General features: G+C 43.1%; 1 protein-coding gene across 1 annotated transcript; it reads left to right on the top strand.

The window, feature by feature from the left end:
* Positions 1 to 1,288: 1,288 nt before the first annotated feature.
* Ly86 (lymphocyte antigen 86) lies at positions 1,289 to 59,660 on the top strand. Its single transcript, XM_047558743.1, has 5 exons — positions 1,289 to 1,490; positions 26,530 to 26,616; positions 27,905 to 28,033; positions 52,044 to 52,096; positions 58,315 to 59,660. Exons 1-5 carry the CDS (start codon positions 1,352 to 1,354, stop codon positions 58,396 to 58,398), a joined length of 492 nt encoding a protein of 163 aa, XP_047414699.1. The 5' UTR covers positions 1,289 to 1,351; the 3' UTR covers positions 58,399 to 59,660.
* The last annotated feature ends 12,429 nt before the right edge of the window (positions 59,661 to 72,089 follow it).

Below are 72,089 nucleotides of genomic sequence, written 5' to 3' on the forward strand. Positions count from 1 at the left end.
ACTTCCTAGAGAGCAGGGCCCTCCTGGGGTCCTGGGCCCAGACTAGAGTTTCCCATTCAGTGGGTCTTACATGTAGTCCAGAATGTGCTTTTCTAATGAGCTCCCAGGAGAAGCCATCTCCCCAGATCACTTGGAGAACCACTGTTGAAAACCAACGTCGCTGAATTATTTGTACATGGGTACCTTTAAAATATAGTCCAGACTTGTCCCTTTCCCAAATGACTACTCTTTAATATCACCCTAAAAATCCAAACTACTCACCAATTAATTCAACGTGTTCATTTTTCTTCGTTGGTAATTAAATTTCCACATACTACAAAAAGCAGTTTTAAGATGACTCTAATTCTTATTCAACCTCTGGAAGAAACAGTCAACTGAACCAGCACGGTAGAAGAAATGCCTGCCCTTCCAGGGGAAACAGTGTCCTCTGTTGCTCCTGACTTCTGCTGGCCTTGTCCCCTGTCTCTGGTTCTCTTAAACTAAGATGGTAGCCTCCAGGTTGAGGAACTTGGCTGTCCTGGAAGGACAACAGACGTACATGGAAGAAGGATAATATGATCTTGACTTTGGAAAGAAAGCAGAATGTCACATTAATGATCCCAGCAATGACCAACCAATTAAGCCAAACTTAAGGGGACAACCTGCCTCCCCACCCTGCAGGTTCCTTCCACCAAGCCAGATCCATAAATAGCACAGGGCTGACTTTCAAGGTTATTCCCTCCGACATGCCCAGAGTCCACGTCTGCTGCTCCCAAGGCAAGGTCCTATCTTCTACAGCTGGACCACTGAGTGCTGAAATCCTATCCCCAACAATGGAGCCAAAACCAGAGAGAGTAGAATGGCAGTAGGGCAAAAACCTCATTCCAAATTCCAAATATCATTCTGCAGCCCTCAAAATGCCAAATGCTGCCTGCAGGTCCCAGCCAGATCCCTGGCCCACGGCTCACCTCAGGAGCCTCCAGAGGCTGGGGCTGCTGATAGAAAGCACATGGAGTCCTGTTGTTTCTCCTTCCTGAGTTTAGAGCGCCAGCCAGGGCTGGTGGCCCTAAGGAGAGCTGTTTTGAGGACCCCAGGTACAATTTCACACACCACTTGCTCATCCTCCCCCAATGAAAGCAGAAAGTCAACATCCAACCTATGCCAGACCCAGATGTGTCTCAACCTGACAATTCCAGTGCAATGCCCCTGGGAACTGTATTCAAATTCTGCTCACCTCCTTTTTCTTCTCACAGCCTAAGATTTGAGAAGTGAAACCCATCTTGCCTCTCCCTTTGTAAGGGGAGAGGAAGAGCCTTTGCAGCCCTTTTATTAGGCCTGTTATTTTTCTGTTGGTCACACACAGGCCCTCGCCATGAACGGTTTCACGGCTGCTCTCCTTGTCTGGACTCTGATTTCTCCCAGCGGCGGGGGCCACGGTGGCAGAGGGGAACTTTGGCCCACACACGTGGCCTGCAGGAACGAGGATTTGGAAGTGTTCTACCAGAGCTGTGGTAAGTTCTTTCCAATGTCCACTTGTGTTTATGGGGAGATTAAGCCGACAGATGTGGGTGAAGGGAGAGGGGACAAGCTGAACGCTTTCTCCAGCTGCCGTGAGTCTGCAGGGGCCATTGAGAGCCCACGGGAGAAGGAGGGGTGGAGGGGGAGAGCCTGGCAAGAGTAAGAAGGAGAAATCAAGCATCGAAATACAGCAGTCCACTAACAGTACGTAGCCCCCAAAGAACGAAATGACCAACGGGTCTTACAAATCATGGAACCTCACACACTGGAAATTAGGAAAAGATGCCTCCAAGAGGCTTCCTCCCAGATGGAGCACCTGGCTCACTTTCCAGTCTGTTTCGCTTGCAAAAGTGAAAAAGCCACTTTGACCCAAAGATCCGCATCCCCCTTCCAGCCCTTCCAGAGATGCCCGGCAGCCAGATCGCTGGTTAATTCAGCAAGCACCGGAGGGAAGCTGCCCCTGCCAGGGTTTTCTCTAGTGCTGAAGATAACAGGAACGAGTGCCATGGCTTGAATGTGCCATCCAAAAGCACCACGCTGGAAACTTCTTTCCCAGTGCAACCATGTCAGGAGATGGGACAAAAGGAGGGGTGAAGAAGCCACAGGAAGCTGACCTGCTTCACTGCTAAGTGGGTCGGCATCCCCATCTAGGAATCCAGGAGTGGGTTAGTGACAGAAGGATAGATCTGGTCTCCCCCACCCCTTTGTCCTTCTGCTGTGATATGACACAGCAAGAAGGCCCCTAGACTGGATCTCGGGCTTTGCAGACTCCAGAACAATAAGCCCATAATCTCTCTTCTTATGAGCCCAGTATGTGGTGTTGAAGAGGGTGAGACGGAGGTGTTACCCCCAAGGGACCGAACCAGCCCACCCACAGAAAAGTCACAGTCCAGTGATTAAAATGTCTGAACCAGCCCGCTGGGGTGTGTCTCAGTCCCTAAGGCTGCAAAGCCCCGCATGCTTCATGGGTGAAACATCAGAACAGCATTTCCTCATGACTCTGGAGCCTGCGAGTGTGGGGGTGAAGGTAGGGCAGGGCTGGTTTCCCTGAGGCCTCTCCCTGGCCCTAGACCTCTGTTCCCTCACTGTGTCTGCATGTGGGCTTCCCTCCATGTCTGTGTCCTCATCTCCTCTTCTTAGAAGGACATCCAGTCCACTAGGATGGATCAGGCTCCTCCTAATGGCTTCCTTTAACTTTAACCACCTCTTTAAAGACCCCCAGTTCAAATACAGCCACAGTCTGAGGACTGGAGTTAGGGCCTCGGCATATGAATACTCGGAGACACAATTCATGGTGCCAGTACCCATCCAGTCACTCTTGATTTGCCATGGCCATGGGACACTGGACCATTGGTAGCCTTTTCGTTTAAGGTGTAGAATAATAGCAAGACTTGAGATGTGTGGACTGTTCAGAATATGTCTTCCCATTTCATTACCCTATAAAAAGTTGCCTTCCAAAAGCACCACGCTGGAAACTTCTTTCCCAGTGCAACCATGTCGGGAGATGGGACAAAAGGAGGGGTGAAGAAGCCACAGGAAGCTGACCTGCTTCACTGCTAAGTGGGTCGGCATCCCCATCTAGGAATCCAGGAGTGGGTTAGTGACAGAAGGATAGATCTGGTCTTCCCCACTTACCTTCAGACTATAACCAACACTTGAAAATCACTATCACCAGAGGCAGGAAGACTGGGAATATCAAGAAGATCTGGGAGTGGTGCTTCCCCTTGGAGGTGGGGCTACTCCATGGAGCCAATAAGTCTCAGGGACAAGCCCTGCTCTGGGCTCTGGGAAGTCAGGAGTGTGCTATGTCATTAGCATAAACCAAACACAATGTCAGAATTTATTGAATAACAATAAATTCACAGGCTACACCACTTTCATCTGTGACAGATGAAAACTTGTGGGTCACCAGGTTGTCACCAGCCAGGGAAACACAAGTTTCTTTCTTATTCCAATCCTAATTTCTAATATCTAAACACCCAAGTCACATACGCTTCACACAATGATATATAAATAGGTCACAGAATGACTGAAAAAAGGTTAAAATGGCGACAGGATTACAAGATGCTATGCTGGGAGGGAACACAGACAGAAAGAGAGATGAATGCAGAATCAAAGGGCCACTGTAGGTGGTCAGATTAGAATATTAACCAATTCCTCAGTGTTGTCCAAGCAGAGGGTCCAGATGGACCGCAGTTTTGATTTCAGAGTGTCGGCTTGAGGTGTCAGCTTGGAGTGGGCTCTGCGTGGTCTTTGCAAGTGGGAGAAGCTGCACCTAGATGAAGCCCAATAGGGACAGGAAATCAGAGGTTTGTTGTGGTGGCAATTTTTCTGGACAAAGCTTTTGATGAGTGACCAGGTGACAGGGTCAAGGAGCTACCATGTTCAGTCTGGGGGGAGGGAGGATGGTTCCTCCTTTTATGTGTCTCTAGTGAGGGGTGCTCACCTGGTGGGGTTGATAAGCTTCTGTGTCTGATATTCCTGCTGATTCAGGATGTCCACTTGTCCAAGTACTCCTTGATTTTGTTTGATAAGTTGGCAGCTATAAATCAGTCTGTGCCTTATGGAGGTGCAGGGCAGATGGGGTTATTGACTTGTACAAACAAGGTGTGGAATCATTCTATCTTGATGCTTCTACTCCAAATGGAGTAACTGGTGGGAAATTACCACTTTACAAAATGGGGTAACTAAGGTTTAGCCCAAAAACAGATGTTCTGTACATCGAAGAGTCGTTCAGAGCAGGGGGATCTCCACAGGGGGACATGCAGTCCTCATCAAGAGTGGTGGGGGGATCAGGCAATGAATCTTTTGTATGAAGGGCTGCCACAGAGGCAGGCATCATGTACCAGGGACAGGATGGTCAGAAGAGCATGAGGTTGGTGCCGTCCAGGAAGGAATCATTAAACTTGATTGAAATTTAGCAAATGAAAGAAATAATAGTGGTACCTACCGGCTCAGTGTCATTGGGGGTTTGCTTGTTATGTGTCAGTTGTCATGCTAAGAGCTTTGTGTGCATCCTTCTCACAGACATGGACACTGAGGCTCAGAGATGTTAGGTAACTTTTCGGAGGTCACACTGCTAATAGTGGCAGAGTCACATCCCTAGGAACACAGAGAAGACAAAACGTTGAATAAACGTTTGTGGAGTTAAAACAAATGGATCCCCAGCCTGTCTGACTTCAGATCCTGTGTTCTGAATGCCCCTGCTGTCTAGAGTCTGTCCAGCAGGCAAGATGGATTAGAGGGGGGAAAGAGAGGAGAACTTTGTCAGAAAGAACAGTCCGTAGGAAGGCAGGTAGACAACAATGTGACTTGGCTTAGCATTCAGAATTCTGAAAGGGGCTGAAGGCACAAGGTCAGGGTGAGAAATGAGGCGGGAAATGTGGACAGAGCCCAAGACCAGGGCAGTCCCCTCCCTTTGGCAATGAGGAGGTTGAATTTTGGAAGGATCCTCTGGGTAGTGCATGGATGTTGGAACATGAAATTATTCATAGCTAGAAATAAGGTGTGCAGCCAGGAAGAGTGATAACTCTGGAAAAACACCACCAAAGTCTGAGCTAACACCATTTTGACAGCTTTAATATCAGGGGAGATTTTTGGTACACTTTTAGGTCAGTAGAAGGGACCTAAACTATGTCCTGGGACCTTCTGCAGGGTTGGGTGTGCCTCATCTCCTCACGGCCATTGAGGTCCAGATCTGAATGGTTACATCCCCCCAACCCAAGAAGGAGATGGTCTGTCACTTTGCTGCTGGTCCTCAAGGAGGCAGACCCCTGAACCCTGTGCATCGATTACACCTCTGGATTCTGTCCAACCTGGTGTTTAGACATCCTTAGTGCCCACTGGAGACTTCTAGATCTCACGATGCACCCAGAAGTAGAGGCCATCTGACAAAATAAAGAACCCATTGTTTTCCAGATTTGGGCTTTTCTTTTCATCCCATAACTTCAGTGTGTCAGTGGCAGGGAGGAGACTGTAAGCCAGAAACTTCTGAATGATACAAAAATCCTTGACAAAGAAGGAGCCTCATGTGCAGTTTCTGGGCTCTTGATACTAATCAGGAAGTGAGCAAAATTTTTTCTGAAAAAGCAGAAGGAAGTCAAAATGTCAGTGCTGCAGAAGGAAGAGAACCACAGACTCCATCAGAGCCAAGGTGGAACAAAAGCATTGTCTTTGTTTAATGGCAAGATAATAAAACAAGACCAGGGACAAATGCCCACCGATGTACCTACTTGCATGGGGTCTCTGGAACATAAAGAGGTGAATTAGATTACTGAAGACACGTGATTAGAAGAGGAAATTGGCAGCCGTGGGAGACACAGGGTGTGGGGAAGAGTAAGGGAAGGTGGTATAGACTGAATGTTTGTGTCTCCTCCAGATTCACATTAAATCCTAACCCCAAGGTGATGGCATTAGGAGTCAAGATTTTGGGGAGATGATTAGGTCACAAGGGTGGAGCTATAAGAATGGGATTAGTGCCCTTATAAAAGATCCAATAAGTACAAGAAAATTGTAGGATTCCTTTCAGAGAGTCACTGCCAATAACCTCTCCTTTCTACACATCAATTTCAAATTTAATAAATTTGTAAGCCCTCATTTAATGCTTACGAACAGCCCTTTGAGGTAAGTGGGCTGCTCATCTCCATGTTCTGGATGGAGAAACTGAGGCACACACATAGTAAGTATTGAAATATGGTAGCCTGACTGAGCCACGACATTAAACCTACGGGTTCTGACTCCATGCCCAGCGATTTAGAGTTGTGGGATAGAATTCTAATAGGGAGCAATCCATACCACCTGATCCCAGAAATGTAGATTGGGGACAGGGAGAAGTTGAAACTCAAAAACAAGACTTTGGGTGAGCAGGTAAAAACCCTAAGCAGTCTGTGGGCTAGAAAAGAAGAAGGGAGGAGAGGAGGAAGAGGAAAAGCAGGAGCGGGAGATGTCTTCTGGTTAAAGGTGGTTTCCCCTCCTCCCTGGCCTCCCTCCCGACCTTCCCCTCTCTGCGCAGTCAGAGCTGAGCTGCTGGGGCTCCTCCTTCTCCAGCATCCATCAGGAATGGGCAGCGGCTACAGGACGAGACCTCCACCTCTACTGTTTTCAGCCACATGAACCAAGTTCTCTTCTGCTGTCAGGTGGCATCTGGAACTGCCATCTCCCAAATTCAAAGAGACAAAGGAAGGGCCAAGTCTAACTATGAAGAGCAGTGTTGACTGCCATCAGAACCCTCTGTGCAGTCGGCATGCGCGTTTCCTAAGGAAGTCCGTTTCCCACCACCAACAATGGCTTCCTCTGTGCAGTTGGTGAGTGGGGAACAGAGGGGGACATGCTGTGGGTGAACCCTATGGGACCTGGCCAGCCCCTGGGAGTTTCCAGAGTCAGGTTACCATGACATCTGACCACCATGCTTCAAATAGCAATTGACACCTGCTCTCCTGTCCTTGAAGGCTATCAGCTTTGTCCACATCTGCCTACATAAGCTCTCGTGTTGCTGAAGTTTGCTACAGGATGGGCAATCTATCTGACCTCCAAAAAGTCCCTTAATTACAAAGTCTATATCAGGTCACTTGGACCTGAATAATCAATCCATCAAGGTTGTCAAATAGGACAACTAATCAGACTTTAAGAATGCAAAATGATGCGGGTAACATCTCCTCCAAAATAGAGGATAAACTGCAAATGACCTGACCACATAACAATGAACAGGCATATTTATAAAATGTTCATAGAAAACAATCTTAAATTATTTTTCCTGAGACTCTAATAATTCTGAAGTAACTGGAGCAAAGAAACAACATCAAAAAAAAAAAAAAATTGCAGGCCATGTAGTCATGCTTTCAAATATTGCACGCAGAAAGCAATTTCTCTCTTAGTTTATTTTTCCAGATTAACGGGGCTATAAAACTGTACAATTAAGGAAAAATAGACACATACCCACAGAGACAGAGATGCAGTTCCAAAGTGATAGCTTTGGGCATGCAGGACTGAACAGCAGGCTGCTTAAAGCAGGATAAGCTTTTTGGCTCAAATTTAAAGCTAGGAAATTGATAAAGAAATACAAGGGTGTCAACATGGAGATGCAGATCTTTTAAATGCTAGTTGAAAGTGAACTGCTGGATGGGAAGCAAACCTTGCAGGTGTGTGTTGGTGTGTGTTGGTGGGACCTATTCACCAAACTACTCCTGGTTTCCATTGGGTGGTGACCATCTTGCAGCCAAACCACCAAAGCAGTGTTAATTCTCCTAAGCACTTTTTAAAGGAGATGCTAAGTAACCTGGAGAATAGGGACCTAAAGAGGGAAGAAAGCCAAGAAGGAGTCTGTGATTCTAGAGACTCTTCTGCAGACAGGAAATGTCTTCTGAAATGTTCTTCTTGCCCTTTCCAATCTCCAGATGAAATCCCTGTGGGCAGCTAGCTCTGTTCATCTTTTAGGAGACTCTTAGGTGAGGTAGGGAAGAGGGACCAGCAGCTCTTTAGGTAAAACCTACAACACGGACAGTAAAATCCCAGGCAGCAGCCTGTGTTGGTGGTCCTGGGTCCGGCTCAGAGCCAGGCCTGCAGTAGGAGGAGGCAGGCGGCCATCAGAGGCCAGGCAAGCGAACTGGAGCCTCACTGGGGCTTGTGTCGCTTGAGCACCTGGCAGAGCCCAGCAGGCACTCGGCGCCCGGCCACCAAGAACGCACAGTTGGCAGAGGTCATCTGTACTGTAGACAATAGCCGGAAGACACGGCGCAGGGACCCCGCTCCTTCCCTAACCAAGCCACAGGTGGGAGTTAACGCTGAAAGAAAAGGGTGACAGGTTCAGGAACTAATGCCATCTAGGCTGGGCTTGTTCCTTCACTGAGACACCCTGTGAGGGACTATTCCAGGTCCCTGGCCAGTAGCTTTGTTCTGGGGTACTGGGGAAACCAAGTGGGCAGCAGAAGAAGTATGCTGGGGTCCACCAGGAAGCGTTAGCTGTGGGAGGCTAGTGAGTGATTTATGTGCCGCCGGTAGCAAGCGTCAGCACTTGGCAGCAGCCTGTGTGGTGTCCAGGAAAGCACCATTGTGTGTCCCTTCTTGAAATTCCTAGCCCGTTGGCCCTCCAGGAATCTCCGCCTTCAGAATAGAGGTGAGCGGTAACCGACCCAACTGCTAAGAGGACCAAGGAAAGGATTTCCACCCCAGAAATCCCTGCTCCTCTCCAAGCACAATTCAGAGTTCTAAGATTCACACTGGCTGCCTAGTCAGCCAGAGTTCTAGCAAAGCGCTCCCTTATTTGAAACCTGACATCGATCTCCCTTCTCACAGGGGCTAGAAACACCTCCAGCCTCAGTAAGAAACCCAAAATAAAGCTATCAGGGTTCCCTTTGCCTGTTAACCATTAGAATCCATTCTGACTGCTGGGTTCTTTCTTATTCAAAGGGTTTCTCTATGTTTCAGTACTCAATTTATTCTTCTTATACTGTATTTTAAATTTATCTCTTTAAGTCATTAAATACTACTTACTACAACAAAATTTTTTTAATTAAATTACTTATTTTTGCAGATGAGTAGCTTGGTCACAGATTTATTAATAGGATTGTCTTAAGCTTTAATCTAATACAGCACATTTTTCTTAATCTTCAATAGTAAAGTATACACAGGTTATCACAAAATCATTCCACTTGTATTTTTCTAAACTTTGTTTCAAAATATTGTTACCAGTCATTCACATTAATTTCTTTGGCATATTTATGTTGATATTTATGCTTACCTATAACTTTTATGTCTTTTTAAAGATATAGTAACTTTTATTTCTTCATTTTACTGGGTGGCTAATATTTTCCAGACTAAAGATAAAGGTTAATTGCCTCAGATCAAGCCAGGATGAGGGTTTTGAGTGACACTTCATCAATTCTGGGCTTGGCATTCAGTCAGAAAATTGAGCTCTCTTTCCTTAAATGTTGCCCAATACATCCTTAAGACCTTTTGAACCCCTTCCTTCTACAAAGTTCCCCCCACTCTGGTGCTTTTTCCTCAAATGATGTGCTTTCTCTATTTTGTTGGATGACTGTCTTGTAACTCGTTGTCCCACCGTTACTATCCCATGCCCAGGTCTGTAAGCATCCTTGGATTTATGCCTGTCATGGTCATATTCACACATAACCAAGCCAGGCGTGATGGTGCATGCTTGTAAGCCCAGCAGCTGGGGAGGCTGAGGCAGAAGAATCTCAAGTTCAAAGCCAGCCTCAGCAACAGCAAGGCACTAAGCAATTCAGAGAAACCCTGTCTCTAAATAAAGTATAAACTAGAGCTGGGGACATGGCTCAGTGGTTGAGTGCCCCTGAGCTCAATTCCAGGTACCTCCCCCTGCAAGATATTTATATTTATATATATAATCAGAAGAGTCAAAATATATATATATAATCATAAGAATCATTTAGAGTAGAGGATGAATTTCACCTGAATAATAAAGACTCGTCTTTAGAATTGTTCACTGACTTCATCGCAGAACCCAGTACTGACCTATCTTTCTACTTGTACATTCTGTGTGATTTCTGGTACGGATATGGCTGTGGTCCAACTTTCTACCAAGGTTTTACATGGAACCACTTGTGCCGATTGGTCCTTCCATTCTGTTTGTCCCAAGACTGTTGGGTTCATTTACAACTCTTTTTCCTTATTCCTACTTACAAAGAGAAAAACCACATAGTTCTCTCTGGTCTACCCACATGGATAAAAATATTCTGAATTTCTAAGTAACTAAGAATGAGGCTTCATCCTAAGCATCTCAGGCTTAAGATGTGACCCAGTTTCCTTCTGTCTTTGTTATCACCTGGACACGCCTGCTAAGTAATTCCTAGAGACGGAGTCACGGGAGGTGAGGTCTTCAAGAACTCAGAAAAGCAGACACTGCCTTTCCTCCTGTTTCCCAGCAACTGTCTAGTATTGTAGTGCTGTTCACCCCGTCAGCAAAGGATGGGATGTTGGAAACCATCCTCCTAATCCACCCTTCTGTCACGATGAGGGTCACAGGTCACACAGGACTGCCTGTTGCAATACCATGGCCACCGTAGACATGGAGTACTTTGGCCATTTCGGCCACAGTTCTCGGTGACCCTGGAGGGGAAGGAAGTATGCCCCAGCATGGGGTGTGGCGCCCAGAGCAGAGGCTGGGTGTTGGCTGGATGTCCCACGAGTCAGACTAGTGTGTCCGTGCCTCCGATGACACACTGAGGTACGAGGAGAAGCTGCTGCGTGATGACTAATCTCCCCACAAGCCTGGTGTTCTGCAGGGAGGGGTCGGCATTCTGCCAGGCCCTTCCCACAGGCTGACTAGGGTTCTCTTATAGAACTGAAGGATGTTCAGGCCAGATGGAGTCTCAGGGCTTCAACCCAAGTGCCCCCTTGCTCAGAAGAGAAACCTCTGAGCTAAAAAGACTGTGTGTTCTAACCATGATTGCAAAGCCCGCCAAAGGCAGGGCCCCAGAGGACCCTCCCAGGCAAGCTCTGCTTCCTCTTCAAGCATAAAAACCACAGTGAGAACTCATCCAATTTTAGGTCAAAGATACCAGTTAAACTAAAACCAGGCCCCCTTCTTTATACCCATATCTCCAAAGTGCAAAGGATCTTTTGAGGCAGCCCTTCTTTTGAGATGTTTTACTCACATCCTCTTTTTGCCCAAGACCCTATAATATAAGAGTTTTGCATACACAAAAGATCCATGGGGCTCAGTTATAATTTTGAGGTCCAACAATTCCATAGGATTACTATTATTACAGACTACTGTAATAATATAGTAATCTTATAGTAATAGGATTACTATTATTACAGACTTCGTAGGGAATTGACATATAGCAATCCTCTCTTATCCATATTCCAAGACTGTCCGTGGATGCCTAAAACCATAAATAGTATCAAAACCTATATACTATGTTTTTCCTATATATTCATGCCTAAGATAAAGTTTAATTTCTAAATCAGGCACAATAAGAGATTAACAATAATTACTAATAAAATAGAAGTAAAAATGTGCAGCCATAAAATTGCCAGCATTGCTACTTTTGGACTTTGGGATCCTTAATAAGACAAATAAGGGCAATTTGAACACAAGCACTGGAGTACCGCAATAGTCAATCTGATGACTAAGACAGCTCTAAGTGACTACCAGGTGGGTAGTGTATAGAGTGTGGATACACTGGACAAACTGATCATTCGTGTCTCAGGCGGGATAGAGTAGTAGGATGGGTGAGATTTGCTCATGCTACTCAGAATGGCTTAAAATTTAAAACTCGTGAATTGTTTATTTCTGGAATTTTTCATTTAATATTTTTGGACTGTGATGGTAACTGAAACTGTAGAAAATGAGGCCACGGATAAAGACTACTGCGTTTTCATGAAGCATTAAATGCCAGACACTTGTTTAGACTAAGGGCTGCTGCATTCTGTGATATGAGCTGCATTAAGGACAGTAACAGCCTGCAGTAAACAGAAGACCACAGCTGGGGAGACTTGATGAAAGTGGTAGAGATGACCTGGGACCCTACAGCCTGAAAGCTTGATGCCAAACCTGCTTCTTCTGGTCTTTTCTCCATACGTGAAAGAGCTTGCTACAGACAACCAACTTCCACCATCAGATACAAGTCAAAATCCTCCCTCCCTCTCCACTAGGATGATCTGCCTCACATCTGGATCACTGGATGAAGGGGAACCTGAAAGAGAAATACTAGGAGTTTCAAGACTTCAGAGACTAACTTGTAGCCATGACCTACACTGAACTGTTTGGAGCCCAAGTAGATTGGAGAGTGGGTAGAAAGATCATTTTTTAGAGGGAACAATAGTTTTTTCTACCTTGCACTTGTCTTCAGTTGTGACTAAATTAAAGGACAACTTGGATGTAAATACGTGCTCAGGTTTTCAAACCTAAAGAGAAAACGGCCAGTGGCTCTTGGTTTGCTCGAACCAGTGCCTGAACCGACATGGGTTTGCCAGCAACTATCCACTGTCCCAACAAAAACGCATCTGAGGTTTTAGAGTCAATCACCACGTGATGGACAGGAGGTGCCTGTGCATGCTACCTGGCCTCAGGTTCCTTTGGCAGTGAACCTTCAAAATTCTAGAAAACAACAGCAGAGGAATGAGCAAGAGAGAGAAGCCACAGATGCTTTTCTGCAAAACAATATCACAAAGATTTCACCCATGCCAACAGAGGTAAAGGGAAGTCAAAGATGCAATGCCTTCACAAATGGCACAAAATAAATGCACATCAGTAAAAACTGCACTTTGGATTTTGAGTTTTGATCTTTTCTCGGGCAGGCAATCTGAGAGGTGATACCTCCTCGTGAGGCTGGCTGTGGCAGTGAGCCATGGCTCCCTTCAGATGTCCTGCTTTGTGTTGCTAAGCTGTGATTTCAGTAGGTGAGGGACATTATATAGATTTCCAACTTAGGATACTTTCAACTTACAATGGGTTTATTGGGACATAGCTTCATCATAAATCAAGGAGCATTGTTAACGAATGGAGAGGATCAGTTATAATTTACAATATAAAGTGTCAAGGGCTCTGACGTTCACCATCTCTCTAAAGGAAATCTACTGGGGCTGGGGAGATAGCTCAGTTGGTAGAGTGCTTGCCTTATAAGCACAAGGCCCTGGGTTTTCGATCCCCAGCATCCTAAAAAATAAAATAAATAGATAAAGGAAATCTACTGTTCAACTCCATGGAATTGCCATGTGAGATGGTGGAACAGTGATGTTTCATCTCCTAACTGTTCAAAAGAAACCTAGAGTTCCTGATCTACAGTTGCAGCTTCCTAATTTATATGTGTGGCAACTAGTCTATGTGTTTTTAAACATTGTGCAGACCAGCAAAATGGGTCTGAGAGCTAGGCTCAACACTGGAGTCACCAATTGGCAGTCTCTGCTACAGAGAGGGGGAAAGTGCAGTTGATTAACACCCTTTTATGCTACCCCCACTCTACCCCCTCTCACCTTGATACAAATCTCCAAGAAACATCTCACAGTCAGTTTTACCATCAACATCCTTAGTATCAAAGTGGTCTCTCCAAGAGTGCTAGATACATAAGTTATGCATTCACTTCTTCTATTTTGGAGTACTATATATAGTATACTATATACTATTTGGAATATTCTCACCAGCTCCAAAGTCAGGCACACAAGCCTGTCTTGTTCATGCCAGCCTCATGACCATCTGGACACCTGGCATTGCTACCTGAATGTAGTGTCATTTCTGACCCAAATCTGTTAAAATGGTTCTTGAGTCCACAAAAGCAAGAAACTTAGTATAAATTACTGTGGAGGTTAAAGCCACATCTGATGACTTAGCAGAGTATACAGAATTTATATTCAATACAAATTAGAGGAATTGATTTAAGTATCAAGTCCAAGGTTTCCTTAGAAAAGAGAGTGAAGAAATGACACAGGGAAGAAAAGGGAGCTAATCCAGGTAACCACCAGGAGAACCAAGGCTGGGTCCTTCTGGGGACCTTGGGTAACCCCTGTGGAACAGGCCTCAAAGGTGCCACCTTTGAAGGAGAGAGAAATCAGAGTATTGTTTGGTAAAAGCTGTTCTCAGAAGGCACTGACTCAGCAACTCTGGTTCAACTACATTAGTGGTACAAACTGATCCTACATCTGGAGACAGCCCCTAAGCAGAGCTTCATAGTGTTCATCTGAGAAATCTTTGGTGAGAATAAATGCCCTGTGCCTCACTCCATTCAGCCTACTATTACAGAATACCTTAAATTGGGAAATTTCTAAACAACAGAAAGTTGTTGATCACAGTTTCAGAGGCTGGGAAGTTCACGGCACTGGCAGATTCCACATCTGATGAGGGCTCACTCCCTGCTTCCTAGATGGTGCCTTCTAGCTGTGTCCTCACGTGGTGGGAAGGACAGACAGGCTCCCTCAGACTCCTTTTAAAAGGCACTAACCCCATTTATGACAGGGTCACCTTTGTGGTCTAATCACCTCCTACAGTCCTCTCCTTTCTTTTCTTCTTATTGCTTTTTGTTGTTGTTACCAGGAATTGAACCCAGGAACACTTTACCACTGAGTCACATCCCCAGCCCTGTTTGTTTATTTTATTTATTTATTTATTTTTATTTTGAAACCGGGTCTTGCTGAGTTACTTAGGGCCTTGCTAAATTGCTGAGGTTGACTTTGAACTTGAGCTCCTCCTCTACCTCAGCCTCTCGAGCAACTGGGATTATAGGGGTGTACCCCGGAGCCCAGCTCAAGTCACAACCTTTTAAAAGTTATAGCCACATGGGTTATTTTTCCCCCAGATGGATCAGAAAATAAATACACTCTTAGACAGAACAGAAGATGAATTATCTAACTCTGCCTGGTCTCTAGGGAAAATAAATGTTTTTCTGAGAATTAGTAGCTTCAGATATGATTCCATATAAATTTGGTATAATATATAGTGTGTGTAAATGTGCATATACTATGTTCGTGGTTTAAAAAATACAAAGTCTACCAATTAAAGTGATTTTTGATTAGAACAACTGGGGCATATTTACAGAAAGAAATGTACATCGTCTCTGGAGGAACACACATCCTCAATTCATATTTCACAGAATTTCTAAAGATTCAGCCATGAGTTCACAATCCAAACATTCAGCCATGAGCTCACGATCCAAAAATTACAAACATGCCATGAGGGAGAATTAGCAGAAAATCCAAATTATAAAAATATTAGATCTTGGAAATATAGATACAGAATATAAAATAAGAATATGTGACATTAAAGAAATAAAAGAAAATTCAAAACATGAGAGAATAAAAATATATAATATCAAAAAAGATCAGAAAGATTTGAAAAAGAATAAAATAAAACCCCTTAAACTGTTTCATTGTTGAAATAAAAAAAAAAAAAAAAACAGTAAAAACACAGATTTCAAAGTAGCTGAAGAGATCGAACTGGGTGAATGGTCTGGATCTATTATTCAAAATGTATCATGGAGAAATGAAGCAATGGAAAATTTTAGCTACAACTACAGGAGAAAAGCTAGAAAAGGGAAATTTCTGAAGAAAAATGCTGGAAATTTTCCAGAACTGTGTATGGTAAAAATCTTCAGGTTCAGTACACACAGCAACTCCCATGCAGATTCATAAAAGAATTCTATGCCAGATCAATCAGAATAATATCACAGATCACCAAAGGGGGGGAAAGTAGTTTAAAGGAGCAAGAAAAATTATATAACAAAAATTTTATTGAGACTGAGGGTAGATTTACAGGCAGCAAGAACAATATCCTCAGAGAAAATAACAATCAACCAAGAACTGTATATATAGCTAAATGTCACTCAATAATGAGAGTGAATTAAAGATTTGGACAAACAAAATATAGTGTTTGCCACCAAAAGACTCTCACTAAAGGAAATTTAAAGGATATTTCAGAAAGAAATAAAATGATCCCAGAGGTAAGTCCTGAGATGCAAGCCAGAATGGCAGACAACAAATCGGCAAATCTACCAAGAATAAATACAAAGACGATAATGTCCAATTTGGACTAGGAAAGAACTCATTTTCTATTGCTGCATAACAAATTATCCTTAATAAACAACAGACGTTATCATCTCAGTTTTTTCCTGGGGCCAGCAGGCATGTGGGTGTGGCATGGTTGGACATTTGTGATGCATGGTGACCCAGGGGGGCTACACTTATCTGTAAGCTTGACTAATGGGCAGGAGAGAAGCTTCCAAACTCACGTGAGTGCATGGCCACGGGCAGGTCTCAGAAGATCCCTTCCTAAGCTCACTCACGAGCTGTCACAGGGATCAGGTCCTCTGCAGCTGTTGGCCAGAGATATCAGTCCCTGGCTGTGTTAATCTCTCCACCAGGCTACTCAGATGGCAGCGAGCTTCCTCCAGAGTGAGGACACTGAGGAAGAGTAGGAGAAGGTGGGAAGAGAGATGTCACCATGTTGTTGTAGCCTAATCTCATCAGCATCATCTCAACACTTTTGTCATGTTCTACCGCTTACAAGTCACTAAGCCACTCAAGGGAAGCGGGTTGCAAGGGTTCAAAGACCAGGAGCAGGGATCAGAGGGGCGGGATAACAGTGGCACATGGAACTGGTGATTGATCATAAAGCCTTGAACTTAAATGTCCTTGTCCTTGTCCTGTGTCCTTCAGGGAAGACAGTGAAGATAAATGTGTGGTTATTCAAGATGAAAAAGTTCTAGGGATCTTTTGCACAACAATGTGAACATACTTAACACTACAGAACTGTACCCTTGAAAATAGGTATGAAGGTCAATTTAAGGCCATATTTTTTACTGCACTGTAAATAAACCAAGGCATACACACATACCCAGGGAATATGGTTTAAAGTAAATATAAACGTTAAGCTTCATTAAGTAAAATATTCATGTTAAAATTAGAAGGGTAACTACTACAATACTAGAAATGCATAACTTCCAAACTAGTACAAAAATATTTAAATCCAAAAGCATGTTGGAAAGGATCATAGAAAGATCATGAAAGAAAACCCAAACTAAGATGAGCAATAGTTCTAAAGATATTAGAGGTTCTATTAAATAAAAATGGACTGAATTAACCTGATTAAAAAACAAAATTTTAAATGCCAGATCGAAAATCAACTATCTGCTCTCTAAAGAAATGCACCTATTGTTTAGATCCACAGTGAACATTATACTTAATGAAGAAACATCAGAATCTTTCTAAAATTCAGAATGAGGCAGGAAGGCCCACCATGACTTCTATTCAATATTGCACAGAAGGCTTTCCCAAGAACAGTAAAACAAACAACAAACAGGAGTCTGAGGAATTGAAGGGGGGAAACAAAAATATTTTTATGTGATTTCCATGTGACTATCTACCTAGAAATACTTAACCCATAATTTACTGAAATTAATTAAATTAACAACTTATTTGGGAACTAATTTATTACATTATTCCAGGAGATAGCTAGTCTGCTCTGCTTTAGTTCACTCATTTTCATGGCCTTAAAATATGTCATTATATGAATAAACTGCAATAGTATCCCTCCTCCTCTTGATGAATATTTAGATTACTTCCAATTCTTCATCCTTACAAAATATTGTGAACATCTGTTATTTATGCCGCCATGTCAGAAGTGTTTCTCAGCTCGGAACTTTGCTTTCTTTCTCCATCCCTGAAGTTCAAGCCCGGGCAAAGGTATTTGGAATAAGTGCTCTGGCATCCTCGGTTTGTCTGGTAATGTTTCCACACACACTAGCAGTTTTTAAATGTTATGTTCTGAAAACACACGAACAGATGGCAAGAAAAGGTTGAACAATATCCAGACAGTTACAGCAGTGGTGTTGGAGAAGGGCGTAGTGTTGAGACAGGCTTCTTGCGACTTTTCTGTGCACCAGAAAATGAACTCCTGCTTTGCGATTAACGTGGAGGTGGTGAGGGCAGGAGGCCATGGGTATTCAACAGGTGCCCTGATCTCATTTATTTATTTATTCACTTTCCCATTTTAGTTCTTACGGTATCTTTCTAACTCTCAATACAATTCTCTTCATATTTTTTGCAAAACCATTTTTAACCCTCTAATGAAGAGGAGAATAATACTAGGGCAAGTTAGACAGAGAATGAGTACTTTCCTTGATTAGGAATTTATTTTGCTGGCAAAAGAGTCAAGCCTGGGCAGTTGCTTCTTTTCTCTTCCAGCCTTGACTTGCAAAAGCTTGTAATCCCTTGTTATTCATGCCCAAGAGATCCTATTTCCAGCTACGGGTTAAAACATCTGACTTTCCTGGAAAGGAGCACTCTCTTGCTGAGCTGGGGCATCCAGCAAAACTCATTCTGGTTTCTTCTCATTGATGCAAGAAATACAGGGGGGAAGTGGTGAACTGGCTTTGGGAATAAGGAATTTGATTTCCCAGGTTTCAGTCCAAGACACTTTGGAAGGCAAACCCATTGGGCATCCACATCGCCTTTTCTGGAAGGCTCCACAGTGTCTTTGGGAAGCCTGGGATTTTGTGCTCAGGAGATATTGAGCATCTGGTCCTCCATGTACCCCCCTACTCTTAAACCAAAGACGGTTATATTCAGAAGCAAAGTCATCCTGGGCCCTAGCAAGGCACTCTAACATGGAAAAGCTGGACCTTTATGAGTCATCTCTGTCAGCAGGATTGCTTCCCAGGAAAAGTGTAAATTGATTTTTTTTCCTCTTGTGGGTTGGTTGGGGCTTGGAGGCAGTGGCCGACAACTCATTATGTGTAAGGAAGAGGGGAAGGAAAAATATATTAAGTTGATCTCCTTCAAGAAGGCCTTTGGGGGGGAAAAAAATCTCAAGAATTCGCAATTGTTCTTTAGGCCTCCGAGTGTGGTGAAAATCACCTCGAGGCCCAGAAGGAAGCATTGGGAAGGAAGGGAAGTGGCTAATTAAAGACACCACTGTCCCAGGCAGACAAGCTGTCCCCTCCCCTGCACTGCAGTAACAATTAGCCAAGGCTGCTTTGCTCCTGGTGGTATTGATTATTTCACAGAGGGAGTCTGGCCAGATCCCTGAGGGCTGAGTAGGTATAGCAGTTGTGGACCACACACGGGACAAGATCCCTCTGACTCCTCCCTGGGGAGCTGCCTGCCAGATTCCTCTGACACTGCACAGTCCCTGTGGGAAACGGGCAATTTCTTATAAAATTAAATATACACTTACCACGTGACACAGAAATCCCATGTCCATGCATTTATCCCAGAGAAACAGAAACTATGTTCAGACAAAAACCTACACATAAATAGTCATGACAGCTTTATTGGTTTTTAGACAAAAACTGGTCCAATGTCCTGGCCTCTCAGGATCTTTCCAAAGGGAATTCTAGGACCTAAAGATCTGTGCGTGCCCAAGCAAACCCAGCCACAAACTATAGCTTTGTACCCAAGCACAGAGCTTTTCCCAAGCCTTGCAGGCAGCAGGGGCTCCTGAGTGTGCCCCAGGTCTCTCTGGTTGTGGCTTTCCCAGCCTCGTGTCTCCCACTCAGCTCTGCCAAAATTCTGCTGCTTTCTTACGTTCTTCTCCAAATTAGGATTTTTTTTTTTTTAACAGATGCATCCTACATTTTAACCTCTGCCAGCCCCTCCTAAACCTTCATTAGCTGTCTCTTTAGCTCCATCTTCTTGGTCCCTGGACACCCATCTCAAATCTTTCTAGAAGTAGGATTATATGTGAAATAGAAAAAACAAAAATTATCTTGGAGACTGTTACAAGAATTGCAGCTAAGCAGAGCCCTGTCTTTCTGGAAAGGACTCTTGAGGAGCCACTTGGGGCTGTGGAGGCCCAGAGGGGCTGGATGTGGTTCTCACTCCTCAGCACTTAAACAAGAAGAAACATACTGCCTCTTTAGAGACAGAAAGGAAAAATAGAGGCAGGGAGGGACCCAGAAACAGATATAAGCAAGTGGTTGGGGGAGGGAGAGATGGAATGTAGCCCTGAGGTTCCCTAAATCACCATAAACTCTCTAACACGTGCAGAATGGTTTATAAAGAGACTTCTTGGAAAATCTATGGAAGGGTCACATTTTGAGCTTGGAGTGATGCATGGTAGAGCAAGGAGCCCACCCAGAAGATCATATGCCCAGGGAATTAGCAAAACACCTGAATCGCTTACTGCAATGGTTTTTCAAGGGAGGTGCGGCAATAAAATCACCAGGGAGGGGTTAGAAATCTCAATTAGGAGGCAGCCTCCAGATACAATGGCTAGAGGAAGACTTGGGCATTGGTACTGGTACACTACTCCTCAGGCAATGCCAGCATGCAGCCATGTTTGAGAACTGGTAGCAAAGGTCATCCCACACACAGAATCATGTCCAATGCAATCCTATTTACAGTGGTCCCCTTTCTCCCCAGGAGTATATTCCAAGCCTCCCAGTGGATGTCTGAAACCACAGTGCTAAACCTCACATACACCATAGTTCATTCTTACTATAGATCTTAACAACCTCAGCATATGATTTGATTTTTTTTTTTCATTTGGTCAAAAGCTTTCATCTCTTCACTAAGTGGAAGTATTTCACAGCTTCCCTTTGTGATAGCCAAATTGGTAGCATGATTAATCTTGTGCTTTGGGCCATTATTAAGTCAAATAAGGGTTATTTGAACACAAACACTTCAATACTCTCGCGGTTGATCTGAAAGTTTAACCAAGAAAGTTACTAAGTGACTTATGGATGGGTAGTGTATACTGGGTGGATACATTAGACAAAAGTATGATTCACCTCCAAGCGGGGTGGCTGAAGATTTCATCAGAATACTTGGCATGGCACATAACTTGAAATTTGGGGGACATTCTGTTCAATATCTTTGAACTGCACTTGACCATGGATAACTACATTTGATCACAAAAAAACACAGAAAGCAAAACTGCAGGTAAGGGGGGGACTATTGTATTAGGTCACAAAAACCTTCTTCCATGTTGGTGAAAACCAAATGGGTTATTCTGGTGGATGGATTCAGAGTCCAAAGGGACATTGCATGTTTCTACACTTTTCAATGAAAAAGCTATTATTAATGAATTTCATTTCTTTTGTCATTGGAAGCAGACAAATAAGCGATCCCAAATTTCAATTCAGCAACTCAAATATACCTTCACACTAAAAAATTAATTCATCACAGTCAGCCTGCAGGGCATTGGAGGTCTTCATCTCTCATTTGACAAACAGTAGATATTCCATTGTGATGGTGTTAATTCCATTTTTATTACGTTTGCTATCAAGAACCATGTTTAGGCATCTACATATCTCAGATGAAAAGAAACTGTCTCATAAACAACTCCGACTGTATGAGTCAAGTCCCAGTGAAATCTTAGCAGAACGAACTTGAATGGGAGTCAAACTACTATTACTTGAAATAATGACCCACCAGGGCTTTGCTGTACCACTCTATAGTAATAAGATTTGACAGGTGGAAAAACAAGATCAGGAAATAATAGAAAAACATGGCTTGAATACTTTCACCACATTGTAAGTTATTTCCTTTTGGCAGGGAGAGGGAAGGGGACAGAAGGAGCGTAGTGGAGTAAAGAACAGAAGATGTGAAGGTTAGTTTTGTGACATGCTGGTAATGGATATTCAGCAATGGAATTTCACCAAAGCATTATGCATTACCCTCTTAGGGATGGATTCATGATGACCCGTAAATATTATCCCATGAACTCCTACAAGAAAATTAAGATGCCTCAATCAAAACAGCTGCCCAAGAAGCAAACTTTTAAATCAATGCACAGCTAGATGGGACTCATAAGCTGAAGACCAGCTTGCAGAATTGGTTGTCAGCCAACCTACTCCCTCTGAGCCCAGCTGGTTTCTCCAACTCTGGAGTCATCCATGTTGGCAGAATAGACAGAAAGAGGGCGTAACATGGAGGTCAAAAAGAAATACCCAGAAAGAACAACTCTTCCATTTCCCTATGAAGTCTGATTTCCGCCCCCTCTGTTCATACGCTGCTCTACAATGAAATGTCTATAAGAGGCATTTGGAATTTGTTCCTGCCCTCAAAGCCCAGGAACACTGACTCTCATTAAGCTTTCAATTTTATTGTTTTAGAAAATCCAGAATCAGATGATCTGGTTTATATATATTAAAAGTCACTTGAGGCAAAGTCTCCCATGCCCAATCACTACTCATACTGTATAAGAACTATTTAAAAATTATAACCCACTTTGACTTATTTTGGTAGGTGGTCCTGAAGCATTTTTAGCATGGTAATGGAGAAAATTAATCTTTAGAGCTGTGGTTCTCCAGTAGAGGTGAATTCATCCCCGGAGGAACATGGGCAATGTGGGAAACGTGGGGTTATCACACCTGGTAGGAAGAGTGAGGAGTGGCTGATGTCTAGTGGGTAGAAACCAGGGGTGCTGCTGAACATCTCACAGAGCAGGACAGCCCCACAGTAAAAGATCACCTAACACAAAAAGTCAACAGTAGGCTGGGAATATAGCTCCGTTGGTAGAGTGCTTGCCTTGGAAGCACAAGGCCCTGGGTTCAATCCCCAGCACCGCAAAAAGAATCACTGAAAAAAGTCAACAGTGTGGGGTTTAGAAACCCTACTTTAAGATTCTCAGTGAATCAACTCCAAATGATCTTTATTATTCATTGAGCGAATAATGGCTTGGGGCCTCATGCCCTGGAGACATGACTTCCCTACTGCTGGGGAGTCTGGCTTTGCTGCTCTAACGGAGGAAGGAGGGAGGTACACTAACAAAAGTAACCTAGAGCTTCCTAAGTGCCTGAGTGCAAATGTAAATAAATACCATAAATACCAGGAAGGACAGGAGTTTATGAGGGTGGAATTGGGGGATGGGGAGGAACTGAGGTCCCTTTTTCCAAGTGGTCTGCAAACTGCATGTGTATACTAAAAACAAAACAAAAAAAATCACTCATATATAAATTTTAAATAACTAGTAGGAAAATTCATCAAATCCCCAAGTACTTTTTAAGTAATCCATCTTTGTGCTTCTATATGCATTTTCTCAGTGAAAAGCAACCTACTCTTTTCTGTGTGGTTTCGTTCCCTGTTAAGATTATTTTTCTAACAATGTTTTTCTAATGCCATGGAAATGCTTCATTCCTTCTGTCCTTGGTTTATTCTAACTATACTTTAAAATATTGATAAACATACAGTGGAATTCTGTTCCTACTAAATACTAAACAATACATACTCAGTCTCTTCTATTTGCTTCAGATGGCAACTTAAATTAATCAACAGCTTTGAAGATGTACCTTCTTGAACATCTGTTAGCTGGCCTCTGTGTCTTTCAATACTGAGCTCCAAGTATATAGTAGAACATTGTCTCCATCCCCCTGGTCCTTTTTTCTAAGCTAAAAGAAGCCCTGTGATAGTATGTAAATGCTTAGGAAGGACTCTAATGAACCTAAGAAGAAAAAGATGTTTTCCCCCAGGAAAAGTAGTGACCAGTCCAAAGGGATTTTGATTGCAGGTACAGCCGTGTTAAATGTGCAAGACTGGAATTGTCTACTGCTCATTTCTAAGGCAGACACCATAGACAGAGATGTGTCTTCCAGCTCAGCAATGCAGATGCTCAAACTGTCTGGAACACTGTCATTGGCAAATGGGAGCTCATAACTAAGCTGAACCAGAAATCAGTTATAAACCAGAACTACCCGAGGCCATATGCCGCCACAGAAAATATTCTGGGAAATCTTACAAATCCAATAGTTGACATATATATTTGAGGCTCTACTTTTTGAGTATCACTGCACAATACTAGACAGAAAATTGCTTCCTTGCTTGTTTTTAAGTCTGGGTTTAGATCTTGACACTTTCTACTGCTGGGATGTGAGACATTTAATACAGTCTTTCTGAGTCTGTATTTTCCCATCAGAGAAATGAAGAAAATCAGATCTCTCCCTCCTCTCTCTCTCTCTCTCTCTCTCTCTCATTACTCTTTATTATACTAATTTGGATCCTGTTGGAAAACTGTAGACCATATCAGTTATTTGAACAGAAAGAATTTAATATGGGGATTGATTAATCAGTTGTCAGAGAATAAAAAGGGTAAAATAAGGACACCGGAGGCATAGCACCACCCCAAGGACTGGGAGGGCAAAGGACAGAAATTGGGGTTATAGGAAACTGCATGCTTGAAAGAAGGACCTGTGAGACTGAGGCAGTCTGCAGAAGAAAGGGAGAACCACTCTGAGGTACGGTTATGGCAGAAGATTGGGGACCCCCAGAGCTGATCCCAGCTGATTCTGGAAAATGCCAAAAAGAGCTGGACACCGGAACCAGCTGGTTCCTGTGGAGATGGGCCATTGCTGCGGACACTCCCAACAAGTGCACCAGAAGCAAGCCTCCTTTCTGACTCCAAGGTCCACTCTCTCTGACACCTCAACTTGCAGATAGCAAAAGAGTAATAGGGTTGCAGAGAGGCCAGTTTCACAAAGCAAGTGCAGGAGAGTAGATTTGGAGCTGATAATCAGATAGGTTAATAGATGGCATCCATCCAATTATTATGTATATTAATGGAGTGATTACTGTATGTCAGACTGTGCTGCGTGCTGGGGAGTCTGGATAAAGAAATGGAAATGTACAAAGTGCACAGAAGGAGACCCTTACTAAAAGTAACTCTCCTCAGAGGGGAATTCTTATATACTGTTGATGGGAATGAAATTACTGTAACCATTATGAATAATGGTATGGAGATTCCTCAAAAAACTAAAAAAATGATCCACTGTATGATCCAGCCACCCTGCTCTTGGGTATATAAATACAAAGGAAATTAAATTAGTAGATGCAGAGATATTTGTACTTCCGTGATTTTTTGCAGTGCTATGCACAATAAGTAAAATATGGACCCAACCTAGAAGTCCATCCATGGATGAATGAATAAAGAAAATGTGTTACAGCACAAAAGAACATTATTCATCCATAAAAATAATGAAATTCTGTTATCTGCACCAAAGTGGATGAACCTAAAGAATGTTTTGTAATAACAGAATGTTATTACAAAAAAGAATGTTTTGAAATAAATCAGGAATAAAAAGACAAATACTGCATGTACTCATTCATATGTAGACACTAAGAAAGTTGACCTCATAGGATATGTGATTACCAGAGACTGGGAAGGGGAGAGGGAAGATATAAAAATGTTAGATAAGAAGATTAAATTATGGTATTCTATAGTCCAGTAGGGTGACTGCTATTAACAATAATTTATTATATATTTCAGAATAGCTAGAAGAAAGGACTTTGGATATTTCCAGTAAAATAAATGATAAATGTTTGAGGTGATGGATTTGCCCAAGATTTGATCCCATTGCATGTTGTATGCATGTGTCAAAATATCATATTATATGCCTGTGAATATGTACAATTATGTGTGAATTTTTTAAAAAAGAATGGGAAAATAAATTGGCTCTCCTCTATTAGACCCAGTGGCAAACATAAAGGTAAAGGAAATGGAAAACAATACAAAACAAACCAACAAACCCCAAACCTGGCCCCTGCTTTACAGGATTCTCATCTTTAGATTAAGTGTTGTAGGAAATGGCACTTAGCAAAGTACAAAGTAATATATATGCATATGCACTTTTAAAAGTATTTCAGACTTATCTATTTTAAGAATTCAGAGAAACAAAAGGATATTTTCAGGACTACCAGGGAAGCCCTCACAAAAGATGGGAATGGGCCAGAACTGAGTGTTTGAACAGTGGCCAAAAGACTAAGACCATCTGAAATAGGAGACAGTTCACAGGCAAGTCAAGTGTGGTGGGAATTAGATGAGTGTGTATTACATGGCCACCCTAGTCTCAAAGGGTGCATGAGACTGAGTCTCAAGGAATGGATTTGCGATGTGCAGTATGGAATCTGGGTCCTGTAGAACATTCCTGTACTTATTCTGAAACATAGAAGAGTCACTGGAGCCCTTTGAATGAGCATGTTATTAAGTTATGTGTAAATTACATTCTCTTTATAGTCCCTATCACATGGAACACAATACCTTGCACAGAGTGGAATATTTGGGAGCAGGGATCACTACACTGAATGGGAGCGAGTGGGATGGGGTGGGATGGGGTGAGATGAAATGAAATCACAAGGGCAGCTCTTAACTTTGAAAATCTGCACATCTTTCTCTCTGTTTCATTATAATCATCAATATTTTATGAAACGTTCTCTGCAATTAATGAACAATTTTAAAGCCAAAAGTTCAGGAGCCTAAAGAACTCAAGCAAGGATAATAAAAATTTTAGAAGACAAAATTTGAATGACAAAATCGTTCACCATACAAAGATGTGACCCAACCATCAAGACACTGTGCTAGTTCCTCGGATTGAGACCCCCGCGGTCTGTGTTCACGCAGCATTGACCAGCCAAAGTAGAGCAGCTCTAAGAGTAAGCACACTGACCCTGGAGAGACCAGGAGTTGTTGGTGGAAACTTCACGGATGTGTTTTTGAAAAAGTATTTTGAAATATGCTTTTGAATAAATCTCAGTAAACTCATGTTAGTGAACACAATTATTGTGAATTTTGAATATGTGTGTGCAGAGGTATCAATATACTCATGAATATTTTATTATTTTTCCTCTTGGCAGATCCATTGCAGGATTTTGGCTTTTCTATTGACGAGTGTTCCAGAAAACTGAAACCAAAACTCAGCATTAGATTTGGCATTATTCTGAGTAAGTAGAAATTATTACCATGAAATAAAGCTCGGCCTGGCTCCTTCCTGCTCCACACACCAGTTGACTTACATGAATGATAATGGCTGACTAGCCTACCAATCCCCCACCATTCTCTGGAATTAACTCTGTTTCCGCCTTCATTTTCAATCCTCTTTCTGGGTAATATCTAAGTAAACTACAACTCTTATTTAATGTTCCATTTTTCTAGTAAGAAGACTCTATACACGTATCTGGATGGTATAAGCATCTGAAATCAGTATACCTAGCCAAAAAAAAGAGAACGAAAGAAAATATTTTGAGACTAAGTATTGATGTCTCTCTAGGAGAGATCCTTTGCTTACTTATTTGAGCCACAAAAAAATCTAGTCCTTACTACCAGCAGCATAGTTTTCCATTTGCATTATTTCATTTCCTGAGTTGCTAATATAAGTTCTTAAACCTCGACCCAGACAAAGAGGAGATGTGCAATCTTTCTACACAACCCAGTCAATGAGCTACAGCAATTTCTGTTGTATTTTTGTTCGATCATGCCTTCACAGTCAGTTTACATATTTGCTGTAGTTACTAAAGTATCTCCTTTTCTAAAGCAGTTTTATCAAAACCAGAGCAGAAGAATTTCATCAGCAAAGCATGTGGAACCATTCCGGAGAAATAGAGGGGACATTCCTGGAGACCCAAGAACTCACACAACTGTGTGTTTCTAGAACTTTGCACAATGCCAGGACTCTAGCAACAGCTAAAGAATTACTTTGCGGAGAGTACAGAAGAGAGAAAAGAGGAACGGGAATAGGTAGAACACACAAAGGAGGAACAGAGGAAAAGGCAGAGAGAATTAGAAGCCAGAACCACAGAGGTCCCTGAAGCTGTGTGCGGCCTCGTGCGGCCTCTGCCTGCAACATTAGTGGGAGTGTGTAGTCTTGACCACACCTGCAGTTCTCACTGGAGATAAATGATACTGTGTAGCTGGGCAGTTCTAGAAGCCAGACCTACAGACACCTGGTGAAGGGGCCCATACTGAAGCTGGGCAGCAGAGCAAATGGGCTACCTTCCCCCAAAGAGGTAAATTTTGAGAATGGGCCAGTTTTCCTACCCAGGGACATCACTGTGACTTTAGTGCTGTTTTACCAGAAAAAAAAAAAAAAAATATATATATATATATATATATATATCTGTTTTCCATATAAAGCAGACAAATGGAAAGAAACGCTCCTCATCTCACGCTGTCGCCTTCGGCTCCTTTGCTACAGTGGAAGTGTGCAGTAATGGCCATCTTCCTCTTCTTTAGGGGAAGATATCCAGGAGCTGTTCCTTGACGTCCAGTTCAGCACTAAAGGCTCTTCTATTCTGAATTTCTCCTATCCCATCTGCGAGGACGATCTACCCAAGTTTTCTTTCTGTGGAAGAAGGAAAGGAGGTAAGTCATTGCCTGGCCAGAGGCTTGCATCTGAGGTCAGGACCCCAGGCAGCGCCGGCTGTCCCCCACACCCTGGGGCAAGTTTAACCTCACATATTAGCACGTGTTATAAAGAGAGCACAGGAAACCCCGCCTGACAGGGCTGTTGGGAGCCTCAAAATGAAATGTCATCTAGGAGCTGGTTTCCAATCACGATCGTTCCTGTGAACACGGTGGCACCTGAAGAAAAGGGCTGGCAGCAGAAAGACCCAACAGCCCCCCAGAATCCATGGAAATTCAATGCTATTTCCAGGTTTCCTCTCGATGGTCAGTAGAGCAATGGACTCTGAAAAAGAAAAGACAATGAAATGCCCTGTATAAATATGTGGTAACATGCCAGTTATGCTGGTCTGATTGTGACACATTGCATGCACATATTAAAATGCCACACTGTACCCCATAAATATGTATGATCACCATGCATCAATTAAATGCAAAAATATATCTTTAAAATAATAATGAAAGAGAACATATTAAACCTGGTTGTTTAGAATGTTCTGGAGGAACTCAAATCATATTGAGCTGATAATTAAATAATAACCTTCCAGGAAAGACTGGACTTTCATAGGCTCACAGGCTGTCACCTGCAGCCAGTATCCATAGTCCTATCTTTAATTATGTTTCCAATTTTTCTCCCAAATAAGTGACCTTGAACCCAAACATGGAGATGGGTCACCTAAAAGTACTACCAACTTAACAAGAAAGGACAGACATGAGCTATCTTTCTAGTCCCTGGATCAACTCTCCCTCCCACCTCTGACACTGCTGCCAACTAGATCTTCTAAACATAACTCTAGTAATGTCACCGCCTGCCCAAAGGACCTCAAGAGTCCCTTTCCTGTAGAATAAAGTCTGTCTTTTTTTTTTTTTTTTTTTTTTTTGGTACAGGGGATTGAACTCGGGGGCACTCCACCACTGAGCCACATCCCCAACCCTATTTTGTATTTTATTTAGAGAAAGAGTCTCACTGAGTTGCTTAGCACCTCATTTTGCAGAGGCTGGCTTTGAACTCGCAATCCTCCTGCCTCAGCCTCCAGAGCCGCTGGGATTACAGGCCTGTGCCCTTCTGCCTGGCTAAGTCTGTCATTTTTATCAATATTTTTAAAATACATTTAGTTTCATTAACACATGGCAATCATACATACTTATGGGTATAGTGTGGCATTTCAATACATGTACTCAATGTCATGATCGGGTCAGGATAACCAACACATCCATCACCCTAAGATACACATAATTTTTTGGTGCTGGGAACTTTCAAAATCCCTTCTACTAGCTGTTTCAAAATAGTCAATTAATTGTCAGTCATAGTTCTCCTACTGTGCTCATTCCCCTATCCAGCAGCGCCCTTGTGCCCACTGACCCTCCTCTCTGCATTCCCTCTCCCCACATTCTTCTCTGGCTCTAATATCTATTATTCTTTACATCTTTGAGATCAACATTTTAGCTTCCACATATAAATGAGAATAGTATTTGTCTTTTTTTTGCATTATATCTCTTTACATAAGGTCATCCAGTTTTACCCATGTGCTGAAGATGGCAGAATTTCATTATTTTTCATGGCTGAGTAATATTCCATTGTGTGTGTGTATATATATACCACATTTTCTTTATCCATTCATTTGTTGATGGACACCTAGGTTTATTCCAAAATCCAAGTATTTTAATGACAAAAGTCCCTCATAAATTTGACTATCCCACCTCTCTGGCCACATTTCCCTCCATTACCCACATGTGTTGTTAACAACAGTCTCAACAAAATATTGCCATTTTTCTGACCACCACCTGCATGTTAACACATGCAGCCTTGTTCAGATGATCCCTTCGCCTATAAAGCCTGCTTCCCATTTGTTGTCTGTCCAGATCTAATTCAAGAGTCTTCGTCGTACCCCAACCAAATGAATTGCACCCTCTCAGTGTTCCTAGAGCTTCAAGTTCTATTTCTATCGTAGCCCTTATCTCAGCTGCAATTGTGTGTGTGTGTGTGTGTGTGTGTGTGTGTGTCCCATTAACCTTTGAACTCCGTGAAGACAGGGATTCTTGTTCATCTCTGTTTCTAAAAACAAGGCAAGAAAGTTGACAGAGGAATGACATAGTAAACGCTTGCACTGAATTTGTATGGGGACGCATGATGGCTTGGAATACAAGTCTAGCAGGCCACCTCAAAATGACCATCTCATGGCACCAAGATACAAAGCAAAGAATAAATGTGCTTGGCCCCTCAAACTTAAGAAAACTTTACCATTTATTCCTCTATTCGTATTTTTAATAGAATTAATAAAACAGAAGAAATATTCTTCCCTCAAACGATCTGGGGTGTCCAGTTTGGTTCATCAGCTCAAAAGCCCATGTTTACCTCATCTGAATGCCGGGCAGCTCTGCAGTCATTTATTTGCTTTATTGCTATAGGGATGATACTGCATAGGCAGCTGAGGAGCTGGCATTTGGGGAATTGCCAGGAAATTTCAGATAGTGCGAAACAATTGGAAGAGTGATGTACAAACGTTGCATGAACAAATAATTATGTAAATTACATAAGCCAGAGAAACTAGAATTTTAAATTCAGAGGCTTCCTGAGTTATTAAATTTTTCTAACCCACCCACAAATCCACCACAGGAGTGATTCTGTTCCAGAGACGTGATTAACGCTAAGACTAGAGGGGCAAATGTGACACCAGATGACACCGGGGAGAACCAACGTCAATCCAAACCCAAGCACAGGCCGAAGTGACAGAGACTGTAAAATAATCCCAGGGACCTGCAGGTCCTTCCTAGCAGAGCAGTGAGAAAACTCAGTGTCCACTGTGGGTGGCACATTCTGGTGTCCACTAGAGTTGATTTGGTGTCCACTAGAGAGATTTGGTGTCCTTGCCACTACTGGCTATCTTCCAAGTCACAAGAAAACTACAAAATGAATTAGGCATAGTGAGACCACAAGTGTGAAATTATGTCTCCTTTTCCTCTGTGCCTCCCTAAGCTAGCTCAAAGGCAGGAAGTGCATTGGATCCAAAGACAAAGCGATGCTCTTTTGGCAGCATTAGTAATGGTGTGATTGACAATTGGGAGCAACCTGTATGTCCAATAATAGGGGATTACTAAGTAGGTCATTATTTTAGTCAGTTATTTCGACACTGTGACTAAAAGACCCAACTAGAACAATTGTAGAGGAGGAAGTTTATTTGAAGGCTCATGGTTTCGAGGTCTTAGTCCATAAAAGGCTGGCTCTATTCTTTGGGGCACAAGGTGAGGCAGGACATCATGGCAGAAGAGTGTGGCAGAGGGAAGCAGCTCACATGATGATCAGAAAGCGGAGAGAGTGGTCTCCGCTCTCCAGATACAAAATATACACCCCATAGCCACGCCCCCAATGAACCACTTCCTCCAGTCACATCCCAGCTGCCTCCAGTTACCACTCGGTTAATCCCATCAGGGATGAATTCACTGATTAGGTTAAGGTTATAGCCCAACCATTTCTCTTCCAAACCTTCTTGCATTGTCTCACACATGAGCTCTTGGGGGACACTCACATCCAACCGTAATAATCATCATTTAGCCAAACCAAGGTGCACACAATATGCTGTAATTTTAAGTGCTATCATAGGGATTATTGAATAACATGAAAATAAAATAGTATTATTACCCTATGTGCATATATGATTACATGACCTGTGTAACTCTACCTCATGTACAAATGAGAAGGTATACTCCATTTATGTATGATGTGTCAAAATGCATTCTACTGTCAGGTACAATTAATTAGAATGAATAAAATATATACAAATAAAAAGAATTTAGAAGAATATCATTAAATGACAAGTATGCTATCACAGATACTGTCTGTTGGATTCTGTTTTTATTCAAATGTGTGTAATCATAAACACCAAAAGAATTCTGAAGAACATACATTCAGGAGAGAAGAGTAGTTTTCTCTAAATGGCAGAACTGAAGACTTTTATTTTTGTCTTTTTTAGAAATCTTTGCTCTTAGGATGAATTTGCAAGGTTATGCTTTCAAATGTTAGTTTATCATTGTAGCAAAGAATATAGACAAATTCTCTTACCCTGAAAAGTAAATCTAAGAGTTTTTTGGAGGAATCATAATCTATTTTATATTGAATGCTATTTGCAGTTGAATGCTCATACACGTCACTGTATGGCATGTCACAGATATGGCATGTTTTACCAATTGGTGGCTTCTGGCAACCTTGCACAGAGCAAGTCTATTGGCATAGCATGTGCCTGCTCTGTCTTTCTGTACCACAATTTCTTGGCCACAAAGTAATTTTTAATTGAGGAATTCACATTGTGTTTTTAGACATAATGCTCTTGCACATTTGACAGACTGCAGTACAGCATAAACAGAACTTTAATATGCACCCCCCAGGAAGCCAAAAAAGTCATGTGTCTCCCTTTATTGTGATATTTGTTTTAGCGCTGTGGTCTGGAACCAAGCCTGCGTGCCTCAAGGTAAATACATAGAAAGTTCTGAATCAAAGACTGGCATAGAATGGCAAGGGATCCTTTGTATCCACTCTGTACACTTTCCCTAGAGTCTCCACAGCCCATCCTATCCAGGTCTTGGGCTCATTAAGAAGGTCACAAAACAGGCGACATCGTATCTTCTACTCTGTTAAGACTTCCTGAGTCCCTCTCTCCTTTTATAGCATTGGGTCAGAGATTCATTCCACTTCATCTCAAGGTTGTACAACTAAATTCATAAGTGTGGCATCAATTTTAAGGCTAAAGCAAGATTAATTGAAAGTTCTTAATGACCGCACCAAATTAGTAAACCTAAGGAGAGAAGCTACTGTGAATTCTCTTGATACTCAAGAACAGTCAAGCTTTTACATAGCTTACGTCTGGTGCACGGCCGCTAACTAATTGTTGGGGATTTAGTAAGTAGGTTGTTGTTTAGCTAAACCACAGTGCACACAATATGCTGTGATTTTAAATGATACCATAGGAGATTATTGAATTACAGGAAACTATCAGAATAGTATGAAGTGACAAAGAAGCATGCTATAACAGGATATTCCAGTGCCTACTCCAGTGGATCTCAGTTGCGTATTAGTTAGTCCCATGCTATCCCCTGCAGTGACCCCAAGCTATATGTGGCTTCCGATCCTCTGAAATATAACCACTCTGAGTTGAACTATGTCATAAGTGTAAACTAGGACACAATTTTAAAGATGTAACATAAAAAGAATACAAAATGTCTCTATCCTTGTTACAATTGGTTATGTTTGCTTCATCCCTTTCCTGTTGCTATAATAAAACACCTGATATTCAGTAATTTTTAAAGAATAGAAGTTGATTGGACTCATGGTTCTGAAGGTTGGGAAGTTCAAGAGCTTGGCACCAGCATCCACTCAGCATCTGGTGTGGCCTCATAATGTGGCACAGGGCATCCCATGAAGAGCAGGTGTACTAGCTCAAGTCTCTCTTTCTTTATTATAAGCCACAAATTTATCACTGAGACTCCACCTCTGTAATCTCATCTTATCCTATTTATTTCCCAAAAGACCCACCTCCAAATACCATTAATATCTGACTTTGCAGCTTGAATTTTTGCTAAATGCTTGAAACATGGTAGACACATTCAAAACAGCTTTGTTAAAATCGTACTTTGGATACATCTTTGGATACATTTTTGTCACTGTGACAAAATGCCTGAGAGAATCAATTTACAATAAGGAAGGTTGGTTTTGGTTTCAGAGGTTTCAGTCCATGGTTAGTTGGCTCCATTGTTTTGGGGCCTGTGGTGAAGCCTTCATTAAAATATACTTTGTGACCAAGAAAGTTTAAGTCTTAAACTATGACTCTAAAATTTAAATATTAGGTATTTTCCAGTGAAATACTATTTTTCTTTTGTAACCATTTAAAAGGGTAAATGTAAAATCGTTCTCAGCATATAGCTACTCAGACACAGGTATGGGGCGGGGGTTGGGTCTCCAGGTTACAGCTTGCCAATCCCTGTTAAACTTTGAGAATCACTACCATAAGGTAATTCAGAATTCCAGACTTATAGTCAAAATCTCTGGCCACAGGTACCCTCTGGCGCTCATGATGGTAAACATTTGGCCCAATTTCAGTATAAATGTAGATCCGAGTTGCTTAGAGAGATGTAACGCCTTAGTTTTAACTATTCTTTGCCCGAGCCAGTAAATTAAATTTGATGCAAAGGGGACCTAACAGGAAACTGGATATTAGTTAGCAGAGACAAGGAAACCTTGTGACATAAACACAGAGGGAAAGTAATGGTTTCCTGTCCCCAACAGCTGCCATTGATGGGTTGGGGACAGAAGCCCTTCTTTTGGGAAAGTCTTTTAATTTCAGGTACTTCCGTTATTAAGTGGGAGTAAACGTAATTCTTTCTTGGGCAAATGAAGACTCAGAAAAGATGTGCAATGTGCCTGATCCACCGGAAGTCGCAGCAATGAGTCTCTCTGGGCTTCCTCCCCTATCTCAAGGACCCTGAGGTAGGCGACCCAATAACTTGAGTGACCCACCAGGCTGCTGTCTAAACTGGGAGTGGTCCTCCCATAGGAACAAGCTGGAAGTAAGGATTCCGGCTTTGTGGAGAAGCCAGGGAGGCAGACGGCTTGTCACCTCTCACACTCTGGTCGGCGTCCCAGCATTCTTGACCAGTGAGTGACTGCAGAGGCCTTCCGGTAGTGTCATTCTGTTCCGCTTTGCTCTGCTGCCTCTGAAGTTCTTGTTTTCTACTAGGGACTTGACTTCCTCCCAGAATCAATGTCCATGAAAATGTTTGCTCCTCTAAGGACAACATGACACCATTGACAGAGGTCACGGTCACCACCCCAACAAGACCACCCCAAACTGTCTCACAGGGGAATTTCCCCAAAGTCTGGTTCTGCCATAACTCCCCCACTCCACAAGAGAGACACCCACAGCCCTGTCAGCTCGGAACTGGGTCAAGTTCCCTTCAGCTTCTTTTCAGTGTCTGATTTACTAGGAGGTAAACACGCGGGCTGGGGATGTAGCTCAGTTAGTAGAGTGCTTGCCTCTCATGCGCAAGGCCCTGGGTTCAATCCCCAGCACCACCAGAAAAAGAAAAAGAAAAAAAAAAAAAAAAAAGTTAAACACACCTTGCTCTTGATGTCTGTTCTGAGTGGAATTCCTTCCATTCAACAAGTTTCTCAGACTATCCCATCTCAGGAAGATAAAGTGAAGCAGTGAGTTACACAGAGCAAAACATTAAGTGTAGGATTTTCTGTTGACCGTGACACTTAATCGTCCACCTGTGAAGCAGGAACTAACCCCTCCATGACATGCTCCTCCTACATTTTTAAAAATGGGGAGAAATCATTCAAAGGCACTTGGTGGTTTGTGTTTTGACTGCCTAAAATATATAACTTAAGGCCATCCAGAAACCAGATTCTCAACTGGAAATGGACCGAGAGGTCTAAATGAAGGGTCGGATTAAGGGCGTAAAGTAAACAGAATGAACGTGATTCTCAGTCTTGATGATGAGACACACCAACTGTTAAACCTGGCTCTGGCCAACCTCTATGAACCCCGGCCAGGGCAGGTCACCTCAGGTGAAGCGGCATTGGTTTCACAGCACCATGTAAGTAATCAACTTCCAAAAATCATTTGTGCATTATTTAATGGATGGACTTGTGGATATCAATTATACCCAACTGCAATACTCTGGATGTTGAATGTCCTTCAAAACCACATTTATTAAAGGCTTAGTTTTCAGGGTGGTGCCATTTGGAGGCATGAACTTATACTCTCTCTCTCTCTCTCTGTTTCTCTCTCTCTCTTTCTTTTGCTGTCTGGTCATGAAGTGAAATGTTTTGCACTACCACATGCTTCTGCCATGATGTGTTACCAAAACAATGGGCCAATCCATCCTGGACTGGATGCTCCAAAACTGTTAGCCAAAATAAACCTTTTCTCTTTATAAGTTGATTATCTCAGTTATTTGTTACAGTGATGAAAAACTGACTAATGCACCAACCCTTTGCCAAAACCAACTGAAAATAGAAGATTTGGAAGAGCAAAATAAATTAACTGTGTGTGTATGCGTATGAATATACACTGAGCACATGTGATCACAAACTAAGGGATCTGTCCTTCAAGGATTCTTTTTTGAAACATTGACACTTATAATTGGCATGGTGCAATACAGTGAAATGCTGACAGAACTTAAAGCTGTCAGAATTCAGAGAGATGTAGAAGTCAGTGATGCCCGCAGAAACTGCTGTCTCATGGTGCACCTGTACCTGTGCAGAAAAAAAAATTATATGAGCAAAATCCATTACAAAATACACACACTACAAATATAGGTACTCCTCACTTTATATACTATGTAAGCAACAAGGGAGAATGGATTTGGACTTGATATTAAATGCCTTAATTTTTAAAGCTTGTAACTTAAATAAAATACTACAATGACACCTCTTGCAAGCTGAAGAATTCTTTAGTCTAGGAAATAAATTGCTCCCTGGTTTATCTTTTGTGTAAACCTGAACTTTCCCACTTTAAGTGTTTTTCCAAAGTGGAAATACATCAAATTAAGTGAATTTCAATATACAGCAGAGTAGACCCCCTGGGAGCTATATTGAAATTCTGGCATGATATTGCCCATAAGCCAAATATTATCCCAGCTAAGAGATTTGACTCCCATAGGAACTGATTTTACATATACATATAAGTGAAGGTGTAACTGTAGGGGGCACTGGTGTTGACTCCCTGTCTTCCCTTTCTTTCCATTAACCAGGGTGCTTCCCTTCTGGTCTGGATTCTTGCTGTATACCTGCACCTGATGATCCCCAAGCGTCACTAATCACAGAGTCTTCTCAATCTCAATGTCTGTAACTATCCAAAACTCAGTCTTGACAGTTCTGTCTGGATCAATAATTCCTATTTCATCAGCTGGATTTCTGTGCTCTTCCCATTTCTGCTTCACTGTGTTCCTTTCCACTGGTCTATGAAACAGAGGGAACTTGGGATAAGCAATGGAAATGCAACCTGTTTATTTCCTTGATTTGGAAAAATTTCCATAAATACTTTCTGCAAAATGCCTTATGCCCTGCACCAATGCAGTAGAAGGCAGGGCACAAACTCCCTCCCAGGCAGGTGCTACCTTGAAAAGCATTGATTTATGCTGATGTCCTGACAAGCCCCTAAAGGCATGCCCAGATATATGGCACCACTACCCCACCATAGGCCTCATTATTTGGTTGTTTAATGCTCACTACACACACACTAACAAATGCAAGCCCGGGGAATTCAGCTATTGATTTGTGCTATGCCAGAAGGGGATTAAGTGGCTTTATCTGAAGCCTCCATTTTAAATATATCACCTCCTTTCTACCTATTTGCTTGTCTGTGATGTCTGGGGCAATTTTGAACCACCTGCTTCTGCAAAACTCCTTTGCCACTTGCTTTCTGCTCTGGTGGTTCCCATACTTCATTCTCAGTTTCTCCCAATCCCACCTTTGGGTTCTGTCCTTTATCAACAACTGCAAATACCCTAAATGACAAAGTATCTTGGTTCCTCTTCCCTTGAATGAACCTATGGCTCCGAGGAGAAAGTGGAGGTTCTCTGATGTGTGGAAATTATTCCATCGCTCTTGCCATCATCATCCCCACTATTATTTTATGGTCGCAAGGGGAATATTACCAAAACCAATAGAAGGGAAGAATTTTCTGCCTCGTGTCTGATCACATTGCAGCGTCATCATTGGGTGGTAGGAGCCTTCGTCCAGTCCAGTGATCCTGACTCTTGGAGGATGTGCTCCACTAGGCATTGCTGGCCCATATCCAGAGTTTCCAATTCAGTACATGTGGAGAGAAGCCTGACAAGGTGCATGTCTTACATGTCTCCAGATGAAGCTGATGATGCAGGTCCAGGACCACACTTTGAGAAACACCAGTCTAGTGAACAACAGGTTTGAACATAGACTGGCAGAGAGCTGACTTACCATTCACATGACTTCAGGCAAGTTACTTGCCTCAAGTTACTTGTGTGCCTCAGTTTCCTTGTTATACAAAACAAAAATATGTGTGACCTCAGGGGATGATGATAAGAAGGATAAAATTCGATAAGGTACATAAAGCCATTTGAACAGCGTTTGGCAGAGTAAGCATCCAATAAGCGATCAATGGTAGCTACTTTGTGCAGCTAATGACAGATTTCTCAAGCAAAGGCTCCGAGTCCCTCAAGTTATCATCAATCTCAGAGTGGAAGTGTGCATTTTAACGAGGCACCTGGAGAGGCAGTGGAGACTTTGAAGCTTAGAAGTTTAAGACCTTATCCTCGAGAGTACCAGAAAGAGGACTTTGGTCCAATCCTGCATATTCCCTTGTGGTCCACAGTGTGAAATCTTCCTGGCTTTCTTGCTCCTCTGGGGAGACAGTCCCTTTGCATCTCTCCTGGAATTGCAAATGTGAAGCACCATCTCCTCACCTTCAGCCCTTTCTTGTCTTCATGTTTTATTCCTTGTCTGCAGACATCAAGCGGCTGCAGATTTCCTGCTTGTGATTATCGGGCAACCTCTGCGTTGCCAATTCATGGAGAATCAACAAAAACAATGATTTCCTTATTGAATCAGCAGAAAAACTCCAACTCTTGAATAGCAAAACCTGGACCTAGAAATAATGACCACCCTAGAGAGGACACCAGCAATGACCAAGTCAAGGAGAACTCTTAGTTAGAGCTAAACAGAATAAAAGGAAATACGGGGTCCCTTAAGGAAGCCTACAGTCCTGCATGCTTTTCCTCCATCCTCAAATTCAAGTGCATTTATATATGAGCCAATCATGTTGAAATTGCCCTTTGACATCAGTCAGTTCGTTCTGTTGTTGAGTCTAGTTTATTAAGACTAATGGTGACCTTGGACCAGAAGCAATTTTAATTTTTGAATACCAGCTTCTTTACAAGTCCTTAGACTGTTAGGAAATTTCAGAAATCTAACCCAGGGACTTGTACACTTTCATGCAATAATCATTTAGGAAGCTAATTAAGAGGGAAAACTCACAGCTCCCACATACCACCCCAACCTGACCTTGCAGTTGCTGGTATTTGCATTTTAACAAACTAAACATCCCAAGAGCTCTGGCACCATGGACCCTCAGACTCCCCCGCCCCAGTCTGAGAAATGTGGTCCTCTGCCACGCTTAATTAGCATGTCCAAGCAGCTACTCTTCCCTCTGGCTTCCCCTTGGTTTCTGCAGATCAAGTCGAATTCTCCTTTTCTCTTTCCTCCTATCACCATCTAATTCATCACCATGTCCGAGAATTCATTAGTCCACCAATACGCAAATTGTATTTTGAGTGTCATATTCAGTGTTTGTTAGCAGACATAGGTTGGTAGGAGGAAAAAAAACAACCTTGAATTTTTACTGGCTGCCTTAAGTTATGTACCTCCCAGAGGGAACACGGGCAACAAAAATTAACAGGTTTTGCAGGAAGAGGGAAGTTGAAAGCAATTCACTTCACCTCCTGGCCCCCCATTCTCCATCTGTGACTTAATGATTGGCACCGTCCAGTGCAATAGGAGCTGGCCACCCTTGGGTGTTGAGCACTTGAATCATGCAGCCCAAAGTGAGCTGTGCTCTAGATATAGAAGGCATACTGGACATTGAAGACTTGTATAAAAAAGTATGAAAAAAATGTAAATCCTTTTTATATTTGTTCCATGCTGAAATGATAGCTGTTTAGTAATTCAATTAAACAAGCTGTATCATCAAATTAATTTCACTAGTCTTCTTTGCCTTTTTAAATATAACTACTAGAAGATTTAAAAATGATACATATGGCTCACATTATATTTCGGTTAGTGTTGACTCAGAACTGCTTCATCCAGGATGATAGCCACAAGTCACATGTGGCTGTTTAAATAATTTATATTTAAGTTAAATTTAAAATTCAGCTCATCTCTCACACTACCTGTATTTCAAGCTCTTATTAGCCACAGGTGGCAAGTGGCTGTCGTAATCGATAAGGCAGACACAGAACATTTCCATCCTTGTGGAATGTTCTATTCGACAGATCTGACTTAAATTATTTTTAACCATCTACCCTGAACTCATTTATGAGTTTTTGTTGGAGATTTTACGCTCTGGCCCAGCCAAACCCAAATACTTTCTCTTTTGCTCAACTCCTAGATTATATTGGTGTTGTGATTCTGAAGGGCCCTATGCGGGACACACAAGTTCAAACAAAGCCACCACTCATGGCCTATTCTCAGACTGACTGCCTGGACTCTCCTATCTTAATTTGAGGCCACTTGTTTTAATCAGCTTTTTTGCTACTGGGACTAAATGATCTCACCAGAACAATTATATAAGAGGAAAAGTTTATTTGAGGACTCAGGGTTTCAGAGGTCTTAGTCCATAGAAGGCCAGCTCCATTCCTTGGGGCTCAAGGTGAGGCTGAACATCACGGCAGGAGAGGGTGGCAGAGGGAAACAGCTCACATCACAGTGATCAGGAAGCAAAGAGAGTCTCCACTCTCCAGATACAAAATATACACCCCAAAGCCATGCCCCAATTCCAGTCTCCTCTAGCCACACCCACCACTTCAGTTACCATCAGTTAATCCCTATCAGTGGATTAAAACACTGATTGGATTAGGGCTCTTAAAACCCAATCATTTCCCCTCTGAACCTTCTTGCATTGTGTTTGGGGGACACCTCATATCTAAACCATCACACCACTGCATTAGTTTCCTATTGTTGCTATAACAAATTACCACGAAATTAATAATTTACAATACTAATATATTATCTTACAGTCTGGATGTCAGATTTCTAAAATCAAAGTGTCAACAAGGCCATGTTTATCCTGGCAGCCTCAGGCAAGACTCTGTTTCCTTATTTTTTTTTTTTTTTTTTTCCAGGCTGCTGCATTCCTTGCCCCACAGTCACATCTCCCAACTGTCTGCTCTCATTTCCACATTTCCACATGGCCTCTTCTTCTGATTCCCTGCATCCCACTTGTAGGACCCTTTGAATTATGCTAGTTCACCCAAGCAATCCAGGATAATCTCTCCATCTCAAAATCCTTAATTTAATTCTATCTACAAAGTCCCTGCTGACACATACACGGTTTCTGGGGATTAGAATGCGGACATCTTTGAAGAACCATTATTAGCCTGTACAACTCCAAACAGAAAACTAGCACACCTTATCTGATTTCTGCATGCCATGCGAAGAGACAATAGTTGTATACAATGCAAGGAAACCACAAACTCTATCCTCATAGAAAATGCCCTCGTAGGAGCCAAACAACTCTGACAACTTCAGAGATCATACACTTGCTCATGTTCCTGAGGCAAGATACGAGTCTTTGGGATAGGACATCATACCATTGCTTCACATCAGAGATCAGAGTCCAATTGAAGACTCGCCTTGCTGGGTCATTATCACCACCCTTTCCCAGATTCCAGAAAGCTTCCACCTGCTGTGTACCGCATCCAGAGGAGAAACTATTTGGTTAGAAGTCAATGACATGACCCATGTGTTGGAGCCATTCCTGTTTGAAAATCAGCTTACTGATGGGGAAAAAAAGGGTACAGGTAATGAACACATCTCTGAATCACTGGAGAAGAAAAAGAAGAGAACTATCAAAGAACCAACTCGAGGAAGATTCTCACCTGATAATTTTACAGATGATCCATTACAAGTTTACAATGCATGTTTTCAAGTTGTCAATACCATTAAATGTCCCTAGGTAACGAAATGCCTTCTAGAAGATCTCATGAGCCCCATTGAATGCACAGGGAAAGATATCAAAGTAGCATTTACTCAGACCAAGCTAAAATAATTCATGTAGAGGAAAGATAACCCAAACGCTCATTATAGTGTTATAAGCCTTAAAGTATATTTGGGATTCTAAAGAGAATCACAGCAAGTATTCCCAGAACACGCTGACCCTACACCCAGCCAAAGGGGTCAAATAAAATGCAGAACCCAAGAAATATTTGGATGTAAAATTGAACACTTTCTATTTACTGATCTCCTAGTAGAAACAGAAATTATCTTCCCAATAAACATGCCAAGGAATCCAAAAGTTTTCAAATCCAGTTTGTTAGAGTTCAGTGTTTAAGTTATACCCCACAGGGTGACTATGTAAAATTCCATCCAAAAGATGAAAAAGACACTCAGAGAGACTGACCTGCTCCTCTACCTTCCTCGAATCCCTCTTTTCTTAAACTTTCTGGCTTCCTTTTCTGTCTCTACTCCTCTTCTTTGGGGCACAGCTATGGTCTTCAAATCTTTGCCTCCCACCCCCCCCCCATATTTTCCCAAAGTGTGAGTTTCAGATAATTCAGGGGGCAAACCAGGGCATGAAAACTTCCTTCCTGATTTTCAGTGCAAAAGTCAGGGAAGGAAAAGGTTCCATGGCATTCCCTATAGTTTCTAGACTGGGTAGCCCCATTATCAGAAAAAGGTTCAGATGTTTTAGCAGCTAAGTTTCCTGGGTCACCACAAGCCTTGGTACACATTAAGAAAAGGGTGCTATCTTAATTTGTTTTCTGTTATTATAACTGAATACCTGACAGTAGGTAACTTATAAAGAAAAGAGGTTTATTTTAGCTAATAGTTCTGGCAGTTGGGAAATTCGAGGTTGGATGACTACATCTGGTGAGGGCTTCATGCTGCTTTATAATCTGACAGAAAGTGGAAGGGGAAGGGCAAGAAGATGCATAGAAAAAGAGGAATCAAAGAATACCCCCCAACTTTATAGAAAGCCACTCTCATGATAACTAATCAAGTTCCTAGGGAGCATGAGATGGAATTAATTTCTTCATGAGGCCAGATGCCTCGGAATACAAATACTTCTTAAAAGTCCCACTATCTCTCAACATCATGACACTGGTGACCGAGCCCCAGCATGAGTTTCACTGGGGACATACCATGTTCTGACCATAACAGGAAACTTCTTCCAGGAAGTGCTCTCCAAGTCAAGATGGAAAAAAGAACTTGGAGATGGTCTGTGTCATGGGACATGATGCCAGGCAGCAGGAGTGAGCGGGCAGCAGAAGAGAAAGCCAGCGGGGCTGCATCTGGGAACTGGCCTCCAGTGTGGGGAGTTCAGGCTCCATTCCACTGGGACCCTTGGAGAACTGCAGTGGGAACCTCAGCATTGTCTTTCTCAAGCTCAGAAGGCTCCTAGGTCAAGAACTTCCTGCAGGAGTCAATATCCCTACACTTCCAGGTTGCTCTCCATGGCAACCCTGAAGCAGAATCCGGTGAAGAGATAACAGGCCTTTGACCTGAGGTAACATCAGAGCGTCCCCCCTGCCTCCCACCAAGCCACAGAGATGTACCAGATATACTGCAGGGATTTTCTCTGAGGATCTGTGGCACAGGACACCAAAATCACCTGCCAGTGGGAACCAGCCCAGCCTTGGGTTGCAAGGCAGACCCAGCTTGGATTTCTGCTTACCCCTCACCAGACACTCTTCTTGGGACCATATGAGGAGGCCCTGCAGGATCTCTGCTGAGAAAATTCTCCTGTCGTGCCCTAGTGAGATTGGGAGGGGCATTTCCAAGTGGGACAAAATGGTCCAGAAATGCATGAATGCCTAAGTTTTATCACCAGCAGGAAGGAAGGAAGGAAGGAAGAAAGGAAGGAAGGAAGGAAGGAAGGAAGGAAGGAAGGAAAGGGAAAGAAAGAAAGACCTGAGAGCTCACGAAGTTGCCAAATCAGGACACTAAATAAAATAATGAAAACTTACAGTGGAGTTAAACCTGGAGCCACCTGCCCATATGGCCCAGAATCCACCGAGTCCCTGATGAAATCTGTCTCTGGGACCTTTTCTAAAACCACATTCACAGAAAACACTCTTGAAAGCCCACCCCAGGCAAGTTCATCATTCTCTTAAATAGGTACCCAAACCAACAAGCTCTGCATGGTCAGGTAACAGGAAACACCCTGCCCTAGAATGTCCAAGACTAAGGAAAGCAGAGGTGCAGCTCAGAGGGGACAGCATGAGGACTATGAGCATGAGGCCTTTGCCATTGAGAGATTTCAGTCTCTCAGAAAATACCCAGAGGCGGGGAGAGGGAAAAGGTGATATTTAGAGCTCATTAAAATGGAGCAATACATGCCCTCCCTCCCCCTCCAGAGACAGTGCACTCGTTCAGCCTGGAACATTCTCTCCACTTCCCTTTCATCCCATCACCTCCCTGTGGCCAGAGCTCCCTCCCACTGTGCTCCAGCAGTGCATGACTGTATCCTCCCAGTTCAACAGACCTCCCCAGTGCAGGTGTGTCTTCTAGACAGGGATTCCATGTCCTTTGATATACAGACCCGGATTGGGATGGCTGGATTGTTTTTCGAGGCACGTCCATACTGTTCTCCATAATGCTTGTACTAATTTACATTCCCACAAGCAGTGTGCAAGAGCGCCTTTTCCTCCAAAAAGTATCACAACATCCAAGATGTGGAAGCCTCAGCAGATGAGTGGGTAAAGACAATGTAGTTTACATTCACCGTGGGAAACTGCCACCCGTATCATTTACAACGACATGAGTGAACTTGGAGGACAGCATGCTAAGTGAAGAGAGTCAGACGTGGAAAGAAAAATGCTGCATGAACTCACATGTGGAATCTAAAAAAAAAAAAAACCCAAATTTGTCAATTCAAGTAGAAGTTTTGGTGAAGATGTTGGTTTTCTGCTATAAGTTTGGGGGGTCAAATGCACAGCATGGTAACTATAGTTGATATTATTGTATTATTCACTTGAAATTTACTGACAGAGTAGATCTCAAATGTTCTCACACCAAAAGAAATCAATTTTTAATGGTTAGTAAGTGCAGAAATGAATATGTTTGCTAGCTATGCTGTGCACCTTAAGTACATCAACCACTCAGTTTAGCAGGTGGATGGTGGAGGGTGCTCCCTGTCCAACATCCTTACTCCACGGGGTGGTAGGAAAGAAACTCGAAAGCTGAGTAAATAGGTACATGAGGCCTGGGTTGTAGCTCAGTGGTAGAAAATGTGCCTTGCAATGCATGCAGGGCCCTGGGTTCCATCCCCAGCACCAATTTTTAAAAATACGTATTTGTTCTGGATAGCCTAAATGACCTGACATCATAGATTGTTACTCTATGGTTTTTTTCATTGTTAAGCACCCTAATAATGCTTAAATATTGGTGGTGATATCACCGGTTACCTTGACGAGTTCTGCTTCCTCAAATGTCGAAGCATAACGTTATAGAAGCATGCCAAGGCAAACGTATAAAGCAGGTTTTATCTAAGAAATAGTAACAGAGTTCTCCCTGGAGGGAGAAGGGGGCTATAGCTGGTATCCTGGTATCCCAGAAGTGAGAGCGGCCTGCCCCTTTTTATATTTTTTTTTTACTTTCTTTGTTCTCCTCCCCTCCTCCCCCTTCTCCCTCTCTCTCTTTTCTGCATATGTGACTAGGCTCAGGAGTTGCCAATGGGATGACCAAAAGGTGAGAAGCAGAAGGGTGGGGGAAGAGCCAAATGGAGTGATCCAGGCAGGAAGCAGCCTAGGGGCCACTAATTAACAACTCCCTGTCTGCAACCTTTGGGGAAGACAGGAGAGGCAGGTAACCTTTGTAATCAAAAAGTGTTCTCGAGACATTAACATTCCAATCTCCCAAAGGGTGGTCTCCAGCTTCCCAGTCTCAAACTGGCCTCCATTTTCTCCATCCAACCTGTTCACCTGTCTACACTAACTGCCTGTCTTTCATTCTGGCTTCAGCAGTATCTTCATAATAATAATGGAAGAAATTCCAGTAAGGTTCTAGCAAGTGCTGGGAAGAGGGGAGAAGGCTGCCTAGCAGAATCCATGCTCTCAGCAAGCCCTGCCATGCCAGCCTCCACACTGGGCCCTCTAGCTCCAATTTTCAAGTCTGGGAATGTAGTTCAGTGGTAGAGAATATGTTGAGCATCGCAAGGGCCGATTCTGTGCGCATGTGCATGCACATGCGCTCATTCGCCCCCCCCCCCCACACACACACTCAAATGATGAATACAATAATAATGAAAGCGAAGGAAATAAAATATATAAATCAACTTCCTCTTTCTAAAAGAAAAAAAAAGCTGATTCTCAGAAATGCCTTCATGTGTTCAGAACCAGAGAGTTGAATTTATTTAATTCAACTGCACATTAAGTACTCATAGAGATTTCAAATGAAGGAAAGAAAGAAATGGGTGCAAATACCCTGGGGATCTTTTTATAGTACTGGAGTGTGAGAATTTTAATTAAAGGTATCTCAGAATCAGAGAGGATCTGAGAAAGGAAGGAGTGAAGACTTAATTTTAGGTGTTGTTTTATCAGGTTTAAAAAAAAAAAACAGTACATGTGTTACTTGCAACTCTTCTCAGGAACTTCATGGGCCTCCAAAAAGCTCCATTTGAGACCAATTTAATAAAAATCTCTCACCCCAGTGAAGGACCCGTTAATAGTGAAGAGCACAAATTAGCAAATCTTGGGGCATAAATGAGCAGTACAGAACATTAGATACCATTCAAATGCTGTTCTTCAGAGAGCCCTATGTAAACATTTTTCAAAACAGAGGGTACCAACTTAACTGTCGTGCACGATGGCTGGACCAAGAAGTTCCAAAATCTGGCCTCACTGTGTATTTCAGCACCCATCAAGTGAATTAATAATAATTCAACTAGTAACTTCTGTTCCTACCCTTCAGGGAGACATCCTGCTCAGAGTTTGTATACATGATCTCCAGTGGTCTTCCCGTCCTGCAGGCAAATGCAGAAGCTGAGTAAATATGGTTCAGCAAATTGCCCACATAACTTGGCTACTGGGTAGGAGATCTGGGTCTTGAACCCTCTGTCTGCTATCCTAGGTCAAGTTGTTTGCACTGTGTCACCAAAGAGCAAGGTGGAGGACCATAAGGTGGGCATAAAACATGCCCAAGGGAATCCAGTCAGACCAGTCCAGACTAGAACACCCAGTCCTCATTCTGGATTCTGTTCTGGGGCCACAATGTGTCCCCAGCCCTGATGACCAGCAGGAGTGATTTTGAATGGTCATGCCCACAGAAGTCATACCTTTGGGTTGTGGGTCACAGAGATCCATTCATCTTAAACGCAGGAAGAATTCTTGAAAGCATATCTCGGAGTCATGGAATCTGTAAGTAAGCTGGAATGCCAAGCAGAAAGGAGGTAGCCCTGGAGACTGGTGAGTTGAAATAAAATGATTTCTCACCAGAACAGAGTGGGCAGGGGTCTCTTTGTCCCTCTGCTCTGATGATCCTGGCATGGATCAGACAATATCCACTTGGGATAAGATAATTTTTAAAAAGAATGAATGTATTGGTAGCTGAGTAGGTCCACTACATTGCCCACCTGCTGGGAACACTGTGTGTGCCCTCAGATTATGCAAAGCACCAACACTACAAATGGATCCTACCGGGCAGCCCCTCTGGACTCCCTGCACTTAGGTACAGTGCCTCATATCTGGTGAATCTTCATACAATTAACTTTTTCTATAACTAGTTACTACATCTTCCCCAATTATACTGGAAGGTCCTTAAAGACAGAATCTGGAACTTTCACAGCAGTTTCCAATAAAACTCTTGCTTGTATCCAGAACCAAATACAGCCATGTGTCACATAATGACATTTCAGTCAACCTGCAACAGTGATCTACAAGATTCTATCACCTAGTGGTGTCTAGATGTCTTATTTGTATAGTACACTATGATGCTCATACACCAATGAAATCAGCAAACTGTACACTTCTCAGAACGTGTCTCCATCATTCAGCAATAGATGACCGTAGATGTTTTCTTTTAAAAATGAATAGATCTGGACTATTGTGTTCACTGTTGTGCAGTGAACTAGGACTATCTGACACTCACCATGCATGTATGTATACTTGCAAAGTACCAGGAATTGGCCAAGGAGAGAAAGGTATGTTGAGGACACAGGCATTTAGCAGAAGCCAAAATCCATCCTAGGAACAGGTTGGTTAGAAGTTCAGGTCTCAGCTTGCCCTGCAGAGACATTTTGTTTTGTTTTGTGTTGTCTAATTTTTTTTGTTCTAATTAGTTGTACATTTATACAAGTCGAGTGCATTTATACATTTCGATAGATCATACATAAATGGAGAGGCATTTCTAAAGGAGAACTTGCCCTCATGTTCCTGATACCATTCAGCTGGAGCCATGATGCTCCTGGTCCAAAGACCCTTTGAATAGGAACAGTTTGATCTGTTTCCAAGTATTTACTAAGCAGCTGTGAAAAACCAGGTGTTGTGCAAGGCAGGAAGTCACTTTGTCATGAAAAGAGTTTAGATCCTAACATATTTAATAACCCAGGAAGTGTTTATTTACCGCCCTCACCTGTCCTCCATGACATCACTAAACGTGGCTACTCTGAATGGCTTATTCCCTAACCCAGTCCCAGGTGCCAGCCCCTCTCAGACCCTGATTCTTCCAGCAGATGGAGAGTTAGAGCAGAGGGAGCAAAACAGAAGCCAGGTGTCAGATCCACGCCCTCCTCATTCCTGGCCTCACTGGATAACCGTACACTGCACGGCTGAGCATCCAACTCTGCAGTACAGTGAGACGTGTGCAAACAGGCCAGAATCCCAGACTGACACAGGGAACAGCCTGGTCTTCCAGCCGTGGTGGCCAGTGGCGTAAGTGGCTCACACCCTGTTCTTGCCTACTGCTGTACCAGTGCCCTGCACAGTCCTGACCTATGCTGGATGGATGTTGAGTCGTGTTGACTGATAAACCAATATGATCATAGCAAGCATTTCTTAGTGCTCACCACGCGCCTGGTGCTGCTGTAAGAGTCACATGTTGTATCAACCCATGTGATGCTCACAAGCACCCTCTGAGGGGGACGTTGCTCCATCTACCATGAGGAAACACAGACACAACGTTTGAATAACCTGCCCAACTGGTAGGAAGAGCTAAGATTCAACTCAGGGAGTCTGACCCCAGAGTCTGTGCGGTGAGCCACTGTAGCATGCTAAGTTCAGGGAGCTGGCAAATCACAGAGGAGGCAATAATCCCTTGAGGAGCTGGACAAGACTCCGTCCTTCCTGCTGACTTCAATATCCACGTGAATGGCCACCCAGCACTGTGATGCCTCCATTCCTTCACCTTCTTACCTCCAACAACCATTTCCACCTTCTCCCTCAACCATCGTCTCTCATGACAACCCTGGGTGTTTGTTGTAATCGGCTGCAAAATGCTCCCCTTCTGAAATTTCAGTGTCAGGACTCTGCCTTCTTGGTTTTGTCCTACCCTTCCATTCAGTGGATCCCACCACACTGTTTTCACTATCGATCACCTCCTCCTGCCCTCAGTCTCTTCCCTACTCCCCTTGGATTCCATCGTCTCTTATTCTAATCTTTCCTTTGCCTCCGTCCCCAACAGACTTGCCTTTCTCTATCACTCTCATCCAGCCAAACTACAACGCTGCATCAGAGTTGTTGAATGTTCCTGAGAAAAATGTAGGGCTGGGATAACCAGACTATCTTAGAATTCATGGCCACAAACCTAAAAAGCACTCGACAACAGAGCCTAGGAGGATTACTATGTTTCTCAAGTAATTTCCTTCCCCTCTGTCCATAATGAATAGTAAAATCCCTCTTTTGCTCCTCAACACACCGCAGACCCTCACCCACCACTTTCCCCTATCTGCTGCCCATGACCTTCACGGAAAATGAAAGTCGTCAGAGAGGAACCCTGCCTGCCCTTGGTCTTCTGGTCAATCCATAACTCTACCTACACCTGTCCCCACTCTGTTCCGTTTTCCCTCCTACGACTATGGGGATAATTTTGTGCTTCTCTCAAAAGCAAATCCTTTCTCTCCTGTCTTCTCAATCCCTCACTCCTTCACTTATTCCCTCTCTCCTGCGCGCTCAGTCTTCTAGTGTGGTGCAGTCACCCCCATCTTGAATTAAAAAGCAAACCACTCAACCACACACACGCCTACCGTTAGCGTTCCTGTATTGTTCCTGCTTCTTTGGGCAGAAAACGCTTTACCTTCCTTACCTGCGCCGTACCACTCTAGACCCACCCATTAGGTCTATTTTCACCCCTTCGGTGCTTTGGTCAAGGTCACCAAATGACTTCCACGTTGCCAAATCCAGTGCACGATTCTGTCCTTCTACTCAAGCTCTCAGTGGTGACATTCGACCCAGCTGTCCTTTCCTCCTGTTTGAGAAACACCATCTTCTGGCTTCTTTGAATCCACGCTCTCTGTTACCTTCGCCTCCATCGCCTGTCCCTTGGCCTCTTTGATGGACTTCTGCTCCCAACCTCTGAACCTTGAAGGGCTCTGGAGTGCTTCTGATCCCCTCCCCTTCTCTTGCTGCTGATCTTGTCCCCTGGAGCGAGGGTCTCATCTTGTCCCATGTCTCGTCTTATCCCTTCTACATGTAAATGACTCCAGTGTCAATAGCTCCATCCCCACCGCTTTCCCCAAATTCCAGTTGTGCATATCCAACTGCTTTCAAAACCCTTTTTATTAACCATCACACACACACAGACACACACGAGCACACGTCCACACATGGCTTTTCCTCCCTAGGTTCCCCCATCTCAGTAAATGGCAACCCCAGCAACCCCAAGCCCTCCTTGCCCCTCACCCTCCATATCCGCTCATCAGTGAGTCCTGTCTCCAAGTGTTTCTTCGCTGCCGCCACCTCCGTCTCCACACTTCACCACTCCTTCCCTGCCCTTGGGCACTGAGGAGCCTGCCCCTTCTGCCTCCCCTCCAGTCTCCATACAGCAAACACACAGAGGATGTTTTCAGTGGACTTTTTAATACCTTTCCCACTGCCTTTGGAATGAAATCCAAACTTCCTACTATATCCTCGATGTCCTCAAATATCTGACTCCCTCAGTTTTTCCAAACTCTTTTCAAATGGTCCCTCTTGTTCACTGTCAGCAAATCTGTCTCCCAATTTCCCAAATCAGGACTTTTATCCTTATTCTGTTGCTCTAAAATTCTGTTCTCCCAGCTCTTTAAGTTGATTGGCTCATTATCCTCCTTCTGGTTTCTTGTTTGTTTTTTTGTTTTCTTTTGTTATGTGGTGCTGGGGATCAAATTTAGGACCTCACCTATGCTAGGCAAGTGCTCTGGCCCTGAGCTGAATGCCCAGTGAGGACTTGGTTCAAGTGTCACCTACATAGAGACAGCTTCCTTGACAAGTCACAGCCTAGCAAATGCAGAATCTCCCAGTGCCTACTTCTTGCAAATATTTACCAAGGGTTTTAATTCTTCATAATCTTATAAAGTGGTCCCTTTGGTTCACATTATCAATCCAGTCTTAAAACTAGAAAACTGAGTCTGCCAGGTGTAGCGGCACAACTTAATCCCAGAGGCTCAGGAGGCTGAGAAAGGAGGATCACAAGTTCAAAGGCAGCCTCAGCAATTTAGTGAGGCCCTAAGCAACTTAGTGAGACCCTGTCTGTAAATAAAATATAAAAATGGTCTGGGGCTGTGGCTCAGTGGTTAAGTGTTCCTGGGCTCAATTCCCAGTTAAAAAAAAAAAAAAAAATGAATCCAAAGAGAGAATAGAAGTCCAAGGTCAAATAGAAATACAGAAGATGATCTCAGACTTGAACCCCACACATCCCAGCTCCAGTCTGGCCTCTTCACCACCAAACCACCCTGCCTCTCTCACATCACCTGCACGTTGCTTTTCAACACTTTTAATGACATGGCTATCATCTTGTTCAGTTATTTCTGTAATGTCAGCCTCCTCACTAGAACATAAGCAACATGTGGACAGAGACCATCACTGGATCCCCACTGTCTGTCACATGGTGGGCACCCAACAAATAGCTGTTGCATAAATGAATAACTAAATAAGAGCAGGGTTTGGATCAGAAAGTTACAATGCTTACATGGAAGGCTGCTCTTATTTTGGCGCCTACCATGTTTCGCGTCTGTGTGACCACAGACGATACAAGCAGATCCTTTCTGGGTCAAGTGGCTGAATCATGTTCTCTGTGCTGTCTGTTTTTCAGAGCAGGTTTACTATGCTGGTCCTGTTGACAACGCTGGATTCGAAGTTCCCGAGGTAAGGTGTGAATGTTCTGCTTTGTGTTGTTACTTAATTGTTGTACTGAACATTTTGTAAAGAAGGGAGACAGAAGTAGAAGGAGGGGGGGAAGAAAGGAAAAGGAGGAGGCCGAAAAGCAAGGAATTAAACCTTTTAAAACTTTCCCACAGGCCACCATTAAGAAAGCCCTTTCTCAGTAAAGCTGTCCTTTATAGCGGGTACTTAGCAGTGTTCGGTGCATGACTTTGCCTTTCTGGATGTCCATTTGATGTGTCATTGAAACTTTGGGGACCCTCCAGGCACAAATCCCACTGAGAAGGATGCTGGAGTCTTGTACCCAGGACTGCCCAGGTCTGTGGGGATCCATAAGGCTGGACTGATTGGGACATGTGGAGGCACCACACAGATCGGCAGTTCTGAGAAAGGAAGATGCATAAAACCACAAAGGCTTAAATGTCCCCCTCGTGACCGTCCCTTCACTGTTATTCATGGACTGTGTCTTGGTCCATTTTCTGTTGCTATCACTGAATGCCACAGACTGGGTAATTCATAAAGAATACAGGTTTATTCAGTCCATGGAGACTGAGAAGTCCAAGTGAAGACGCTGCATCGGGTGAGATCCTTCTTGCTGGTGGGGACTCTCTGCAGGTTCCCAAGGCAGCCCAGGGCATCACATGCCACCTAGAAGAGACGGAGCTAAACTGATTTTACACACTCTACAGACAACCCATCAATCTAAGAATGGATTATTGATCCATTTATGAGGCAGACCCTCACAAGCTAATCACTTCTTCAAGGTCCTGCCTGATCTCATCTCTTTATTGGGGATTAAATTTCAACACAAGTTTCAGTGGGACATTCAAACCACACACAGCAGGCTAAATAAAGAAGGTGCTCATGTCCTGGGCCTTCGCTGGCAAGACTCACAGCTAATGCTAGAATTTTACAAGAATTTCTTAAGAGAGAAAACTCCAAATAATGTGATTTATGAAATGTCTGAATTCAAGCCACTTTGGCATAAGGAATACATTTTCTTTCTTTCTTTTTTCTTTCTTTCTTTCTTTCTTTCTTTCTTTCTTTCTTTCTCTCAGAATACATTTTCATTCATTGTGCACAAACGGGTACAACTTTTCATTTCTCTGTACACCATGTAGAGTCACACCATTTGTGTAATCATACGTGTACATAGGGTGATGATGTTTGTCTCATTCCACCATCTTTCCTTCCCCTGCCCACTCCCCTCCCCTCATTTCCCTCTACATGATCCAACATTCCTCCATTCTTTCCGTACCCTCTCCCTTCCTGTTATGTATCACTTATCAGAGAAAACATTTGACCTTTCGTTTTTTGAGATTGGCTTATTTCACTTAGCATGATATTCTCCAACTCCATTCATTTACCTGCAAATGCTGTAATTTTATTCTTCTTTGTGGTTGGGTAATATTCCATTGTGTATATATACCACAGTTTCTTTATCCATTCATCTATTGAAGGGCATCTAGGTTGGTTCCACAATCTGGCTATTGTGAATTGAGCTGCTATAAACATTGATATGACTGCTATAAACATTGATATCACTGTGGGATAACTGTATCAAATGGTGGATCTATTCCAAGTTTTCTGAGGAATCTCCACACTGCTTTCCAGAGTGGCTGCACCAGTTTGCAGTTCCACCAGCAATGTATGAGTGTGCCTTTTCCCCCACATCCTCACCAACACCTATTATTGCTTGTATTCTTGATAATCACCATTCTAATTGGAGTGAGATGAATTCTTAGGGTAGTTTTGATTTGCATTTCTCTAATTACTAGAGATGTTGAGCATTTTTTCATATATTTGTTGATCGCTTGTATATCTTCTTCTGTGAAGTGTCTGTTCAGTTCCTTGGCCCATTTATTGATTGGGTTCTTTGTATTTTTGGTGTAAAGTTGTTTAAGTTCTTTATAAATTCTGGAGAATAGTGCTCTATCTGAAGTGCATGTGGTAAAGATTTTCTCCCACTCTGTAGGCTCTTTTCACATTATTGATTATTTCCTTTGCTGAGAAAAAAAAAAAGTTTTTTAGTTTGAATCCATCCCATTTACTGATTCAGCAATACATTTTCAATGGGCTACTCCTTCAAGAATCTTATGAAACAACATGAAAACAATTGTGGAAATGTAATTATTTAAATTATTTTTTGCTTTGAACTTCATCTTAGCAGCCATCCAAAACTGAAAGAACCTCAAGAAAAGAGACTCATCCATAAGAAATCACCTCCACCTCGTTTCTTTTCTGGGTTTGCTTCCTTTCCATCCCAGCCTCTGGGTTTCTATCTGACAACAGAGGTCATCTTGGATTTCTACTAGAATTTTTCTCACAACTGGGGTGAAAACCCCAGCTTTCTTTTCTGGAATTCTACAGAGTTTTCTCCTCAGGTCTTTCAGTATATTATAGAATTTTTTCAAGAAAAGAAAACTCAATCTCTCTTCACTTCTAGGATGCAAGGCCTAAATTCCTCCAGATAGCATTTTTTTCCTCCTTAAATCTTTGCTATTTGAGTTATTTTTCTTGTCTCATTTTTCTTCTGATACACCACAAGAGACTGACATAAAAGTTGCTAACAATTGATTTTCATTTTGCATAATTGGCTTTTTCTTTAACTAGCTGCCCTTAACAATTGCTGTGAAATAGAAAAGGACTTTTTAAAGTCATAGAAGCTTTCTGAAAGAAACGCACCAGAAATATAAAAAGCCTTATAGGTATTCCTTGACTTACAATGGGGCTATATCCTGGTAAACCCACTGTAAATTGAAAATACCACTAAATCAAAAATGCATGTAATGCACCTAACTTACCAAACACCCTGGCTTAGCCACACAGCACACTGTAGACTGTTGGTTGCTTCTCCTTGTGCTTCTGTGGCTAACTGGAAGAAGACTCAGCTTGCTGTGGGTGCCCAGGATCAAGAGAGGATCGTACTGCATATCATGAGCCTAAGAAAAGATTCGAATTCAAAATTCAAAGTGTGGTTTTTACTGAATGCATATCACTTTCAAGTCATCCTAAGTCAAACCACTGTGAGTCAGGGGCCAAGCCTATTGCAGTCATGTGCTATGCTTAGAAGAAGAGCAGTACTTTCATTCCTCAACCCCTAGCAGTTCTAAAGGAGACACCGCCTGATGTGAGGGCAAAGCCATGATCCGGTCTCCTGAGCCTGGGCCTGGGCCTCTCCCCTTCTGAGGCCCATGCCTGCAGAGCAGACACCTGGCTCTGGGTTAATGGTGGTCCCCGTTTGACCAAAAACTTGGCTCAATATTCAGTGCCTTGGTATTATTTTCCATTTCCTTTTTAGATAGACAAATGGACTATTTTTAGTTGACACATAATAATTACACATATTTGTAAGGTATACTGTGATATTTCAATGTTTATATGCAATGTTTATCACAAAATTGGCATATCTGTCACCTGAAACATTTATCATTTCTTTGTGTTGGCAACATTCAAAACCATCTCTACTAGCTTACTTTCCATTGAACACACCCAATCCTTTGGCCCAAATATTATATCTGCAATATTATATGTGTCCATGCCTTCTGTTTTCTTCATTAAAATTTAGAAATCCTTCAGTTTTTCAAAGCATATGGACAACAAATTATAGGTACAATCTGAACCATGTATTACCAAAGAAGCAACTACACATTCCTAACTCACAAATCCAGTGCCCTCCTCAAGAGCAGAAAGACTGCAGCCCTCTGTCCACCTGTTCCCAGGTTGTACCAGAGCATGTATATCTTGTAATGCATCATCTAGAGCACCTGCCTTCAAATACTCCATCTTCTTTTAGGCTCATAAAGCAATAATGAAAAACTCACTTGGTTTTCAATCATTTTGCCGATTGTGGGCTTACGTGCACTTGGAGAGTTAAAAGAGAAGCAGAGAAAGACAATGATGATGATTATGGTGATGATGATGATGGTGGTGGTGTTGATGGTGATGACAATGAAAAAACACCATTAGATAAATTTCAGCTGGCCTTTATTCATAATTCATTCTCAAACTTTCACACTGCTTTGGTGAAATTCCTAACACTGCTTCTAAAATTAGAGTTGCTTGACATGTGACCTGAAGAATTGCAGAAGTCTCAGGTTGAATCATACCTAATCAGTCCTCACACCCGAAGCACCACTGGGAACACAGCCTGCCTCTCTCAAATGCAATTTCCACCTGAACCTTTGCTAATTGCTAGAAAGTTGCCCTCTGCTACCAAAAGCTGCCTCTCTTGCAACTTCTGTCCAGTGGTCTGATTTATTCCTTCCCTCTGGCTTTACACAGATTAAAGTCCTTTCCTCCTTTGGGTGACAGGCAGTTCAAAGATGTGCCTGGCATTTCTTATGCACCCTTCTCTCTCAGTTTCTCTGCTCTGCTTGGCAGTACCTCTCACTACCCTGAGACTTTTCTCCTCCAGACTGGGCAGTCTACAAACATGCTACCACTGCAAGCAGAGGAGAAGACAGAGGCAGGCCAACCCCTGAGACATTCCCACAATTCCTCATATGGTATGGCTGCCACGGCCTCTTCTAAGTGATCATATGCCAACTGCAAATGAAGCGAGCCCTCTGGAGTACTGTTGCTAGAAAGGAATCGTGAGAGATGGCACCTCTTTTCATGCTAGAGGTTCTATGCTGTGAAATTTTGCTCCCACAGGGATTTCTCCATCTCAACAAATGACACTTTATCCTCCCAATTGCTCAGGCCAGAAGCCTTGGAGTTGCCTTTAATCCATCTCTTGCCTCTATAATGATACAGGCACTTGAATATTTATAGCAGTTCAATTCACAATAGCCAAGTTAAGGAACCAGTCCACATGCCCATCAATAGATGAATGGATAAATAAAATGTGGAATATATACATAATGGAGTTTTACTCAGCCATAAAGAATTAAATTATGGCATTTGTGGGTAAGTGGATGAAACTGTGGAACTGAAAAACATCATGCTAAGTGAAATAAGCCAGAAAGTCAAGGTTCAAATGTTTTGTCTCATATGCAGAAGCTAGAACAAAATAAGGGGGAAAGGCAGGGTGGGGGTATTCCATGAAAAGAGAAGAAATCAGTGGGGTGGAGGAAAGGAATAGAGGCAGAGGGAGGTGGGATGGGAGGAACAGTGGAAAGAAATTTACCAAATTATGCTATATTCCACAGTGAATTTTACCAATTTGAAAAATAATAAATAGATACAAGGAATACCAGTACAGAAAGGTGAACAGGGAGAGGAAAGAGGGGAGCGAAACCAAAAGCACTGGGGACTGAAAAGGAGCAAATTATATTCCAAGCATGTATGATTATGTCAAAATGAAGCCTCCTATTTTGCATAACGATGATGCACAAATAAAAACATTTTAAAAAACTGCAAACCAGCATTAGTCCCACCCCACCCATCTCTCCCATTTGCTCCCTTCCTGCCCTGTTCTCCTTAGCATGGGTATTTAACAAGCTCTCTGTGGTCCCTAAATGTGTGGCATGTTAATCCCTCCCAACAAGACAAAGCTCCACAGGGCAAGGAGTTGTTTTGTCTTGTTCTACTTCATCCCCAGTATCTGGAACCATGCCTAATATTTAAGAGTTGCTCAATAAATACAGTCCATCTGGGGAATTTGTTCCAGGATCCCCTCAAATACCAAAGTTCACAGATGCTCAAGTCCTTTATGTAAAATGGAGTAATACTTGCAGAGAAACTCTGCATATCCTCTGCATATTTTAAATCATCTCTAGATTACTTAGAATAACTAATACAATATAAATAGTACATAAATAGGCCAGGCATGGTGGCAGAGGCCTATAATCTCAGCAGCTTGGGAAGCTGAATCAGAAGGATCACGAGTTCAAAGCCAGACTCAGCAACTTAGCAAGGTCCTAAGTTAATTAATGAGACCCTGTCTCTAAATAAAATATAAAAAAGGGCTGGGGATGTGACTCAGTGGTAAAGTGACCCTGGGTTCAATCCTTGGTGCCAAAACCCCAAAAAAAAATGTCACATAAATAGTTGTTATACTGTATTGTTTGGGAATAATGACCAGAAAATAGTCTGTACCTGTTCAGTACAGATGCAAATTTTTTTTAGACATTTTCGGTCTGCAGTTGGTTGAGGTTGTGGATGCTGAAACCTTGGATCCAGAGGGCTGGCTGCATTTGATGGATGGCTGATTGTAGTGTGGGTCACATGCCTGATACTTTGCCCTGTGTCTCTTGCAGGGAGAACACCAGGTTTTGCTGAAACTGTATAATGAAAACGGTTCCACTGTGGCTTGTGCCAATGTCACTGTCATTTGCTCCTGACTGTGGCCTGCAGGCAAAAGCACAGCAAGCTCACTCTCATGGGGACTCCAGGTCCCCAGACTCAACCTGCTCTGTAAGACGAACCAGCCGATGGCAGAGGGACTCTCTGAAGAAGCTCCCTGAGCAGTGCGGTTACTAAGTTTAGCCCCAGGATCAGATGTCCCCACACTCCACAGATGTAATGAAGCCTTGGAAATTATGTGCTTCTGGAGCCTCTTGGTAGTCACTAAGCAGTCTCCAGGGTCATTCCTCCCCTAATTAGTAACCTCACATCAGCCTCACCTTCATCTTGACTCCTTGGGAGCTTTTCCTCACAGTCACCCAGAATAAAGAAAACGAGCTCACAACTGTTCAGCATGAATTTTTCAACACGTCTAAGTACAATACTGTCATTAAAAAGTCATTTTCTCCAGATACAGGTGTCACCTGGTGGCACAGCACAAGCACTTCTAAGAAATTCAAGAGCATGATGCTCCATCTACAATTAGAGAACTGGAGAAGTGTGCAGAACTGGGCGAACCTCAAGAAACACTCATTTCACCTTCATCCTCTGCATCAGTCAGCTTTCCATCACTACAGTGAATACCGGGGACAATGGACTTATAAAGAGAAAAGGTTTACTTTGGCTCCCAGTTTGGGAAGTTCCAGTCCGTGATCTGTTGTCCCCTACTGCTTTAACCTGTGGCCAGCCAGCTCATCATGGCGGGAGCCCATGGCAGAGCAAATCTACTCACCTCCCAAGTCAGGGAGCAAAGGGGAAGAAGAGGGACACAGTCCTCTTTAAGGGCACGCCTCCAATTTTTCCTAAAGATCTCTAGGCTCTGCCTCTTAAAGGCTCCACTGCTTCCCAAGAGTGCATCCCCAGGGAATCAAGCCTTCAACACATAGGCCTCTGAGGACATTCACAATCCAAACTTAGCATCCCCCAGAGCATGATTATACCTGATCTCAGCACACAATGTCACTCATTCCTATATTCATTCATTCATTTCATTCATTTATTCAAGGAACAAGTGCTCAACACCTACCATGAAGCATTGTGCTCCTAGAATACACTGGGAACAAAACAGGTACTGTTCACGCCTAAAAGAGGCAGTTCCTGAAATATTAAGAAGCCACATACCCAGTAGTGAACAAACTCATCTACACCTTCAATTCCTCAATAAATGAGCAAGATGTCCATCTTGTTTCCAGAGCCAGCTCGGAAGCCCGCCTTCTCATTTCCTGGGGTACAGGTGGTATGGCAGGTTCTGCAGTCCCTTCAACACACTGCTCCTTCCTCCCCACTCCTCTCCTCCCATCGTCCCTGGGCCCAATGTCTGGCCCTCTTGCTCCTGCTATTGATCTGTAGTAGGATGGGTGGGTTGACTTTGTCATGTGTGCATCTTTCAAATCACAAAGGTGCCACTATGTTAGAAATTAAAAGAGGAAACATCCCACAGTTCAAAGAATGTTCATTGCTATTAACTCCTATATGTAAATAATTAAAACACCTGGAACGGCCAACCATAAGTTCTTGGTTGCCAAACCAGCATCCAAGATTTTCTGGGTAATAGACAAAATGGTAGTAGCATCCCCATCTGGTCGTAATTCTTGAGATAAAAGACACGTATGACCGTGCCTGGCTCAGGAGCAGACCTCTGCACATATACAAGGGGAATAGCACTATCATGCACGAGAACAGCAAGCAACTTCTGCCCCTTCACCATTCCCACCAGCTCAGGACATTACCCTCCTCTATTCTCAGTAAACACTCCTACCACTAGCAAAAGGGCTTGAGGAGATTCTGTGTGCTCGCACGTTCTGACAGCTCAGCACAGCTGTTACAAGTTTCCAAAGGCACAAACAGAGCTCAGCTGTTCCCTATCTTTGCGCTTCTCCTTTAATTTGACATGGGGGGTGTGAGTGCATAGATATTTGGATACTGTAGGTTTGGATTAAATAGTAATTTCCATACATGGAGCTGACCCTTGGCATGGCTGAGTGAATGCAGTTCCACTAAGGACGTGACTTAAGAGAAAAAGAAAATGTTTCTCTATCCACAAATATGCTTTTTTCTTGATAGCCTGTCATGTGGCTTAACTTTCACCATAAGTATCATTCCTACAAGTTGGGAAAGTTTTTCAGTGTTTAGGAGTCTCCTATTAAAATACAATCAGCACTGATAGGAAGAATGGTCAGAGTCATTAGCAGTAGTTAGCACTCTGGCAGAACATCCAGAGTAACTAAGATCCACTATGGACTTGGCACCCCAGGAGGCACGGGTACCACAAGCCAAGTTCAGGCCAGCCATCTGGGTGGTGTCCAGAAGGTGGTGAGGGGGTCAATCTATCAAATAACCTAAATTTACTTCCCTTCTCACAGTTTGTTATTGTTTCAAAAATCACCATAAAAAAACTACAAAGATTTGTTCACAGTAGGCTTGTGAAGAGGAGGTGGAGTTGGTTCAGAATTATTTAATGTCCCCAGAACCAGAGAACTCGTGGAAATCAGCCAGCTGCAATCATTTTGACACCTACCAACCCAATTTATATTTTGCGGGAAATTTCAACCCCTCTCTATAAGGCGTTTTTTAAATAATGTTGAAGGAAATTCAATACTCAGGGGAAAATTTGGTAGACAGAAATCCAGACAGAAGGCGGAGACACGCTTTGAGACAGCATGATTTACATCACTTAGAATGTTTGGGCTCTAACAGAGAACTCACTCAACCTGGCTCAAAAGTATGCAGACTAGGTTTGCTCCTGTGACCACTGAGCCCTCAAGAGACTCGGGTATCTGCCAGGGTTTGCTTGGAGGTTGTGCTGACACTAGCTCTTCACCTCCATTTCTATGCCCATCTTCTGCCTCAGGCCTCCCTGAATATTGGCTTCACCGTCAAGCTGTCTTCCCTGTAACAACAAAACATTTCAACAGTTGGTGACTTCACACCCACTCTGTCTTCAAAACTGAGGATGAGAGTCACCTTTCTCCTAAAGCCCCGCCTTTCACTCTGATTGGACTGGCTTGGTTAACATGACCACTCCTGACCAATCACTTTGGCCCTGCCCTGATTGGCTTAGCCTAAGTCACATGTTCCACCCCTGCAGAAGAATGAGAGTCAGTTCTAGGGGCGCCAGCAAATGCCTAAGTGGAAATTGGAGGAGTCCAGGCGGGTAAAGGGGTGCTAGAAATTGAGAACAAGTCTAGAATCAGGCCAGTTTTTGAAAATATGTCTCTGAGCAAGTGATGTACTTTCTAAGCTTCCATTTCCTCACCTCTGAGTTCCAGCTATTTATAGAGAAACTGAGAATTAAATGAGGGAATGCATATAAAGAACTCAGGAGAGTTCTAGGCACATTATTCAATAAAAGTGAGTTATTAGTACCTTAGGGTGGGTGCTCTCCTATGCAGATAGAGCACTGTTGCCTAATTTCCATCTCCTGTCCTCTTACATCTGGGGGCAACCAACCATAGAAGTTTGGCCCTACTCAGAAACCCACATTCCTTTCTAGGTCCTCAAAAGGTTCCTAGGCACTTAGATTTCTTCTGAGAGTAGCTAGCTTTATCAGACCTGGGAGGGAGCATGCTCCCTGAGCTCTGTGCTTGGGTCATAACTCTAAGATACATAATGGAAGCACATCTCCCATAACAGAAGGACAAGTTTCCCCACAAACAGAAACACTATAACCAGGCCAAAAGGGCCTTTGAAAGAAAATGTGTGTATTTTTTAATTAAACTTGTTTCCTGCAAATAAAGACACACAGCCAAGACGTGAAGAACTAAATGTAACATCTGCAAATTTAACAATTACGTCTGCCTTCAGAAAAAAACAAAAAACCCAAAATAGCTAGTGAGAGAACAGAAAGGACCACATCCTGGTTATAATCTGGACTTGTGAGGGGGAAGAGAGCTTACCATCTCAGCAGTTTCATTTCAGATTTGAATTGGCTGGATTTTTCTCAGTCGGCAAAACCAGTGCCCCTAATTTCCCAGTCACTTATCAGGCAAGGAGGGCTCCAGTAAGAGTCAAGAACAAGTTATTTAACCTCTTAGATTTATATATCTTCAGTTTTTCAATTTGGAACTGAAACCTTCAGCTACCCCCTGAAGTTTTTTTCTGTAACCCAGCTTTCCTTTTACATGTGATGTAGATTGGAAAGTGTCATCCAAAGGCCCATATGCCAAAGACTTGGTTCCAAGCCTGTGTTGCTATTGGGACATGGTGGAGCCTAGTGAGAGGTTCTTAGATTATCAGGGATGTGAAACCAGTCAGCTCTCTTTCCCTTTGCACCCTGGCTGATAAGTGAGCCATTTTGCTCTAAATCATGCCCCACCCCATTTGTGCTTCCCCACCACAGAGCCAAAGCAATGAGGCCAATTGATCACGGACTAAAATCTCCAAAACTGGAAGCCAAAATAAACCTTTTCTCTTTGTAAGTTGGTTATCTCAGGTACTTCATCACAGTGACAAAAAGCTAACTCAGACAATATCTTGGTCTCTTCAAGACTCTTCCTTAGGAAAACAGTGTATACATCAACTCCTTTGGCCAAAAATAATGACTTCTTCCTCCAGGTGATGTTTTTCTTTTTTTTTTAATTTCCCTGAAATCCAACCAAGGATAGGAAGACAGAAAATAACCAGGATTTTATTATTTTATTGTGACTTTTCTCCTCCTCTTCTGCCTAGAAGTGGTGAAGGAAATTTTGAGAAGGGGCCACAGAATATTATTAAAATAATGGGAATAGATGCCCCCAGGAGTCCACATGAAGATGGACTCAAGTGATTTAAAAAATGTGAGTGCAGAAAGATAACATCTGAGAAGACAGAATGACAATAATAAAAACAAAACATTTAAACATTTTTTCTTTCTTTTCTTTTTCTTGATGGAGTAACCAGAGATTGAACCCAGAGGTGCTTAATTACTGAGCCACAACACCAGCCCAGTTTTTTGTTTGTTTGGTTTGCTTTTTGAGACAAGGTCTCAATAAGTTGCTTAGGACCTAAGTTGCGGAGGTTGGCTTTGAACTTGCAATCCTCCTGCCTCAGCCTCCTGAGCTAGAATTACAGCTTGTGCCACCCCACTCTGCTAAAACATGTTTTTAAAGGCTAACAATAATTCAGGCATTTTCTCTGTGTCTGGCATTGTGCTAGGTGTTTCACCAACATCTTAATACTTAATCTCAATACTTAACAGAAAAGTCTATGAGTGGCTAATACAAAGATACACCTTTCAGAAGAGGAAGCTGGGGCTTTAAGAAGTTGTGTAACTGGCCCAATGTGACCCAGGCTCATGAGCTCACTCAGCTGGGACTCAACTGACTCTGAATCCACACTTTCTACTTGATTTTGCCTGTGCTGTTTGGTTGGAGACAACATAGTTTAAAAGCACCCTATGTACACAATAGAATATTACACAGCCTTAAAGAAGAATGAAATCATGGCCTTTGCTGGTAAATGAATGGAACTAGAGAATATCATGCTAAGCGAAATAAGCCAATCCCAAAAAAACAAAGTCCAAATATTCTCTCCGATAAGTGGGTGCTGGTGGGGGTGGGTAGGGAAGAATGAAGGAACTTTGGATTATGCAGAGAGGAATGAGAGGTGGGGATGGGAAGGACAGCAGAAGGAGACAGACATTATTACTCTATATACAAGTATGATTACACTACTGGTGTGACTCAGCATGATGCACAGCCACAGGAATGAGAAGTTATGTTCCATTTGTGTATAATGTGTCAAAATGCAGTCTACTGTCAAGTATAACCAATTAGAACAAATAAAAAAAAAACTTTTAAGGAAGAAAGAAAAGCACCCTATTGTTTTAGTGGTGGGCTTACCAAATTTGTTAACTCAAGCAGCAAACAAGCCACCATCAAGAATAGGCTAACAAAGGGTGAGACTAATCCATGGGCAAGGGTACAGAAGGAAAAAAGATCATGACGTTGAACTTCTGAGTTCTGTGACCTGCAGGGACTCCCCTGTGCTCCTCAACAAAAACCTAAGGTCACTCAAGGTCAGCCCCACCTGGAAGAACCAACCAGCAAATCTAGTTCCTTCGCTCTTTCCTCCCTCCCTCCCCAACTTCCTTCCATAAATATATATTCAGGCCTACTACTCCTTGAGCACTGTATTAGGCACAATATATAGACTATTTCATTTGAAAATGAAAAATATATAATAGAATCCCTAGTCAAGCCAGCTTATATTTTAGGAAAAGGGAAGAAAGAAAGAAAGAAAAATCTCTTATGGTGGAGACACGGTGGTAAGATGCAGAGGTCAACAAAGATCTTTGGCTGTAGGTGGGGAACGGCAGGTGGTTTGGCCATTGTCGGGGGCTTCTGAGCTGGGTCTTGAAGGATGAATGGGCTGTTAGAGGTGCCCACAACCAAAAGCAGTCCCAGCTGTGGGTCCCCAGCCTTCAACCCTGGTGTTTCTGTTTCAAGTTCTGGGACACACCGTGTTTCTGTTACCATTAGGCAATGAATCCAATTTAGACTAAAGTATATAATAAAGCTTCCTCTTAATTCTTAGCCATGATTCTTAATACTTGATGAATTGACAAATACCTATTAAGTTCTAAAGAGAACCCAGTTCTCCCAAAGCCACTCTAAGCCTGTCCCCTGAAATAAACCCCTTGTCATCCTCCTGAACAACTGTCCGGGCCCCTCCCTGGCCAGGGGTATTTCTCTTGACCTCCTGTGTCCTCCCTTCTTGTCACGTTTGACTCACAGAGTCTGAATCTACAGGAATGCGCAGAAGGTGTGGGGCTGAGCTCTGTGGAAGGTCCCCTGAGGACAGGGTCAGTTAGCCTGAGAAGGGTGTCAGAACGTAGAGGTAGCATCAGAAATCAGAACGGAGGCTGCATGGAGCGGGCAGAGGTTGGAGGGTCTGAGAGCAGGGCCAGAGTTCTGTGTAGAGGGTGGTCTGTAGAGAGGGGGATCCTGGATGTGGGCGTGATGCAGGAGGACAGGCCGGGGCCAGGTCATGGCATCTGGGACTCTGTTCTTCTGCTTTGGTTATGGGTTCATAAAACTTGTGATCCACAACCTCCCAGGAACTAGGGTAGTGGTCATTAGAACATCTCTTCTTTCCTCCTATTGTTTTCCCCCTTTCCCCACTTCATTTTGGAGCACAAAATGAAAGGAATTAGAGAGAGAGGTTAACTCCGAAACTCCCCTGCTGGGACACCAGTGTGACGCTCACCGTGAGCTGCCCCTCTGTGGCTCTGAGGAAGGACTCTTTCTCCAGCCTGAAGGCAAATACCATAACATTTGGAAGAGTCATTTAGCAAAGTCGTTTGGAGAGAAAGGTACCTGTCCCTCCTGCCTTGTCCTGAGTCACAGTTTTTATTGTCACATTGGATTTGCCCAGCTGCCTCTCAAGGTAGCAAACTGTTTGGTTGTGTCAGTCTCCCCACCCCCACTACAGTCCACACCCTGAAGCTGTCTGTCTGAAGTTGCTCACTTTTTTGTTTATTTTTGTAACTGGATTTCACTGATCCATGTTGTATGGGTTAGACTTCAGTAGTCCACAGTCATGTTCCGGTTTCCAGAATCTTGGAATCTGAAGGAAACCACCAATAGGGAGCTCAGTTGAACCTGTTCTTGGTCTCAGAAAACTCAGAAGAGTCCCTGTTGAAGAGTTCTAAAAGAAATAGATTATTAAAAATGAGCACAACTTTTGAAGGAGACTGAGTCTCACCTTGACAAAAAGACATGGCGCCATCTCTTCGAACAGTCAGGCGGAAGCGGTGACGTCAGCATCCTGCTGAGGCAGACTCCTGGCGTCAGAGGAAAAATGGGAATACACCCTGGTGTCCAGGGCCCAGACCCCAGGTTTGTAATACAGCCATGAGGAGAGAGAAGCGTCTCCAGAAACTGGCTTCACAGGGGCTTTGGAGAGATGCCAGGGCAGCTGCAGCATTGCGTGACACCCTGGTGGCAAGATGGCACAAGGGCCAGAGGGTGGGACAAGGCAAGGCTGTTCCGTGAAGCTGGGCGACCCCACACAAAGGGGAGGGAGGGCGAGCAGACCTGGGCCTGGCACCATGCTGTGCCCAGTGAGGTCCTCCCATCAAGGAACTTCAAGATCCTGGACAAGAGACCTGGGAGGATGGAACTACAGGCTGCAATAGGAAAGAAGAGCTCTGAACTGCTGTGAGGGTCCCGTAATAAGGATATGAGGGCAGGATATGAGGGAGGCCTAAAGCGCTTCTGTCACAGATTACAGGTCAGTGACATTTAATTAAGTTGTTATTGTTCAAGTATCTTCATGGACAGACATTGGCACACTAGAATTCCCAGTGTCGCTGGGTGAACAGGATCTCCCTCCCTCAGAGCCACACCAGATGGGATCCCATCTCCTTCCCAAGCACTCCACCCCAGCTCCTTCTGTCCCCTCCTCCATGGCCATCTGGAAGTCCACTTGGGTCTCCTCGTAATGCTTGCAGTGTCCCCCAAAGCCTCGTTTCCTTCTGCTCTCAGAAAGGCAGGATGCAGCACCCTGTTACAAACAGGGTCCCTTCCTCACCCTCCTCCAGTGATGAGCGCCGGGACCTTCAGAGTGTGCCTGGTCTGGTCCACTTACTCCCAAAGCAGATTTGTGGAGAAGTCTAGGCAAGAGAACTCCAGACTCAGGGTGACAAAGTATGAGACATTTAATCACATGACAGGAAGGAAATGCGTAGAGAACATTGTCCTAGAAATATAGGTATATTCATTTGCATACCTATTTATTTATTAGTTTATTACTTGAACTTTTGTTTATTACTCAAGACCCCATAACTCTCTAGACCCACAAAACCCAGATATGATTTGAACTTCGTATGCATGAGCCAAAAGCTATAGGACAGTTCAAGCTGGCAGGTGGACTGGAGAGGCCATTGAGCTAATGAGGTGGGAATATCATGGGTGTTGCCACACAGCCAGGTGCAACCAGGTCTCATGGACGGCCTCCAACATGTAGATGGCCTTTGTTTCAATGAGACAATTGCTTGGTCCTTCAACTGGATCCTAAGTCACACCAACATAGATGGCACCTTTGTATATTAGAAAATGGTGGCCTTTGGGTTGGAAGAGAAGTTGGTGACATACAACTTGGAAAGCAGATGTACCTTTGGGCAAAGAAAAGAGGCAGACCAGGACACATGGCCTCGGCAAGTGGGCGCATACTGAATTTCAGTCCTCATTGTCCCCTTGACTAGGGGTCTTTCTGCAGGCCACGACCTATACAATCTAACCTGGATGTCCAGGTGAAGCTTGGAACCTTTTCTGTCTTCCCGACAAATATTACAGAAGGAGAGCTAAATAAGGGACTATTCTTCCTCAAGAAGACTTCAGGCTCTGCTCGTTGATTGACACCCCGATCTTGCCATTATGCCATCCTGCCGCAGCTCCCACTCACCACCAACCTCCACCCCCAAGATTTAATAAGGAAGCATCCCAGCGAGAAGTTATTCTGGAGGCAAACCCGTCGAGGTGGAACAAACACACGACTTCCCTCTAGTCTTGGGTGTTCCACATCAGGTTCCATATTTACCTGGAACTGGACGTCTTCCACTACAGCCGCCAAAAGTCATTAGCTTCTTCACGCCCCAGTGGCCCTGCTCATCCCCCACTGGTTTGGAAACATTGCTCCTTCTAAGAAGCTGCCCTCTTCTGATGTCCAGGCTGAGTTAAAGAACCCTACTTGGCCCCTGAAGCACCCATCCCTGGCCTTGACCACAGCATGACACCAGCCATAACCCACTGTCCTTGCTTGTTTATTTATTGTCTCCTTGCTGGGACAGAAGCGACCTGAGAAGTCACCCCAAACAAGTGCCTACCAAAAGACCAACATTTTCAGGTAGGTATTTTTATTTAATCTTCATGGAAATCCATGAGGTGGGGAGTTTACTTCCAAATTTTCTTGTTCTTTCTACTTTTTTTTGGTACCTGGGATTAAAACCCACAGGTGCTCAACCACTAAGCCATATCCCCAGTCCTTTTTTCTATATTTTATTTAGAGACAGTGTCTCACTAAGTTGCTTAGGGCCTTGCTAAGTTGCTGAGGCTGTCTGTCTTGAACTGGCAATCCTCCTGCCTCAGCCTCCCAAGGCCTTGGATTACATGCATGTTCCATTGCACCTGAATGTTCAATTTTTCATCTTATTAGGAAACTGAGACTCAGGGACTGCAGAGTGGTAATTAGTGGAACAGGTACAACGCCCATGTGCATGGCTCCAACACTGGACAACCAGCACACCATGGTGGAGACCAACTTGGACTTGGGGTACGACTGGACCTCAGAACAGCCTCACCTTGCCACCTACAGGGTACAATTCCTCTGTTCCTCGTCTGCTAAGTAGGGACAATGACAGAGCCACGCTTTCCTGTCATTTGGGATGCAATGCAAGTAGAGTAATTACCACATAAGGTGAGCACACAGGTGGATCAAGATCAGCTAATATCATGCCATGATTTCACTCTAGCTAGGGCCCCCCCAGGGTTGTGCCAGCAGGCAGCAAACCTGAGACCTGATATCTTCCCTCACGCTCCATGAAGGACGAGACTTGCAAAGCACAGCCATCCTTCATGTCTGAAAGAGCCATCTGTGTCCTCCTCCGTCTCCGCCTCCGGTCACTCTCTGCTCTGACAATATACTGAGCAAAACAGGAGTGTCCTGAGCAGCTTGCCCAGCCTGAACACCTCCCCCAGCCACAGCACTCTGTTGACACCAGTTCTCTGTACCCGTCCCTCCTCATCTGTGTCCCTATCACCACTTTGTCACCAAGACCAGGAATAACCAGCTGCTTTAACATGGCCACAAATCACAGAAATGCCTTAGTAGGACGGAGGTCCTTTAGGGCAAAAAATGTCTTATGCAGAAGAATAACTAGCAATGGAGTCCTTGAAAATCCTAAGAAAGTGAAATTCATACTCTTTTTTTGGAAGTATATTTTCAGCAAGTTACAAAACTACAGTTGTAAAGTCCAGATTGAAGTCAAGTGTTCCTTTCCTTCTTCCCTCTTCCTTCCCTCCCTCCTTCCCTTCCTTCCTTTTGCTAATGGTGATCAAAACTTGAGAACTTGATGTCACTGAGAGCAGGCTGTCTCAGCTCTGTCACTTCCTGGCTGCAGGACCTTCACTGAGCATCTTAATTTTTCTGTGCCTGATCTGTAGAACAGGCTAACAGCCCCTGCCTCTCAGATCACGCGTGAAATAGGGGACACGTTATTCTTGGTAGGCACTCAATAAATATAATCTTCTCTTCCCTTCCCTCTTCCTTTCAGTCTTTTTTTACTGGTTGCATTAAGACAAGCATGTGCTGTACATACAGAACATGAGAATGAGTTTTAACATAGTCAAGAAGAAAATGTGGACTCTAAGTTCACTGACGCAACTTGTATCTTGGAAACTAGAAAGGTACATTTGGGAAGATGAGAAAGTTCTGGAGATGGATCTTGGTGATGGTTACACAACACTGTGAGGGTCTTAATGCTGAGGAAGATAGCTTAAAGGGTCAATTTTATGTTCTATTTATTTTACCTACATGCAAAGTAGTTGAAACATTTATATTAAATTTGTTTTAATTGGAAAAACTAGGAAGAATCTTATTCTGAGTTTATTTTCTGTAGTGGGCAAGAAAAAGAAAATGGATCTGTGAATGTTTCACACTTGACATGCCCTTTCTGATCACTTAACTTTCTTTACAAAGCATTCACTATCGTGTAAGTATATTGAAATTACTTTGATCCAGAAATGCTGGCAGACACTGACACTATAATAAAAACTCATTCAAAGGTATTCTTTAAATTTTTCTTAAAATGCTTTGATCTGTGCAAAGGTAACAGCCCCTTTAATGGAGGCTGGGAACAGTGTCGAACCTCTGAAACAGGAAAGTATCTCCTATCAAAGAAATGCAGAATCAAGGTCTTATGTGTGGGGTGGGGGATGCTCATAATACTGAGAAGGTTCTCTCTATACTGCCCCTCTCTCTGCCTCTCTCTCTCTCTCCCACTCCCCACCTCTGAAAATGAAGGAAACAGGGAACTCTAACGCAAAACAGACCAAAAAATTGACTCAAATACCCTAGAAAGAGTGAAAACAGAAGATAACACTTCAGTGAAAACCCACAGCCTGAATTCACCTCAAGCGGTTTACTCCATCCTTGCATGCTCATCACAGGCTTGTGTTGATACTTTCTCATAAATTAGTTAAAAGTCACCACTACTCTATAAAGAAATACTATCCCTATTTAAATGAAGTTGAAAGATGTTAAACAATTTGCCCACTTACCATGATTGAAATTAATAACTGGTCAGTCACTGAAGGAGGTATATGTATTCCTAACATGTTTTTGAGAATTATGGAGACCAGTACACAGTACTTCCAGCCTCCTCCTTCCCACCAGAGCTGCTGTCCTCAGTCCTGAAGGTAGAGCCTCACTCATTACCTGTGTATATTTTGGGGGCAGCGGGGTGCCCATGCTCAAGCTGACTTGCTCTTGTCCCCTCTGTGCTGACACAGAGAACAACCCAGACACTTGGAATTCCTCAGCAAATGTCCATTAAGCTTCTCCCATGAAGCCCTTGATGGAGACTGGGGATGAGGCACGAACAAGGCCAGGGATCTGGTGTGAGCAATGTCTGCTCACATAATGAGTGCAGATTATGAACAAAGGACATTACATGTCTTAGTCTGTTTTCTGTCACTATAAAAGAATACCTGAGACCTGGTGATTTATAAAGAAAAAAAAGTTTATTTAGTTCATGGTTCTGCAAGTCCAAAACCATGGGGCCACCCTCTGCTTGACTTCTTGAGAGGATTTCATGGTGGAAGGGCAGTGGGCACCTGCAGAAGAAGGGAAAAGGGGGACAAATTCCACAATAGATAACCTTTTCCCACAAGGAAAACATTAGTACTCATGAGGTTGGATTTCTCATGACCTCGAATGCCTCTTAAAGGATCCATCCCCTCTTGACACCATTATATCAGGGACCAAGCATCGGTATGAGTTTTGATAAAACAAATTCCATTTAAACCATAACACTATCGTATCCAATTGTATCAGCTACTCATTGCTGCTGTAACAAGCACCACAAACAATAGCTTGCACAGCACACGTTCATCATCTTCATTTCCAGAGGTCAGAAGTCTGAAATGGGTCTTGTTGAGTGAAAATCAGGGTATAAGCAGGGTCACATTTCTTATGAAGGCTCTAGGGAGAATCCATTCCCTTGCCCTTTTCAACTTCTAGAGGTCACTTGTGTTCCTTGGCTCATGGTCCCCTCTTCCACCTTCAACATGTTCCATCCCTCTGTGCCTTTCCTCCATACTCACATCTTCCTCTGGGTCTCCCCTGCTGCCCTGTCCACCTGTAAGGACCCTTATGATGACATTGGCCCCACTGGAAATTCAGGATCTCTTTCACATTTCATGGTCCTTAATTTGATCACACCTGCAAACACTTTGCTAGACAAGGTTATAGGGTCCAGGATAGGGATATGGACTTTGGGCACCTAGGGGCATTATTCTGACTTTCTCACCCATTCAGACTGGTAGACACAAGTCAGAGAAGGGGCTAACTCAGATGAAACCCTTTCTACCTTTTCAGAAAAGGAAATGAATCCCTCATTAAGTTAAAGTATTCAAGCTCAGTGCTGTCAAGTAACAGCAAATCCCAGATTATCTTGAATTGTGCATAGTCAGTTATAGAAAGGTAATAGGTT

The sequence above is a fragment of the Sciurus carolinensis genome, chromosome 7 (genome assembly GCF_902686445.1).
Source record: "Sciurus carolinensis chromosome 7, mSciCar1.2, whole genome shotgun sequence".
In the NCBI taxonomy this organism is placed as follows: Eukaryota; Metazoa; Chordata; class Mammalia; order Rodentia; family Sciuridae; genus Sciurus; species Sciurus carolinensis.

Coding starts and splice junctions, on each gene's coding strand:
- Ly86 (XM_047558743.1), top strand. CDS start 1,352: ATGAACGGTTTCACGGCTGCTCTCCTTGTCTGGACTCTGATTTCTCCC. Junction 1,491..26,529: donor AGTGTTCTACCAGAGCTGTG/GTAAGTTCTTTC, acceptor TCCTCTTGGCAG/ATCCATTGCAGGATTTTGGC. Junction 52,097..58,314: donor CTGGATTCGAAGTTCCCGAG/GTAAGGTGTGAA, acceptor TGTCTCTTGCAG/GGAGAACACCAGGTTTTGCT.